Here is a 68,297-nt window from a genome sequence, read left to right as displayed (position 1 = left end):
TGAGGCCGTTAAAGCTGCAAAGGCCGAGGAATTTAGTAAACTTTTGCAAGGAAATATGTCAGTGACTGAGTATGCCCTGAAATTCAACAGATTAGCCAAGTTTGCTCCATACTTGGTACCCACTGATGGGACAAGGAAGGAAAGATTCCTTCAGGGGCTACAACCTATGATAGCCCGGGATGTCAGAATTACCACTGTACCTGGAGTGACAACATATGCTCAGGTAGTGGAGAGAGCCCTTACTGTAGAGGGTGCTGAGAATAAGATCTAGCGTGATAATGCATCTAGGAGAGATATGAGGAGGATGAGACCTCCCTTTTCAGGAGTAAGTAGGGGCGGAGGCCCTAGTGACCAGAAAAGGAAGACCCCGGATACCAGTTTGGCTCCTAGACCTGATAGGAGGCCACAGGGTACACAGATTGGCCGCCAGGGCGACAATGAGAACTAGAAGACATATCCAGAATGTGCCAGATGCAGGAGATGTCATCTGGGTGAGTGTCGGGCGAAGGCCTGTTTTGTATGTGGACTTGTGGGGCATCTTAAGAAGGATTGCCCAAGACTGAAGAAAGAAGAACTTAAGAAGCCAGATAGCTCGACTCCAGCTTGAGTATTTGCATTGACACAAGCTGAGGTTGAGGCTAGACCTTCAGTGGTCACAGGTCAGCTTTCTAGTGCTGGCCTATCTTATTATGTGTTGATTGATTCTGGTGCTACACAATCATATGTATCTAGTAGGATTGTTGATAGTTTGTGTAGGCCTTGTGAGTTTTATGCTGTGGGATTTGGAACATTATTACTCACTGGGGAGTTGGTGGTTTCCAGGAGGTGGGTTAGGTCTTTACCAGTGGTGGTAGATGGTAGGGAATTATCGGCTGACTTGATAGAGTTAGCCATGACTGATTTTGACATGATTTTGGGGATGGATTGGTTAACTAGATATGGAGCAACCATTGATTGTAAGAAGAAGATGGTAACTTTTGAACTTGAGGGTGAGGAACCTTTTGTATTTGTTGGCACTATGCATGGACCCCGAATGCCTATGATATCAATATTAAGGGATAGAGACCTATTACAGAAAGGTTGCATAGGATTCCTAGCCAGTGTGGTGGATACCACGCAGGTCATGCCAGTGGGACCATCAGAGACTAGGTTGGTCTGTGAATTTCTGGATGTGTTTCCAGAGGATCTACCGGGATTGCTGCCGCACAGAGAGATTGACTTTGTTATTGAGCTGGCACCAGGGATAGAGCCAGTGTCTAGGGCACCTTACAGAATGGCCCCAGTTGAGTTAAGGGAACTCAAGGTACATTTACAGGAGTTGTTGGATCTGGGTTATATTAGACCCAGTTTCTCACCATGGGGTGCGCCAGTGTTATTTGTGAAGAAGAAGGACGGTTCGTTAAGGATGTGTATAGACTATAGAGAACTGAATAAGTTGACCATCAAGAACAAGTATCCCCTACCAAGAATAGATGATTTCTTTGATCAACTGCAAGGTAAAATGGTATTCTCAAAGATAGATCTTCGATCTGGTTATCACCAGTTGAGAATTAAGGATGAAGACATACCTAAGACAACTTTCCGTACTAGGTATAGGCACTATGAGTTTCTCATTATGTCATTTGGTTTGACTAACGCCCCGACAACTTTTATGGACCTAATGAACAGGGTGTTCAAGGATTATATGGACCAGTTTGTGATCGTCTTTATTGATGATATCTTGATTTATTCACTGTCATAGGAGGAGCATGAGCAACACCTCAGGTTAGTCTTGCAGAGACTGAGAGAACACAAGTTATTTACGAAGTTTAAGAAGTGTGAGTTCTAATTACTGCAGGTGACATTCTTGGGTCATATTGTTAGTAGAGAGGGGATCAAGGTAGATCCATCTAAGGTTGAAGCTGTGAAGAATTGGCCAAGACCAAGGAATGCCTCAGAGATTAGAAGCTTCCTTGGGTTGGCAGGCTATTACAGAAAATTTGTGGAAGGATTTTCCAGAATATCATCCTCATTGACAGAATTAACACGTAAGAACCATAAGTTTACATGGTCAGATAAATGTGAGAATAGCTTTCAGGAGTTGAAGTGGCGTTTGATTACTGCTCCAGTCCTGAGTCTTCCGACTGGTCAGGGGAAATTTATGGTTTACTGTGATGCCTCAAGGCAGGGGTTAGACTGTGTCCTTATGCAGCAGAGAAGGTGATTGCCTATGCATCACGAAAGTTAAAGGATTATGAGCAGAGGTATCCAGCTCATGATTTGGAATTGGCCGCAATGGTCTTTGCATTGAAGGTATGGAGGCATTACCTTTATGGGGAGAAGTGTGAGATATATACAGACCACAAGAGCCTCAAGTACTTCTTTCCATAGAAGGATTTGAATATGAGACAGAGGCAGTGGTTGGAACTGGTGAAAAACTATGACTGCGATATTCTCTATCATCCAGGAAAAGCCAATGTGGTGGCTGATGCCCTAAGTCGAAGAGGTCCAGGGCAGTTGTATAGTGTGAGACAGATATCCAAGGAGTTAGCAGAGGATATGACCAGAGCAAGGATTGATTTAGTAGTGGGCCAGTTAGCTAACATTACCCTGCAGTCTACTCTCCTAGACAGGATAAAGGAGAGCCAGTTACAAGAGCCACAGTTGGTGAAGATTAGAGAGGATGTTCTAGCTGGAGTAGCTAGGGACTATTCTATATCTAACATGGGCCTGCTAAGATACAAGGGACGGATCTGTGTTCCGATGGATGCTGTTATTAGACGAGAGATTTTGGATGAATCCCATACCACCCCGTATTCCTTGCATCCCGGTACCACCAAGATGTATCAGGACTTAAGAACTTTGTATTGGTGGCCGGGGATGAAGGGTGATATAACTGAATATGTAACCAAGTGTCTGACGTGTCAACAGATCAAAGCTGAACATCAGAGACCTGCAAGACTATTACAACCCTTAGACATTCCAGAGTGGAAGTGGGAAGACATTGCAATGGATTTTGTGGTGGGATTGCCTAAGACAGCGGGTCAGCATGATTCAGTATGGGTGATAGTGGACAGATACACTAAATCAGCTCACTTTCTACCAGTGAGGACAACTTATACCATTGACCAGTATGCAGATCTCTATGTTGAGAGATAGTACGTCTTCATGGAGCTCCGAGGTCGATCGTGTCAGATCGAAATCCTACTTTTACTTCCAAGTTCTAGGGAAGTTTGCAGAAGGCAATGGTCACGCAACTAAAGTTCAGTACAACGTATCATCCTCAGACCGATGGTTAGTTTGAGAGGACTATCCAGATACTGGTAGACATGCTGAGAGTATGTGCACTGGATTTTGAGGGGTCTTGGAGTAAGTATTTACCCCTGATAGAGTTTTCCTACAACAACAGTTATCAGGCGACCATAGGAGTGGCTCCTTATGAGATGCTGTATGGTAGGAAGTGCAGATCACCTATTCATTGGGATGAGTTGGGTGAGCGCAGATACTTGGGTCCTGAGGCAGTTCAGAGGACCAATGAAGCAATAGAGAAGATCAGAGCTCGGATGATCGCATCGCAGAGTAGACAGAGGAGTTATGCGAATCCAAAGCATAGGAATGTGGAGTTCCAGGTGGGAGACTATGTCTTCCTTAGAGTCCCACCGTTCAAGGGGGTGAGAAGATTTGGCAAGAAGGGCAAGCTGAGCCCTAGGTTCGTAGGACCATTTGAGATCCTGGAAAGGATCGGTCAGGTAGCCTATAGGTTGGCATTACCTCCGGCGTTGTCGGCTGTGCACAACGCGTTTCATATCTCGATGCTACGGAAGTATGTTTCTGACGAGACTCATGTGCTGAGTTATGATGATTTGGAGCTGCAATCAGATTTTTCCTTCGAGGAGCAGCCAGTCCAGATATTAGACAGAAAGGACAAGGTCCTGAGGAATAAAGTGATACATTTGGTGAAGGTACTATGGAGGAATAGCAAGGTCAAGGAGGCGACCTAGGAGTTGGAGTCAACTATGCGGGATCAGTATCCCGAGCTGTTCAGGTAAAATTTCGAGGACGAAATTCCTATAAGGATGGGATAGTTGTAACATCCAAAATTTCCTAATGTGGCTTAGTGCCTGGATTAGGGGGCCGGGAGGCAATAATTGAGTTATTATGTGAATTATATTATAATATAATCATGCTCGTATGTTAGAGATATTAAATATGTGTATGTGGGCCCGTTTCTTATAAGAAGGGTATATTAGTAATTTGACCCGTTTGGGGTATAAGTGCAAATATGTGTTTGTGTGATTGAGACCACATTATTATGTGAAAATATTTGAGTTACTCGACGAGAGGCGGTCCCGATGAGCAAGTTAGCGGAAAAGTCACAACAGGGTCTTAATACCCGGTTCGGGGTGAGCTTAGGGGTATTCTAGTAATTTAGTACATTACCGGGAATTAGTGGGTAATGAGAATTTATTGGTAACCGTGTGAGAATATTGGAAGTAGCGGGAATTATAGGATGCAAATTGTGGATAGCGGGATTTAAGGCAAAGGCCAAAATTTCCCTTGTGAGCACTTGTTGAATAGGCTAAGGGCAAGGGGAAAATTAGTCAATTCCATTTGGGGTTTAGGACTTGGTTGGCTGAATTATGTTGAGAAGGTTTGAGAAATTACAGGGAATTAAAAAGAAAAGAATTCAGCAGCCCTCTCTTTCTCTCTCACGTTCTCTTTATGCTCCATGGGTGTTTGAGTAGTTTTTTTTTTTTTTAAATTGAAGAGGAAAGCTTGGGAAATCAAGGTGTTAGGCTTGGGGAAAAACAGATGCTAGGCTCAAGTGTTTCATCACAACTGAGGTAAGAATTCTGAACTTAAATTGTATGGTTAGTTCTGCTGAATATTTAGAGTAAGGATGTCTATGCATGCTTGATTATTGAGAGGTTGGGTTTGGTAAGTTTGATGAGCTTTACTGTGATAATTAATTGAGTTTTATTGGTGAGAATGAGTATATATGTTGTGGGAATTGAATTGGAGGTGTGGGACGGATTTGGTTAAGTTTTGGCTGGGTTCGGTTGAAGAAAAACCCATAAATTTCTGGGTTCGTAGGGGTGCGCCATAGCCTGCGAAGGGAATTTCGAGCCAGTAGGGCTCGGAGGCAGGGGCGGGCCGCGACACCTTAGGGGCGAGCCGCGGCGCGTGTTGGATTCCAGGGAGGCCGAGCCTCTGGATTTAGAGGCGGGCCGCGGCTCAGGTGTGAGGGGCCGCGACCCTTAAGGGGAATTTTGGCTTAAATGGGATTTTTAGATTGGGAACCTAACCATTTGGGCTCGGGATCGATTCTACTTCCCTGCTAAATGGAATTCGATGTCCCGAAGGCTAAGATTTGGTCTGGAAGCTTTTATCTACCTGTTGTTGATGAAACTTCCTTATTACGGTTGTGACTAGGTTTTCACTAAAGGCTTGAATCGGGGATCGTACTCAAAGGGCTATCGTTAGTAACTCGAATACGGACCAAAGGTAAGAAAACTGCACATGTTATGTGAATGCATGATTAAAGCTTAGGCAAGGTGATAAACATGATTATAATTATGTTTGTGAATATCAGATTAGGTACATTGTAACGTGCATAATTGTAATGCCCCGAATTTCCTAATAAGGGTTAGGACCTTGGTAAGGAGGCCGGGAGGGCCATAATTGAATTATGATACTATTTAATGATCATATGCATGTTCATGTGAATTATATTATTATATGATGGTAAATGCATGCATATGGGAGTATTTTTAATTATAAGGGTAATTTGGTAATTTGGCCGCTATGGGCGTAATTGTGTATTTTGGGTGCATGGTTGTGATTAATTAATATAGTTACATTATAAGGTGGATTGGTTCGAGCTATTCGGCATGAGACGATCATGAAATGTAAGTGTTCGGTCTAGTCATAATGGGTTTAAGTTTGGGGCTTGGGGTGAGTCTCGGGGTCATTTTGATGATTAGAGCATTATCGGGAATAAAAGGGTAATGGGATATGAATTATTGGTGTTTGATAATTTTTAGATTAGCGGGAATTGGAGAGCATTAATTATAATTAACGGTATAGGTTAAAAAGGACAATTTTTCCCTTGGGGTGGCTTTAGGAACCTTAAGTGACCTAGGGGGATTTAGGTCATTTAGCTTGGATTTATATGAGGGTTAGTTGGCTGTGGAAAACAGAACCAAAAATAGAGCATCATCCTTATCTCCTTCTTCCTCTCCCGTGTATCATTTTCTCTTTTTTTTTTCCCTTTGGAGTTTTGAGCTCAAATTGAGGAGTTAAGCTAGGAGATCAAAGGTGGGAGCTTAGGGACGTGGTTCAACCATTGAGGGGGATTCAAAATCAAGTTTGAGGTAAGTTCCAGCCATGAATTTTATGGTATACTCTGTTTTGGGTTTAAGTTTTAGTTTGTGATTTCTTGATGGAAAGTTTGGATTAAAGGAAGTGTTGATTGATGTTTACCTTGGGTTTCGATGAGGGTTTGATATAGGTAATGTTTGGGGGTTGGATTGAGTGTTTGGATGAGGTTTGGAACTAGTTTGAAGGTTTGGTTTCGAGGAGAAACGCAGGGGAAGCAAGCTGGTGGCTTGCTGGTGTGCGTAAAGGGCCGCGGCCTGGCTATGGTGAGCCGCGACCTATGTTGGTTTCTGGGAAGGTGAGCCGCGGCCCATCAGGGCATTTTTGGCCAGAAGTGAGTTTTTGACTTGGGGATGCTAGCTTTATGCCTCGGGGTTGATCCTACTACCCGGTTAAGTGTGGATTGATGTCCCGGAGGTTAGATATTGGTTTGGGAACCTATGTTGATCATTTTTATTGATGATATCATATATTTGGTTGTGACTGCGTGACCGTTAAAGGACTAAAGGTTGATCGCTCTCAAGGGTCGTTCTTTTATTCATTCTAGCTTGAATCTGAGGTAAGAAAATTGCACCCTGTGTGTATGTGACATGCATGGTTATTCTTGATGCATGTTGGTTGATTATTAAATGTGACATGCATGGCTATTATTGGTGCATGTTGGATTGTTAAGTATAATGCATGTGATGCACGAGAAACATGTGATTAGGACATGCTTTATATACTGAGTATGATATTGTTCAGAGCTTGAGCCTCTGTGTTCGTGCATAGTCCTAATTGTACTAGTACCTGTTAAGTAAGCATGCTGAATACCTTGTTTATGGATATTGGACATGTGATATATGTTTGGTGGCCTGGCTTACTTGTGTATGGCACTGACTTATTAGTCAGAATCGGCAATGGTGTCAGATCCGTCTGTGAGGCTGTGACTTATTAGTTAAGCTCACAACGGGTTGAGCACTGGTCGTGTTTCACTGACCTGAGGGTCAGAAACGGCATAAGCGTCGAGGACGCAGGGCCGAATGAAGATTTGATCTAATCGATATCAGCATTGAATGGCTCTATGGCATTAATGCTGGACCGACCCCAAAGTCAATGAACATATAAGCGCTTGACTAGTCTAAGACTAGCACTCAGAGCCAGGGCATAGGGCCCCGGTGACTGTCTGTCACATGGCTAGGGAACGCCGTTCCATAGTTACGACTCTAGAGTCAGGAGGAAGGTTATGTTGGTGACCAATCACCATGCACCTATCCTGTTGAAGCTAGTGAGATGCTCACTCGTTTGTTAAGCCCTGGTGATCCTATCATCACATGGCTAAAGGGTGATGTCCCCACATTTGTGACTTTTGTGATAGTCACCTATTTGCTTGGACTGTTGGTCCTGAAAAATTAATACAATTACTGTTGATATTATATCATGTTGTATTGTGTTTTCTTGCTGGGCTTCGGCTCACGGGTGCTTTGTGGTGCAGGTAAAGGCAAAAGAAAGCTGGACCATCCTTGAGTTGGAGAGCTTAGGTGATGACGTGTACATATACAGCTGCTCGTCCGCCACGGCCGAGGTTTAAAGTGGTACTAGGGTTAAACCCTGTTTTGCCGCATAGAACGACCTGTTGTAAATATTTTCTTGTAGTAGACTCTAAAATTATACTTTTGGGATCCCAGTATATATGTTAAACGTTCTAATGAAACGTTACATCTTATCCAAAGTTTTTAATCCCTAAACTGCTAATCATACTTAGTTACACGATTTTGGCCAAATGACTCGATTAGCGAGTTTAGCACTGTTTACAAGGCACACTGTAATGGTCCCTGGAGTTGGGGCGTTACAATAATTATGATTATGCTTATGACTACTACGAGAATGTATTATGATGCATTGTGATTGTTGACAAGTATGCTATATGAAACATGTGACTGTCTGTTATGACTATGAAGCTTAGTTTATAAACTAGGGTATTATCAGGGTGTTAAGTGGGGATCAACTTATTAGTTGAGAATATGATGGGCTTCAGGAGACTCGCCTTATTAGTTGAGAATCCCAAGGTTTCAACTTATAAGTTGGAGGCACGTGGTGGCTTGACTTATAAGTTAAGGGTTTAAGGAACTTAGTTTATAAGCTAAGATTGACATAATGCACGTGGAGTGCAGGCCACCATGGTTGGGCCACCCTAGAAGTGCGACATGCACTTGACTGGCTCGGATGCCAACAACTTGAAAGAAAAGTGCAACATGCACTTGTGTGACTCTATGGTCTCCAATCGGGTTTGATGAATGTACTGGTTTTAGTTATTACTGTTTGATGGTTGTTTTATTCAGTGAACTGTTGATTATGTTTTCTTGCTGAGTCTTCTGGCTCACAGGTGCTTTGTGGTGCAGGTAAAGGTAAGGAGAAGCTCAACCAGCCATGAGTCGGAGGGCATTAGCAGTGGTATGTACATATGCAGTCCACTCGACCACCCGGACTGAGATGCTCAGGGAAACTAGGGTTAAACCCAGCTTTTGCCGCCTAGGTCGGCTTATTGTGTAATCTGAGTATTGTAATTAGTTTTAAACTGATGTTTTTGGGATCCCATGTAAAGAGCTTGTTTTTAACTTAATGGTAATGTTTATGGGGTGATCAAAAGTTTTAATACCCAAACCTTAGTGGCTTAATCACATGTTTAGTCCAAATGACTTGCTAGCAAGTCCAGCACTGGTTTCAAAACACACCTGGTAATGGACCCTAATTAGCAGGGCGTTACACCTAAGCCTTTGGCTGAAGGATATTCAAATATTTTCAATTAAATTCATTATTTTTATTCAAAGCCAAAAAGAAGATTTTTATTCCTAGAACTCTACAAATAGAACCTAGCAGTAAGCCTTTTCATTCATTCTTCAAGCATTGATCAGAGCCTTCCGAGTGCTAGTGAGACTATAGAGTGATAAAAACTTGGGTTGGGGTTATAAGCTTAATCATTATAAGCTTAATAAACACTCAGGAAGTAAGGTTCATAGTATATTTCGGTTCAAGGTGTAGTTCGGTCATAGAAGCATTCAAGGCATCTAAGATCTTGAACGTAAGATTCTTACTGGAGTGTTCCAAAATCTCGACTTTGTTCTCATCATCCTGGTATATTGGTAAGGAAAATAGGATAGTTTTATATGCTTATATGCTATGATAATTTATGTTATAGTATGTTATGTTATGTTTTCTTATGTTTCATGGTTATGATTTACCCTACCTCAGATATGAGACAGGGGACGTAGATGGGTTATCATAAACCTACCATGTGATCTAACCTACCTCAGATATTAGAAAGTGGACGTAGATGGTTTATCACATGTTTTAATGGCCATTAATAGTATAGTCTTATATGATGTACGTCTTTATAGATATATGTTATATGTTTATAGCTTATAGTTATGTGTATGATTATGTTTCATGCTTGTAGTAGATTTTCCTTGATGGGCATTAGGCTCATTCCTTTATGTTTATATGTGCAGGAAAATAGTTATGGCGGCGGAAAGATTCTTGGCAGCTTGGGGATGTGTATTGAGGCAGGATGGAATCGGTGGATTGCGCGTTCGATTCGAGGATGAAGTTTTTAAGTCTTTTAGTTATGATTTCTATGTTTATTTTTTTTCCGCACTTAATTTTGTAACCATTTCATTTAAGTTATGTTTTGCTTTATTTTCAAAACAATGGGATCCCATATCCTAAATGAATTTTTATGTATTTAACCTTTACTTTACAGCTTTTAAATAAAGTTATGGTTATTTCATATGTACGTTTTCTTAAGATTAGTATTGTAGTTATTAATGGTCAAAAGTCTAGAATAGTTGGGTCGTTACAGTTGATATCAGAGCAACGATTCATTCGCATGAAGTTCTCCTCGATACACACACTCAAAGCTCCGAATCTAACCACCAATGTAAGTGTTTATGTTTTAGTTGTTTTGATTATGTGTTTAGTTTTAGCCCTTATGTTTTCAGTTAAGCATATTTGTAAATTAGTTTATTTTTTTCGTTATTTATTTTATTTATTATCTTTGCATTTATGATTGTACATAGTGAAATTTTTTTTCCAAATAAATATCATTGTTATTTTTTTATGACATGTTTGATTTTGATTTTTTCTACAATCATAATAAATAATAAATTTAATAAATAATGACCAAGTTCGGTGAGGGTGGATACAAATCAATGGACCGAGTTCTATATTGAGAGTTTAGGGGGCCATAGTAGTGGGAACGATTTTACTGATCCTAGCCCTCCCTCAATATGGTTAACTTTGGAACAACGATGAGTTTCGAGCTTGAGAATTAAGTCATATAGGATAATTAGAAACACACTTAGAAAATAATAAAGATGGCTTTTTTTTTTTTTAAAGTTTAGAAACACACCCTAATTATAAAGAAGGCTTACATAATTTCTTTTCATAAGAAATCATAATTAATAGGTCCGAGTTATGTTTGCTTAGATTAAGTTTTGCCTTAGAGCCTAATAGGGTAAGTTCTAACATGTTCTCGACTGTTAGAACTTTTGCTGAAGATGTCGTTCAGAAGATTTGCTCGCAACAACACCAATACCTCAAGCGTTGCTCCTAAAACTTATGAAGCCCCTCCAGTTCGCAGAAGGGGAAGGCGTGCAACCAATGCAGCTGCTAAAGAAAGAGCGCCGTCACCGGCGATTAACAACACTGCAGAAATTGCAAGACTACGACAACAAGTGGGGGAATTACTACAGCAACAGCGACAGCAGACTCAGTCTCCACCTCAACCGCAACCACAATCCCAGCAAATGGCTCAAGTACCCCATCAAGTAGGTCCTTATAGGGGATGGCCAATGGTGAACTACGTGCCATACCCAGCTCAGCACATGGAGCCAATCTATGAGCGGTTTCGTAAGCAACATGCTCCAAACTTTGAAGGGACAACAGACCCCTTTGAGGCAGAAGAATGGCTCAGAAATGTAGAGCCAATCCTAGCGCATATGAATCTCGGCAACGCGGACCGCATATCCTGCGTTTCGTCTCTGCTTAAGAAGGATGCTAGAATATGGTGGGACTTAGTTTAGCAGACTAACGATGTCGCCACCATGACATGGACAAGATTTGTGGAGCTGTTCCACAAGAAGTATTACAACTCGGCAGTCATCACTACAAGGGTTGAGGATTTCGCTAGTTTGAAGCAGGGCAACTTAACGGTAGTAGAATATGCTCGGTAGTTCAATAGATTAGCCAAGTTTGCACCAGAGTTGGTTCCAACTGACTTTATGAGGGTGACCAAGTTCGTTAGAGGACTTAGACCAAAGATTGAATTAGGGGTTAAGCTAGCAACCTTGGGAAATACTACATATGCCAATGTTCTAGAAACGACAATAGAAGTAGAAAGGCTTCAGGCGAATGTTAGTAAGGAGAAGGCTAGTAGGCTTGAGCCTAAACAACAGGGTCAACCTCAAAATGGTCGGAACAACCACAACAACAGGTGTCAGCATAGCAATAGTAATAGTAATGGTCAGAAGAGAAGGCATCTAGATGATAAGCAACCCAATGGTGATAAAAGATCACAGACAAACAATGGAGGCAATAAGTCGAGTTATGTAGAATACCCATAATGCTCTAAGGGCCAATAACATTTTCAGTCCCAAAAGTCAACCCTTAAGAGAACCATTATTCAATCTCTTACGAGAATGTATAGATTCCATATCTGTATACTATGTCCCCAGTCATTTACATTAATGAGTTCCCAAAACAAAAGTTTCTAGCCTGATCATTCTGACAGACCCTAACGAGTGAATCAAAGAACTCATATAACATAAACAGGAGTTCATAGTAACTTCAAGATTAAGATCTATTTGTATATGATCATCAGTTGATATATTTAATTAATACTTCAAAATTGTATTTAACTAAGTATTAATAAACATACCTGGTCCAATTCTATATATTCTCTAATATATAAAGTACCTCTACTAAAGTGTCCTACTACACTAGTAATTCAGATCTAGATCACATGTATTCATAATACTAGTGGACCGTACTTGCAGTAATTAATCTAAAAATTCCACAACTTTATTTTACTGCAAACTATTCAAGTTCATTTATCCCAAACACAATCCTCTCGTACCAATACGTGGTTGAGATCACATATATGAACTTCAGAATTTTTCTGATATTTACTTAATATTATCACAAAATAATATAGTCCATAAAATATATGCATAACAAATTTAATTTATTTATTTCTTAAAACAATGTCTACTACATATGCTTTCAGGGCACGATTCCCAACAACAGCTATGTATTCAGCCTCCATTGTGGAATCTGAGATTGCAGACTGCTTTACGCTTCTCCATATCACAGCTCCACCCCCAAGAGTAAACACCATTCCAGAAGTGGACTTCCTATCATCGACATCAGTCTGAAAATCTGAATTGGTGTAGCCTATAGGGTTTAGAACACCACCCTTGTATACTAACATATAATCCCTAGTCTGCCTTAAATACTTTAGGATATGCTTAACTGCTACCCAATGTTCTAGTTCTGGGTTTGACTGATACCTGCTCACTACTCCCACTGCATAGCAGATATCTGGTCTAGTACACAACATAACATACATTAGACTTCCAACTGTAGATGCATAAGGAACTTTTCTCATTGCATCTTCCTCTTCAAGAGTTTGGGGAGACTGCTTCTTTGAAAGATGAATTCCATGGTGGGACGGTAGATGCCCTTTCTTGGAATTTTTCTTTGAGAAACGTTCAAGCACTTTATCAATGTAAGCTGCTTGAGATAGAGCTAAGAGTCTGTTCTTTCTATCCCTAATTATCTGGATACCTAGAACATAACTTGCTTCACCCAAATCCCTCATCTGGAATTGAGTGCTCAACCAATTCTTCACATTTGACAATTTCTTAACATTGTTTCCAACGAGTAAGATATCATCTGCATAAAGAACCAGGAATACCACTATTTGATTTGCCTTCAGTTGGTAAACACAAGGCTCATCAATATTTTGTTCAAAGCCAAAGGTTTTGATTATTTCATCAAACTTAAGGTTCCATGAATGAGAAGCTTGCTTAAGTCTATAAATGGACCTATTCAACTTGCAAACTTTTCCTTCTTGTCCAGCTACTTTAAATCCTTTTGGTTGATCCATATAAATGACTTCGTCAAGCTTCTCATTAAGAAAAGTTGTCTTGACGTCCATTTGCTAGATCTTATAGTCGAGAGCGGCTGCTATGGATAGGAGGATGCGAATGGATTTGAGCATGGCTATCGGACTAAAAGTTTCCTCATAGTCCACGCCTTCTCTTTGGGTATAACCCTTTGCCACTAATCGAGTTTTATAAGTTTCAAAATTTCCATCAACACCTCGTTTCTTCTTATAGATCCACTTGCACCCAATGGACCTAAAGTCACTAGGTGCTTCCACAAGATCCCAGGCGGAATTTAAGTACATGGACTCCATTTCCTATTTCATGGCTTCGAGCCATAGTTCCTTTTTAGGGCTAGCCATTGCCTGTTTGAAAGACAACCAACCATCATCATTAGTGTCATCAACAACCATATTGGTTTCACCATCCAAACCATAGCGAACTGGGTTCCTAGAAACCCTTCCACTACGACGAGGCTCCATGATTGTTTGCTCATGAACAATGGTACTTTCTTCATATAAATCGACTTGCATCGATTGGAGATGAAGAGTGGAAATTTCATCATCAACTCGCATTGATGACGATGGAACATTGGCTGGAGTCAATCCTTCAACCATCTCCTCTAAAACTACTTTGCTACACGGTTTGAAGTTTTGGACATAGTCATTTTCTAGAAAAGTAGCATTCGTAGAAGTAAACACTTTCTTTTCTGAATGGCTATAGAAAATTCCACCCCGAGTACCTTTAGGATAGCCAACAAACATGTAAACTTCAGTTCCCAGTTCTAGCTTTCCTTCCTTTTTCCTTAGGATGTGGGCGGGACACCCCCAGATTCTATAATGGCGTGAACTAGGTTCACAACCATTCTAGTGTTCTAAAGGTGTTTTGGGGATTGATTTATACGGCACGACATTGAGAATGTCGTTCGCGGTTTCAATTGCATGTCCCCATAACGAAGTTGGTAGAGTTGAGTAACTAAGCATGCATCTAACCATTTCCAATAAAGTTCTGTTCCGGCGTTCTGCTACACCATTTTGTTGCGGAGTACCCAGGACAGTAAGTTGTGATGAAATCCCAAGTTCAGTTAAATGATCTTGGAACAATATCATATTTCAAAAAAGATATTTTTAAATAATAGAAAATATTTGATATTTTTGTATTAACCCATTAAAAAATACATTCAAAATTTGAATTTTTTTAAAAAAATTCATTGCAAGCCGCGGCCAGTAAAAACATGGTTGCGGCCAGAGGCAAAAAATTTAAGAAAAAAATCTTTGCAGGGCACGACCTGTGAAAAAATGGCCACGACCTGGGCCCAAAATTTAAAGAAAAAGTAATTGCAAGCCGTGACTTGTGAAAAAATGGTCTCGGCCAAAGCCCGAAAGAAAATTTTTAATAAAATTTTGTGTAATTTTTCAATCCAAAAACATTTTTTAAATAATTTTTACCATGTTTTATATCAAATAAATCATTTATAAAAATTAATTGCATATAAAATACAACAAAATAATCCAAATTTTCTAATAATCACATAAGAATAAATATGCTTCATAAAAACATGAAATCCATCCAATTACTCAAACACATCAAATGATTCAATTTTTACCATGTTCATGCATGAAAATAAAGATTACCAAAGGCTCTGAGGCAAGTTGTTGGATAAATGCTATTTAAATTAAATTAATATTTTTCAAATTAATCTAAACTAAGTTGATTGTTGATAAATGAAATTTAAATTAACTTATGTTAATTGTTGATAAATTTCATTTAGATTGACTTATTTTTTTTTTTTTGCAAAATTTAATTAATTCAAATTTTGGATAAATTCTAGAAAATTAATTGTGGTATTTTGCAAATGAAATAACTTGTGATATTTTTGCATAAATTCATAGACTTGCTCATATTGTAACATGATTAGGCCCATCCAATTATAACATGTCTGTTTGCACTATATGTGATAATTTTGCAATTGGGCTTAGATGCATATATTGACTCATATGTTTGCTAGATATATGAATTTTGCCAAATAAAATATTCATAAATGACAGGTTTTATTTGAGCCCATTAGAAAATGTAAAGTTTAAATTTCTCTCTTGTGGGTGGTTCCACTTGTGAATGCTCATTTGCTTTGCATGACTATAGTGGACCTAAACAATTAATAAAACAAATGTTTAAATTCCTGTCTTTTGGACCTTGTATGGAAGTATGTGGGCCTTAGGTGTGGGAACGACATACTGGACCCAACCCTCTTCCATGCAAGCCCAATTATTAAGACCCATTTGCCTAAGTTTGACTTAATTGTATAGGTTCATTATAATAGTTAAACCTAAATATTGATTAGCAACAAATTAATTCTAATTTAATTGATTTTGTTTCAATGAGACACTTTAGAATTAATAGAAAATTATAGGACATTGGTTTTAAAAATTTAACTTTTCAATTTTTTGGAGAACCATAATAATCATTAATTTTTTCGAAAAATAAATAATAAAAATATTATTTTTAATTTTATAACGAGCTTATTTTAAGGATTATATTCGATCTCCACCATTGGTTTAAAAAAACCAATAGCTTAATGGGGCCTTGAGACGCTTTGATTCGTCTCCCTACGGAAGGTGTTCATTAGTTATTTTAACAAGGTTAGATTTCGAAAGATAGATAATTATAGGTCAAATTCTACTAGACTCACCCCTACGGTGACTACTATGACTAAATCTATTAATTATCAAAACCGTGGGTCTAGCTCATAAAATAAGAGGTTTTTTTTTCTTATTTTGATCGAATATTAGGTTGTTAATAATGGTATCCATTATTAAATAAGTTTACAAATTTATTTAACTAGTGGTATTTTTTACTCTCGCCAACTGGGACAAGGGTATCATAGATTAGTTAAAAACCTAAAGAAATAGAGATATGATCGTTTTTGGTATTTTTTTCTCATATCTTACATATTTTTGGTATATGTTGTGTTATTTCTTGAAATTTGTGTGAGTAGAAGTTTTATTGAGCAAAAGTGATTGATTTCTATATTATTGATAATTTGTAGTATCATTATGGTTGTGTCTACTCCCATCCTTTCTCAACTTTCGATGGAGAAACCCACTGGAAAAACTTCCTTAAATCGAAGCAAAACATCAACATTGTGTTGATTGGTGACAACTCCAACTTCGTCATGACTAAGGAATCCCCGGACGCTCCAGCTGAAGGAGCTACCAAGTCTGTCAAGGATAAGTATGAGCGTTGGCAAGCGGCTAACAACAAGGCACGGTACTACATGTTGACTAGTATGATCGACCCTCTCAAGACAAAGATGGAGAATGTCGATATGGCCTAAGAAATCATGGATCAGCTCCAAGACATGTTTGGTGCCAAGTCAGCGCAGACTTATTTTGAGGCCACCGATAAATATGCCAATGCTCAGATGGCACCATCCCAACATGTTTGTGATCACCTGATCAAAATGACAAACTACTTTCAGGAATCTGAATTGCATAGAGCAACAATAGATGAGGAAACTCAAGTCGGCTTAATCCTCAACAATCTATCTCCAGCTTTCCTGCCATTCACCACTAGCTATGTGTTGAATAAACTCAACTATGGTCTGACACAACTCATGAACGAGCTTCAGAATTTTGAGTCTATCATGGGTGGACCAAGTAAGGGAGGAGAAAAGAAGACAACTACTACTGCTGTTGATCTAGCTAAGGCTGAAGCTAGCCTAGCTTCATCTTTGAAAGCTGGAAACAAGAGGAAAGATGGACAAAACAACAACCCCAAGCTTGCAAAGGCTACAAAGATGAGTGCACAACCAAATGCACAGATGCTTAAGGGGAAGAACAAGAAAAACAAGAAAGGTAAAGGTAAGTGTTTTCACTGCAAAGAGAAGGGAAATTGGAAACAAGATTGTCCCAAGTTTCTAGCAGCTAAAAACAAATGTAATGATTATAGTTCATATATCTTAGAAACATGTGTTTTAGAGAATGATAAATCTGTTTGGATTATTGATTTTGAATCTACTAACCATGTTTGTAACTCTTTACAGCTTCTTGAATCATGGGAGGAAGCAGACGAAGGCGGCTTAAAGCTTAGAGTTGGGAACAGAGCGTTCGTTGCGGTCCAAGCTAGAGGAAGAGCTTGTCTGAAGTTCAGAAATAAATTTTTTATTTTAAATGATGTATTTTTAATTCTGGATTTTAGTAGAAATTTAATTTCAGTTTTCATGTTGCAATTAGAACAATTTGTTATGACTTTCACAAGTTCTAATATATCTATTTCTTTCAATGGATCACAATTGTGTATTGCATGTTTGGAAAACAAGCTTTATATTCTGCAATCTAATGAACCCCTTGCTCTTAACAATGATTTATTCAAAGTAGCTAAACCTAGGACCAATAAACGTCAAAAGATTGAAAACGAAAACATGACGTATTTATGGCATTTGAGACTAGGTCACACTAGCTATGATAGAATTCAAAGGCTTACAAAGAACGGGCCATTGAGGGAACTAACCTTAGGTGAATTACCTGTCTGTGAATCTTATCTAGAAGGCAAACTGACCAAGCGTCCATTCTCTACAAAGGGTGATAGGGCCAAATAACCACTTGGACTTGTGCATTCAGATGTTTGTGGACCTTTGAATGTACAAGCCAGGGATGGTTTTGAGTATTTTGTCACTTTCATTGATGATTACTCAAGATACTCATGTCTTTACCTAATGCATAGGAAATCATAAACATTTTCAAAGTTTCAGGAATTCTTAGCGATGGCTGATAACTAATTAGGTAAAACGTTAAAGATCTTGCGATCTATAGGGGTGGAGAATATTTGGATATGCAGTTCCAAGATCATTTATTTAATTAAAAAATTAATAAAATAATAGCCAATAATCAACCCTAGGTCGAAATTATCATGGGCTTTAGGCCCGTAAAATTTCTCATTTAATTTTAAGCCCATTGGACTTAAAATTAACGCATGTATTATTTTCTATTGATTTAATTATTCAAATACTTTATCAAATTAATTATTTATAATTTGAGCCTTGATTTAAACTTATTTATTAATTTAGATACCAATTTATCTTAATTAATAAATTTTCCCTAATTTCTCTTTCTTCTCAAAATTACATAATTATGTGAAACTATAAAAAATTGACCTGATCATCTTTGATAATTCTAATTGATAATTAAATAAATTAATTGAGACTATCTAGATGATTGTATCCAAGGTACAGTGGGGACCATGGGCCTATGAAATCAAGATCTAATAAGTTATCATAAATCTAACAAATAAATTTACTAACATATTAATTCTTCATGACTCCACTAAAGACTTGGAATTGCACTCTTGAATTCATATAACGATCTATAAGAATTATAGATACGTTATTAATTATCCATTGTTACAACCATAATTGTCACTCAATCCTCTATAGACGGTCTACAATGAGATGAGACTAAAATACCGTTTTACCCCTCATTGTATTTTATCCTTAAAACACTTGGTTCCTTATATATGATATTTCAGTAAACTAATATTAATTACTGAAATGAGATATCTATCATTTAGCACCTTGAACTAAACTAAAAGGAAACCATCATTTCACTTCTTCATCAGAAGCTATAGATGTTCATATCTATGATTAACACTCCCACTCAATTATACTACCGAGTTCCCAAGATGTAAGTATGGGCTTGTTCGTAGAGTAAGCTGGTAACGACAAGTCAAAGAACTCAAATAATACGATTAGTTAGAATACTAACCACTCAGAATTGAGATTGAATTGACCTATGGTCAACTATATGATATGACTAGAATAGATAATAACAACATGTTTACTTATCCTATCAACTGTCATTATCGGTCCAGTCCGATGTAACAAATACATCCGATCTTACCTACTTTGCTAATGTTCTGGAAAGAACATAACACTACATTGTATAGGTAGATCATATTGTAGATTGACAAGTGAGTGTAAATCTTGTGCATTGACTAATCTTAGGACTAACTTATTTTGAACATATAATCATATTTATATTCCATTGTGATTACGTCACTATGAATATGATTAGCTATATGCTCAAGATTTAATAGAAGTTTATATTAAACAAATAATCATGAAAATAAAACATGTGAGCAAAGTGATTGACCAAGTCAAAAAATAATTTCTATTATTTTATTGATAATAAAATGAGATTACAAAGAAATTTAGTTTTAATTAGGGCATAAAACCCCAACACACTTACCCCTTTATTGTACCTGAAATGTTAGGTCATACAAAACATAAACTAGGTCATAAACTAAACTACCTAATTTTCCTTACCTTGAGTGTGGTGCACATAAACTACACTTGAGTCCTTTATATGCTAATCCCGCTTAAAACCCTATTTCATAAACATAATATCATTATTAAAACATAAACTAATAGATCTAAAACTTAAACACAATCAAAACTTAACTATACCTCAACCTTGATCTTGAAGAAAAACCCTAGATCCTTAAATGCTTGTTTGTAGGGTTTGACGATAAGAAAGATAGCCTTGGTCGTGTGGCCTCTCTGGGTACTAGGGTTTCAAAGATATGAAGAGTTGATGGTGATAATAATTTCGGCCTTGGGGTTTGTGTTTTGATGGTGGTGCACGACAACAATATGGAGAGAGAGAGAGAGAGAGTGCATGAGGGTCTCAAGAGGAGCAAGAGTGAATGAAAAAAATGAGAAGGAATAAGCTCTATTTATAGGCTTTCAAAAATCATAATTTCATTCTAACTATAATCCAAATTTAAATTTAAATAAAATAGAATCCTAACTTCTATAGAAAATACCTCTACATTATCTTATTAATATTTTTATTAAATAATTGAGGAATAATCTAACATCAAACTAGCTAGGAAAAATATCTCAACCTCTAACTACCTAAATCTCGTAACTCTGGACTTACCTATAGTAAAATCAACATAACTGGAGCTATAAAAATCCGATTTAAATAATATTTATACCGTTAGAAAGTTAATTCAATTATCTACAACTTTTTAGAAATACTATTTTTCCAAAATCATAACATAACTGGGTCAAAAATGGGTCCGTAGTTACAGTACTCTATAGTTACAAAAATTATATGTAATTATCTAAATAACAACCTAATCCACAACTATCTTAACTAACCATAAAATAAAAAAAAAATCTAATTCTCTAGGATGATTTTGAATTTCCTAAGCCCAAAATCTTATTGGGCTTTAGGGCTTTATATAGACTCGATCCATAACAATTCTTAATAATACCATAATTAATTTATTCTTACGCAATCACCAATTTTCCCACAAACAAGGCTGCTAATATCATAAAACTATATTATACTATAATAATCATAACCACTAAATATTTAAAAAAAACATTAAACCTTATTCTATCACCACAACTCAAGTTAAATCTATTCTATAAAGTTAAGGCAACCTATAGTCACATGAATAAAGAGGTCTAAGAGAAAGGTAACCTCGGTTACTATAGAATTGGTGAAAATGACATTTTTTTTAAGTGATTTTGCACTCTGTTTTACTTTTGATATTTTTTTGCAAAATGACATCTATCTAAAATTCGACCAGTTGTCTAAATATTTCGACTAGCTGTCTAAAATTTTCAGCTAGCTGTTTGAATTTTTCGACCACCTATCTAAATTTTTGATTAGCTGTCTAAATTATGAGATGTCATTTTGCAAATAATTATTAAAACTAGGTTACATTGCAAAATTACTTTAAAAAAATAGGTCATTTTTCCAAAGGACCCTAATTTAGTATTAGTTTAATGATTAATTGGTGAAAATGACCTCTTTTTTTTTAAGTCATTTTGCACTTTGGCCTAGTTTTGATAATTTTTTTTTAAAAAAATGATATCTGTCTAAAATTTTGACTAGCTATGTTAAGTGTCGAAGGTCATTTTGCAAAAAATTATCAAAACTAGGCCAAAGTGCAAAATGACTTAAAAAAAAAGTCATTTTGCCAAGAGACCATTAGTTTAATCTTTTTATAGTAAAGTTAAAATATGCATATGAATTACTATTATTTTTAAGTTTTTGCTATTCATTCTTATTGTGTTATTTTCTTTCTAAGTTCTCTATATAATATATATAGATAGTGATAAATTATATATATATATAAATATATATATACTAGGTACTAGCAATGTACAATGCACATTTGCTTAGTTTTATTTAAAAAAAATTATTAAATATATTTATTAAGTTTTTATGATTGCCATATAAATTTTAAATAAATAAATAATATCATATCTCTTTATATATTATAAATGTGAGTTTAACGGAAATTGTTGGTTATTGTTAGATTTAACAGTTTTTTATATTATTTTCTAACACTGTTAGTTTTAAAGTCATCTAAATAAGGTAAATAGATTAAAAAATTAAAAAAAAATAAAGTTATCCAAATAAGGTAAATAAATATAAAAAAAAATAATAAGTCATAATAATTTCTCATAACATATTTTAAAATTTCATATTAAAGTATTTAAATTACCATCAATTATGTTTTAAAAACTATAACAAAAAAATATTTATGTGTTTAAATTTATTTTGTCACTTAATATATTTTTTTTATCCAAACATATATGTAATAGTGACTTAAAACATAAAATATACATATTTCTTATTTTGTCTTTTAGTTTTTAATGAGAAATTACTTATTTTAATAATTCTAGCAATTAATTGAATAATATATATTTATATATAAATTTTTGTTCACTTTAAATTTTTTTAATTAAATAATTAAAATTTGATCAAATAAACTTTTTAAATTCATACTCTTAATTTAGAATTTCTTAATATATTATTATATTGAATATTTTTTCTAAAATAAAATTAGAAAAAAAAGTATTTAAATTTAAAAGTAAAATTACCATATATAATATATAAATAACAAATACCAAAATTTAAATTATTATGAACACTAAATTTAAAACTAATAAACAACATAAAATAATTTACTTTAAAACTAGAATGCATCATATTTTGATATGTAAAAAGTGTGTATCTAACAGATTCTTGGTTTAACGATATTTTTAAATAAAAATTATGATATTATTTATTTCTTTTAAGACTATAAACAATGTTTTGACTTAATTTTTTTTATATTGTTTGTGTCATTCTTTTATAATATATGACTGTACGCCCTGGTTTTCCCACGGGCTGATTAGAAAGCCGAGCTACTGACTAATCGTAGTTATCTCATGAACTCCCCTGAAACCGGAGCCTCTGTTATTAGCTCAAGGAAGCCCAAAGGGCTCGCCTCCATTGTCCAAGACTGGAGCAGGCCCCCTGAAGGCCGAAGGTCGAGTCCAGCATGAAGCTCGCGATACGAGCTGGACATGGAGCTATGACCCCTTGAGAAGTAAACACACGCAAGGTAAACGTGCATATATCAGGCATCACGTGCCTGATATCCCCCTGACTTCTCAGACACGCAACAGGAACGTGCGTGTTCAGACACCCACGGTGGGGTTGGGCCGTGCGGCCCATTACTTCCTTACCTATTGATTTGACCACACTTATGTGTCAGGTTTAGGAATTAATCATGAATGTCACAGAATTGATACAACAAGTAAGAAGGTCACGGGATGACCTCCCTACCAACTTCCAGGTGCCTTCTCCTATAAATATGGAGACCCTGGGAGTTGATAGGGGTTGGAAAACTTATTTCGTGTAAGAAATACTTTGTAACCAAATACTCAGTATAGATCAATAATATTGACTAGTGGAGTAGGAGGATTTTAACCTTCGAACCACTTAAAAACCGTGTCTTGAGTCACCCATTTTCTCCTCTAAGATCATATATCTATTTCGGTTCACATTTAGCACTAATCCTTTCTCTCATTCTCTTAATTATCTGTTGGCGAAGAACCGCGTTAACAATGACATTGTTTATTTATTTAAAATTTAAATGATAATTAAAAAATATAATATTTTTAAAATAAAACTAAGGAAATGTGCATTGCACGTTGCTTATACATATTATATATATAAAATAATAACATAAACATATTCAAAGAAAAATTAAACCTAAATATTGTTTAAGATTTTTTCAAACAAAAAAAATATGATAACATTTTAGATCATAAACTACACTATTTAATGTATAAAATATTCATGATATTATTCAAATCACACATTTATAATTGGAGAAGAAACTTGTTTATTCTTAATAGAAGATAAATATTATTCTAATTTCTTATATAGTTACACAGTTATACTATTTGTACACAAACAAAACCTACATATAATGTATTTACAATGTTTGTTATTATTTAATATGAATATATATTTAGTTAAGTTATATTAACTAATAAAAAAACATGTTTTCTTTATAAATATAAATAATAAAATTTTCAGTAAAAATTTAGATTATGTATTATGTATTATTATAATAATGATATTTTATAATATTTTGAATTTATATTAATATAATTATTAAATATCTAGTTTTGTATTAAATATTATTATAATATTGATATTTTATAATAGTTGAATTTATATTAATATAATTAATAAATATTAATTTTTAATAACTTTTAAAGGTATACTCCGTTAAATATTTGTAATATTCTGTTAGATTTAACAAATAACCGTTAAAACCAAGAATTTCCGTTATCTACACACTTTTTTATATAGAAAGAAGAGATATTTCTTCTATATAAAAAATGTGTAGATAACAAAAATTCTTAAGTTTAACAGTTTGTCTTGCTAATTCTAACGTAATATTCTAAATATTTAACAAAATATACCTTTAAAACTAACTAAAAATAGATATTTATTAATTATATTAATATAAATTCAAATATTATAAAGTATCATTAGTATAATAATATTTAATATAAGACTACATATATAATGATTATCTAAATATAAATATAAATTCAAATTCAAATGTTATAAAATACCATTATTATAATAATATATAATACAAGGCTAGATATTTAATAATTATATTAATATAAATTTAAATGTTATAAAATATTATTATGATAATATTATATAATCCTAATTTTTTACTAATTATATTAATATGAATTCAAATATTATAAAATATTATTATTATAATAATATTTAATACAAAATTAAACATTTAATACTTTTATTAATATAAATTTAAATATTAATAGTAATATATAATCCATAATCTTAATTTTTATTAAAAAATTATCATTTATGTTTAAAAAGTTTATCATTTTATATATATATATATTTAAAAAATCATAAACAATGTTTTGATTTAATTTTTCATTTAATATGTTTATGTTATTCTTTTATGTATAATATTGTTTATTTATTTGAAATTTATATGACAATGATACAAATTTAATAAAAATATTAATAAATTTTATAAATAAAACTAACCAATCGTGCATTACACATTTCTTGTATCTAATATATCTCTTCTATATAAAAAGTGTGTAGATAACAAAAATTATTGGTTTTAACGGTTTTTTTTCCGTTAACTTTAACGAAATATTATTATATTTAACAAGATATTCTTATATTTGACGGTCTAATGTAAACATGACTTAAACTTAAATAAAATAAAATAAAATAAATAATTAATTAAATAAATTAAAATAGGATATTTTTGAGATAGTTTACAATGATAATTTTTTAAAAAAAATAAAACATATATTTTATAACTTAAATAAAATTAAAATTAAACTTATATTATATTAAACATATACTATATATCTTTTGTTGTCGCTGTCAAATTAAAAAACTAGAACAAATATAAATTTAAACAAAAATAAATAAATAAATTAATTAAAATATGATATTTTAAAGATATTTTATGATAATTTAAATAATTAAATCATATTTATTTAAAAATAATAAAGGCATACATAATTTTTTTGTCTTATAAATTTGTGAGATAATTTGTTTTTATCAAGTGATTTAAGCTCTTTTTCTTCATTAAATTCACCAAAAGACATTGTGAGATACATTAGAAACTAAAAATAGTTGATGCATGTATATAACTGTCTACATTTTGACTTTTTCTATTATTATTTTATTTATATTATTAATTTCTTTTTAAATATTATTGTATTTTATATACGTGTCATGTAGCCATGTAAATATATATATCTATGTCAACGTTGTGTTTAGATGTCATATATGTAGATATTATTGATATAAATATTTATATATACTATAGAACTACAATTCATTGTATTATATATATATATATATTTTAAATAAAACAATGAATCTGTTTTTATTAAAATTATAAACAATGTTTACAATTTTAAAACTAAACAAACATGCATTGCACATTGCTTCTACCTAATATATATATTTATATATAAGCACTCTTAATGGTTACTGCCCATGGATAGTTACTTTAATATTAACATTAGATTAAGATCAATGATCTATATTTATAGTTGTTAATTAATATTTCTAAAAATAAATTTTGATTTTTTTGAAATTTTTGGAAAAGCTATCTGATTACCTGACGGTCACAAAGAATTTAAAAAAAATATTGTTTAAGCATTATATATTAAAATTCGAAATTAATGTAATTTTTTTTTACCTGTTGGTGACTTGCTATACTAAATTACTATGTTGTCACATCATCATAATTGGTAGTACTCATTTATGGGTAGTAACCATCTTCCATATATATAAATGATCATATAAAGTGATAGATAATAGACATGTACTATATATAACTATTACATTCAATCTTTAATTATAATATTTACTTATTCTGACACTACAATCATATTATATCATTATTTAATTAATTTATTACATATTCGAATGTTCGATTTTCTTTTTAAAAAAAATAAAAAACAAAATTATATATATTTATATATATACTAGTAACGTGTAGCACGTGCAAGGCAGGTGCTGGTCATATATTATAAATTTATACTTTTAAGAGAAATTTTAGATAATGATGAAAATGATGAGGTAGCAAGAGAAAGAGATACAAGGAGCTAAAAAATTATGGAGTGGGTAGAAGCCTGCTAAAGAGCAAAGGAAAAAAATAACATTCCAAAAAATGAAGAGTAACAAGTAATGTTGTTTATTTGTATTGATTATCAATATTATATTATCTTTAAGTCCTTTGTTGTAGCTGAGTTTTCAGGCTTTGCAAAATATACATTATTTACTGACTATTTAACTACTTCTTCCTCTAAATCTAAGTGTATTAACAATTTCAATAATTTTTAGCGAATCTTTGTCCACGTCAACTTCTGTCTTGCTATATTTGAGTAAAAAATAGTTTTTGAGTCTGGAAAAAGAGAACTTGTCACAAGGTTTTATTTTATTGTGGAACAACTTAAATGATTTGGAAAATAACTAACTCATATAAAAGTCATATAACATGTTTTCAAGAAATTAACTCCAAATTCTTTTCATTTTGCAAGCATTCAATTGGACTTATCCTAATAAGGCAAAGGAGAGAAGTGTAAAAGCTGAAGAGTTTGGATGAAGGTGGGCAGCTAGCGATGATGTTAAGTGTATAGTGAAGCTTTGTGAAGAAAATATCTGTTACAGAACCTTGAGTACTATACTTGTAAGAATGACCACCAAAATTGGTCATACTCACTAATTAAGCAACAAAACAATTGATATTTTAATGTATATTCTATGGCAAGTGGACATTTGAAGGAGTTTTACCATATCACTGCTTTGTATTATAGATTATTGTCTTTTTTCTTTTGTCCAATTGCTTTGTATTAAAGACTACGTGTGAGACTATGTAGTTTATAAATCAACTTGTATGTATATGCATATAAACAAAATCAAGAATATCTTTTTATATGTTAGCTTTAGAGAAATGAACTATATCTTTTCTCTTTTGTCTCATAACACTTATAAGTATAATAATATTGGTTTGCTATACAATCTAAAATTTTAAAACAATCATTTTCAAAAGTGTATGCACGCACATCTATACATATACAGAGAACATAAATAATTCATATAGAGAGAAGATGTACTGAAACAACAACTGAAGGCTTCTTTATTATACAGAGTTGGTCTCCAAAATTTTATATAGAGCTGCTCTCCAAAAGTTCTAAGTTACTTTTGGAGCATATTTACAATAAAAAAACAAGGCAGCTTAAAGAGGTTCTTCTTTTAAACAATATATACATAGTTGGAGCTTCTGGAGCTACACATCAGAATATTTTTTTCCCCTCAGATATATCCATAAGATGTCTGATAGTGTACTTGTATTTTGTTTGCTGGTGTTGTATATATTTATATGTCTTGATCTGGGCAGTATATTGTGTAGAACTGGAAACATCAGCAATTGTTTCCAAGTTATCAATTCCTTCCTGACAATGAAACAAGAGCATTAGATAAAATTTTGTATGTTTTGAAAATAATTATATAAATATGAGAATAATTATTGCATCATAATGTTAGATACCTCAGTGGTGTGTTTCATTAATTCAAGTGCACTACAGTGAATGAACTTTTCTGCGTTCTCTCCGAAAATTGCTACAGGCAACACTCCAGAAGTATCTTCACATTCAACCAGAACAAAACACCTATAACATAAAGCAACCAATCATATAAGCTTTTTATATACTTTATGAATGAAGCAATCTTAGATGAAATCTTAGGGAAAATGCATAAGAAGCATTGAGAAAATATTAGTAAATAAAATTATATTTTCTTAACATATTGAAGTTTGTGTCGGGAGGAAGAGAAAAAGAAACTACATGAAGGCATCATTATTTCTTGTGAATTTTTTTCTTAAAAGAAAAGAAGTGTCATAAATGGTGGATACCTGGGTATTGCTTTGCCATCTTTGTTGTTGCAGTGGTCTTTCTCTACAGGTTCGTTGAACTCTTTCTGTGTAGATTTGTGACATTTATCACAAGCCATATACCAAAAATTTTGATTTAAGTTCCTCACGCAAAATTTTCCTTGAATCCAAAACCTATCTTTCTACAAGGCAAACACAATTATTTATATAATCTTGGATATGGTAATGAAGTGAGAAGTTATACAAACATATTAGATGTATTATTTACATGTTCTACAAGATTTTTAACAGTATTGATTGGTGTAAGTGCATCACTTGTAGGTATAGTCAAGTTTGATGAAGCTGGAAGGTCTCTAGAAACAAAGTGCTCTAAGTACATGTTATTTTCATCACGCCTGCATTAATGCAGTTTTATTCTTATTCTAACAAGGATATAACAAGGCTTTGAAATCATTTAACTAATTGACTCTTATTGAAGATGGTTACCAGGTACGTAGTGCAATTGCTTGTGGTAGTTCTGGATCAATTAGGAGGCGACTTGCAGGTTTTGTACTGAGTGATGTGTCTATAAAGATTCACAGAAAGAGTGTTAGTTTTAGTAATTTAAATATGAAGTAGGAAATTAACTTGTATTTTAACTTACTCATATATGAAACAACTTTAAGGTTTTTGGCTGCTAGAACAGGTCTTGCTCCAATTCTGCTTGCAATAATAGCACATTCATTCTCAAACAGTTCATCCCACACAGTCAGCAGTATTTGTGATTTACAATAAGTATGTATATGTTGTAAAGTAAGGCATTGACCAATATAAAAATTAAATGTGAAAAACAAGAAACCTAGGGAGCATTACTTACTCTTCATTCAGTAGAGTCGATTCTCGAACACAACTCACACCACATGATGTCGGGATATATTTTTGTGGTTGTATATCGATGACTAAAGCCAGAATATCTGTATAAATATATTAATAAAACAAATCTTATAATATGAATATTAATAGTATTTATATAAATCTAGTATGACTAAAGGATCAATGAATTTTTTTTTACCAACTTCCATTGTGAGAGTTTTATATTGCTCCAAAGCATTGAATGGCACAAAAGAGAAGTTATAAAGTTCATGTGGTGTATTTATTATTTCTTCATCTCCAACTTCCTTAACAGTAGTGTGCTCGTTGATGATCCACTGATACTTATTATCAACTATCCGATGTTGTTGTGGAATAAAATTGACTAAAGCATTTGAGATGTTGTAAGTCTTAAACATAATGATTAACTTTTCATATTTTTGTATATTTTCCTCGAAGATTGTAGCTTGTATCCTTGTTCCCTGTAAAGTTCAATTATAATAAATTTATACACTAAATTCATTATGATTCATAATAATAAATAAAATAGTCAAATCTACATAACATACACATTGTTAGTGGAAGTGTAACATGTAATGAATAAAAAGAAACAATAAGCAGAAAGAAGTTTTTTTATCAGAAGTGTAGTATCTTTGAGGGGAGGACTTATGGTTGCTTGATTAAATTATGTGAGGAGCATGTTTTATGTAATAATGTACCATTTTTTATGTTTATATATTACAAGAAATTTGCTTGAATTAAAATGCAGTTGGAAACTTGAAGCACTTTATTTGATTACTTAAAATAGCCTGAAGTCATGCTACTTAAATATTCTAACAGATCTTAGTAAAATTATGTAGAAAGTTGTTCAATGTGAGTAAGGAAAGTCATAAAGACAAATGACACTATGGAAATAATACTTTGAAACACAATTACTTTAAATAGACTACACAGAATGTAGGTGTGATATTGAAAATAACCCTGTAGTTATTATCCCAAAAAATCTTAGTGACTTAGAGCAAAAATAACTAAATGGTTGTTGAAGCTTTTATAATATATATGTACTATATGATATACTTGTTTCTTGTATATACTTTATGGTATCTTTATTAAAGAATCACCATAAATAGAAGATATGTTAAAATAGACATATATATATATCATTACTTGTATATTTATAGAATTAAGGATTAATTTATAAATAAAAGAAAAATACCTCCTTGTCAACAAGCAGAAGGTGTTGAAATATGGAGGAATTATGGAGAGGATTTCTGGGAGGATGGTTCTCAGCTACTAATACCTTGCAGATCCAATTTTTACTTTGAGGAAATATTTCTTTTATGCTTTTGACTTGCCTCTCCATCTTCCAGATCTACTCAAAGCATAGACATTGAAAATATTTCCTAAGAATAATATAGAGAAGGAAAATATAGTAAGCATATATTAAGAATCAATCAATATAATAATATTATACTGTGGAATAATAATTATTATTATAATAATAATATTAGCTCATGATTTGAATTTTATTGTGAATTGCTTAATTGCAGTAAATCATGATAGACAATATTTTTTGTTAGGTTGAAATCACATATATCATGAATGCTCGGGCGAATGAGTATTTTGATTGAATACGATGTTTTTGCTCTGCATAGAGCAACGTAAAGTTGACCATGACAGAATACAGGCTCCGGAAGGTATAATCCAACATGCTCTAAACTTTGACCTTGAGCTTTATTTATTGTCATAGCAAAACTTAAGCGAATTGGAAATTGAGTTCTTTTAAAAGGGAACAAGTTTTGTTGATTTTCAATTGGTGTAAATGGAATTTTTGGTAAGAAGACTCTTTTTCCATAATATTGTCCACTAACTATCTCCGTGTCAACTAAATTTGAGCTGAAACGGCGACACAATAGCTGTGTTCCATTACACAACCCTTCTGAAGGATTAATATTTCTTAGCAATGTGATTGGATAATTTGGTTTTAGAAGAAGTTGATGAGGGGGAAACCCAATTGGTGTGTAGCTATGTAAAAAATCTTCTTCAAATTTTTGTTCACTAGAGTCTATGTTTTCATCGTAGCTATAGTACGTAGTTACGTCGCCTGGGAATTGTTGTATCAATAAATTATTTATATGATCAACATATTCATTCTTTGGTGTCAATATTGCTCGATGGATCATCATATGTGTATTGCTTGCACATTCATCTAAATTTGGGAAGATATTATTTATTAAATTTTTTAATGATAAAGTATCATCTTCATATGGAATAATCATTGATGCAGGAATTTTAATCTTTTCATCATTATTTGTTGGTTCTTCACCATTGCCGACACGAAGTAAAAACTTACACAATTTTGGATCTAATCATGCTCGCATATTTTCTGTTAATTGAATTTTGTGAAGTAAAGGCCATAAATATGATTTCACTAAAGTTGCATCAATAGTTTCCTCTCTTCTGGCTTTTTGAACAACAGGTAATACTTGTCGGAAATCTCCACCAATCACAACAACTTTACCACCAAATGGTTGAGCAGAATCATTTATATCTTTTAACATTAAGTCCAAAGCTTCTATTGATTGATGATGAGACATTGGAGCTTCATCCCATATTATCAATTTTACGCGTTGTAGTAATTTGGCTAATCCAGATTATTTGCTAACTGTGCATATAGTATCCTTTTCGCAAGTGAGAGGAATTTTAAATCTTGAGTGTGCAGTGCGACCACCAGGTAATAAAATTGCAGCCACTCCAGAGTATGTTGTCGCCAGAGCAATCATGCCTCACGATCTCACTGTAGCAAGAATAGCTCTATATAAATAATTTTTCCCTGTTCCCCCAGGTCCATTTATGAAAAGGTAGCAGATTCTTCAACAAATAGGTTTTGAACAATTATATCATATGCCTCTCTTTGTTTGACATTCAAAGTTTCTGGTAATAATAAATCCTCTTTAGATATTAATATATTTAATTCTTCGCGTATTTATTTTAGTTTCATATCTTCTTCATTGGATGTGACTGTATAATCGACCAAATGATAATCATTGATATCACTTCCCATTGTTTGAAGCACTGAATGAATATGGTGGAGTACTTGTGACCTTATATGAGATAAAGGTGAATGTGATGTAGAGTAATCTTCCGACATTGGTTTTTCAAATAGTTCCCATAACTTTTTAGGATTAGTAGGTCTGCAATAAATTAAAATAGTAGCAAACAATCGTCGTAGAGTACAAGGCATTTGGTAAAGACTGGCTTCTTCTAAGCATTGTTCTATGGCATTATCCGACTCCAATAATCCATGTAACATAGCTGACTCGCGAAATGTTGTTGAAAGTTTTAAGATCATCAAAAGAATTTGCTCCTCTTATATGATTTAACAATAATCTTAAATAATATCGTTCACCTTCAGTTGGATATGCAGACACTACTCTTCCAATGACAACTCCTTTCTTTCGTGGTGTCCAAATTTTTTGTTGTTGATTCCAAATTTTTTTTTTCAAGGAACTCTTTATACAAAAGTGTTCGTGCGGCTTCATTGTAGCTGTTCATTCTGAAGAATTCAGTTAGCATAGATCGTGGGAACACAACAGATTGTACTATATGCGAAAGTTTTGTTGATGTGTTAAATGTAACGAGTTGTTTATCTTCGAGATGTAATTGAAGTGAATAAACAGCTGGGTAACTTTCATTTAATGTGAAACCATATATTCTCCACATAACTTATGGAGCCGAAATCCATCTTGCTGATTGGAAATTATCAATTTCATTAATCATATTCTCATCATTTGAAGATGTAATATTGAAAGCCACACGATCGTGTCCCTTGTAAATATACTTATACAAGTATTTCACAGCTTTTATAGTAGAACATATTTCTACATTCATATGGCAGTCAAATTTTGCAAGTAAAAATGGATTGTATGGAACAACCCAACGATTATCTAAAGTAGTGCCTCTTACTTGAATGTGTTTACCATCATCACATCGTTTATATCTAGGATATGCATTTTGTGCTTGTGTTGTGATGGAGCAGAAAGATTTAGGATAGTGATTTCTACAGATTCCTTCTTTCTTCATGCAAGCATTCTTTGGGTTTAAAGAACCACAAGGACCATGTATCATATGTTTAACTACCATTGTATATAAATAAGAGTTATGGGTTTCATGTGGTATTTCTGCTGACACAATTTTATCGAAATTTTCAGGTCCATAAATTTTTGAGTTGGGTTTTAAAATGATCAATAAATGTGCATGCGGAAGTCCTCTTTTCTGGAATTCAATAACATAGACGTATGCTGCTACTTCTCCAAAAAAATTTCTAATAAATAAATCCTTTTTTAACTCCTCTAACTTCGCCCTAAATATACGAACAACTAAGTCTGGTCTATTTTGAACCTCATCATTAGAGCCTAATTCTTGCTTGATTTCATACCAATTAGGATTACATGTCATTGTGAGAAATATATCTGGTTTTCCAAATCATTGAACTAATGTCATTGCATCCATATATCTTTTTCTCATGTCTCTAGGTCCTCCAATAAACGATGAAGGTAGAATAATCCTATGACCAACTTTACATCCTCGATTTTAACCATCCTCAATACTATCAATGATTCCTTGATATAATTCAGCTCGAATCTCTTTTTGCTTATGACGGAAATAATCTAGTCTAGATGTCTCCAGCTTAACATACATATTAACAACATATTGTTGTAGCAACCTTCCTGCTTGCAATAAAATTGATTCCTCCGATGGCCTAATTTGTAACTTGTAGCAATAATATTCTCGACAAGAAACGTTAGTTGTACATACTGAAAGACAAAGAGAAAGTATTATATTGGAGATATCATTTAAAATATAACTAATTCATATCTTTTATGTATCTTGTGCTTTTTTCTGGAGAAGTTCTATAGGAAGTTCTATGTGGTCTAAATCAAATAATTTAGTGTTGGTGGCATATGGTGTATAAGTATTTTTGCAAGCTCATTTAATTCCACAATGCCAACCACTTTCTCCATGGGGAAATAATAAAGGATATTGCAAAGGGTCATAACAGCTGAAATAATATTCAACATTGTGTGAATATCCTGAATGGCTTTGAACAATAATATCTCGATTTTTATGCTCACCAGAGGAATGGTCATCGGTCCACATTGCCGCAACTTGAGAAATTGAAAGAGCATTGTAAACTCGTTGATCTATGTGAGTGTTTAATCGAATGAGGATTTTACAGTTATCTAAATCAGACAATTCTCTTAGATTTCTAAAGAAGCGACAGTAAGGGTTGAATGATAATATCTCAATTAATTTTGTCAATATATACGATTTCATTTTTGATGAATTACACATTCGATGTTGGAGTTCATGTTCTGTGTCGTAAAAATAAAGTTGCAAATAGGAAGGGTGATTATCTGATGGCAACAATTCATTTATGAAATGATACACTTGCCCTTGAATTCAAAATGTATATATTCCTTTATTTCTCTTGCATAACTCTTTATCATATTTAACACCGAAGGATGTAAATGCAAAAGTGTTATTATATGTTCGAATATATTTTCAAAATTCTGCTGACTCATCAGAATCAGATTTGAAAAGAGCATGAAGTTGACGTGGAACAAGGTTTGACACTAATGATATATCACCATTAGAGCAGCAAAATCCTTTAGTTTCAGTATGAAATATTTTTGCATGACAGTGTATGCAAGGTGATTCCATTGGTAAAAAAATGTTGCCTAAAAGGAATATTTGTTAATGTAGATGTGGCAGATTTCTTCTTGAGCAAAACATGTGGTTGTCTTCCACATTCAATAGAGTTGGTCATCGAGGCGGTGGAAGAAGATCCTAAAATGAATTTGTAGATTTTAGTGTAGAGTTCTTTGAAATGTTTTCAAAACCAAAATATTGACTAACCGATTTCAAAAGTGTTGGTAGAGTTGATGCAAATGCCTCCATCCATAGGCATCACAACCTTGTTCCTTTTAATGTATATCTCCCTTCTTCTCTTTTTTATATCATCTTTTTTTTTTTGTGGAGATAAATTTGAATACCAATTTTTTCTTTTCAAACGAGAAGCCATTTGTTTCGTAGTGGCCCCAGTGAAAGTAAGAACTACAAATTGAACAAAATACTGGCCCTGCTCATTTAATGGTGTATTTAAGTAAGTGGTGTAGCAAGGCATCGACAATGCATAAATGATATTAAATTTTATTTGTTTGGAATTTGATGGAAGACATGAATAGACTGCTGACACATTTACTGGACAGTGATTTAGTGATGCCAAAACTAATAGTTAAAATATTGTTAACTTCACTGTTATTGGGGATACTAAGTCAACAATAAAATAGCATCATTTTTCTAAGGACATGTAAAATTCTTTTTCTTGTAGTATATATGCCAAAATTAACAATATAATTTATTAAGTTAAAAAAGAGAAGAATTGAATACATTACCTACTGAAGACCTTTCTGGGCAAGAAAATAAAGTTGTATGTCCCGGTTGTTCAGGATTAATGCTGGTGTAATAAAAGAATAAAAATTAACATTATTTTAATATTAAACAATCTAAACATAATACTTATGGAGCAATCTAAAATAGAAGAAAGATGTGAAGAAAACATAAACATAGGCAGATGCAAGAATAAACATACACATTTTTACAAACACCTCATATGCATATAAGTTATATGGTGGAGAAGCAAGTTGAAAAGAAAACATAAACATATCCATAGTTAGAGAGAAGCATAAAATGCACATGCAAGAATAAGCACAGGCACATTTTTACAAACACCTTATATGCATAGAAGTTATATGGTCGAGAAGTAAGATAAATGGTTGAAGGTTATATATCATTATAGGTTATATATCATTATAAAACAAGTGAAAGCCATACTAATCACAAGCCAAATGTCACATCAATACTTCTCCACATTCACTGGAGCACTGGATTTCAGAAGGTAGAAAACAACGTCAAAGAAGAATACCCATCACAGTGAATTTCCATAGCTCTTTTAATTCGAAAAAAGGATCGCACAAATTGAAATAAGGAAAATTTCTTCAAGACCCGTGATCATGCTTGATACACCCCAAATCCCGAAACGCAAAAGCAAGAAGTAAAAAAAGAAAAATGGTATCTTAAAGCCAAACTCCCCAAATAAACATTTTAATCAGACCTAATCTTCATTACCAAACCGACTAATAACACTATAACCAACTCTCAATTCAGTAAATTACTCCCAATACCCACAAGTGAAACCCTAAACCTCACCGAAATTCAAACTCAAACAGAGCACCAAAATCAAAATCACTTTCCACAGTTCAAGCAAAGAGGGAGGAAAACAAACAAAAAAAAAACAAAGTAAAACCACACAACAAGCCAAATAAAACAGCCAAAAACTCTATACAAATATATACATAAATTCCAAATTCCAAATTTGTTTTGATGCCAACTTATATATATATATATATATAAAGATCATGATTATAGGAATTTTTCAAAGGAAAATAATTTTATAAATTAATTAGTATATAAATGTAAAAGTTGGATTGTAAACATATTTAGTACTGATGGAGTAGTCTAACATAAAAGCAAGATACAAATAAAACTCAACATAGAGAGAGAAACACAAAGAGATGGGATGAGGGAGGAATACATACACATTTCTGCAAGCATTTTACATGCACAGGAACTAACGCTAAATTATTTGCTAAATTTGGGATCATGAAATAAAATAGAAAACCTTTTGATTTGTGTTTGTATGGAGCTTCAGTGTTCTCCTAGCTCAGCAAGTTAATTTTTTGTGCAGATATTTATTGAATATCAATTACCACCGCCCTAAAAGTTACCGACTTAAATTTATAAAATGATAACTAAATTGTTTTTTCATCTTCTAGAATAGTATACCACATGAAAGAGAAACAGTAGTCAACGTATGAATCACAAATTTTTTTAGATAATGATAAAAATGATGAGGTGGCAAGAGAAAGAGATATAAGGAGCAACAAATTAAGCTGAAGAAAAAAATACTCCAAAAAATAATTTTTTTTTTTACGTTAAAAATGGTTTTATAAATGGTTATTATGCCAAAATGGTTTTATAAATTTAGAAGTTAAATAGTAAACATAATACTTATGGAGTAATCTAAAATAGAAGAAAGATGTGAAGAAAACATAAACATAGGCAGAGTCAAAGTCAAAGTCAGAGAGAAACATATGTACATATATATTGAGAACTAAAAAAGATGGTGCAGACGTTATTATGCCAAAATGGTTTTATAAATTTAGAAGTTAAATAGTAAACATAATACTTATGGAGTAATCTAAAATAGAAGAAAGATGTGAAGAAAACATAAACATAGGCAGATGCAAGAATAAACATACACATTTTTACAAACACCTCATATGCATATAAGTTATATGGTGGAGAAGCAAGTTGTAAAGAAAACATAAACATATCCATAGTTAGAGAGAAGCATAAAATGTGGATGCAAGAATAAGCACATGCACATTTTTAAATTGAAATAAGGAAAATTTCTTCAAGACCCGTGATCATGCTTGATACACCCCAAATCCCGAAACGCAAAAGCAAGAAGTAAAAAAAGGAAAATGGTATCTTAAAGCCAAACTCCCCAAATAAACATTTTAACCAGACCTAATATTCATTACCAAACCGGCTAATAACACCATAACCAACTCTCAATTCAGTAAATTACTCCCAATACCCACAAGTAAAACCCTAAACCTCACCGAAATTCAAACTCAAACAGAGCACCAAAATCAAAATCACTTTCCACAGTTCAAGCAAAGAGGGAGGAAAACAAAAACAAAAAAACAACAAAGTAAAACCACACAACAAGCCAAATAAAATAGTCGAAAAAAAACTCTACTTACGCGCATTGATCATAGAGGTCAGCTAACTCTCTGGTGCGGAGGCGCCATCCCTTTCTGGAGCACTCCGGTTTCAATTCCTTACACTCATAATTGTAGTAGACCTTGGGAGTCGGCCACAAAGACAAGGCAGTCAACATCGAAGCTCGTACAACTCTCACTCAAGTCTCTAGAAAAATAAAAAACAAAACAAAACCCCCTTACATAAAACCCTAGAAATCCAGCACCACCATCAGAGAGCTCCTTAAAGAGCAGAAACCAGAATACGATCTTTGCAACCTGATCTGTACTACTGCACAAAGCTAGAGAGAGAGAGAAATAAAAGGGAAAAATGGTGTAAACAAAATGTCTGGATGGGTAACGTGAGGAGAGAGAAAGAATATGAGCTGAGGAAAAGTTTGTAAAAAGGTAAAAAATTCACAACACTCCAAAACAAAAAAAGAGTAAAGTTACTTAAATAGACATACGTAATTAAAAAAAGTATGCAATTTCGTTATATGAAAGAAAGTAAATATAAGATTGTACACAGGTAAAAGTGGGAAGAAAAAATGAACAAAGAGCTGCTTTTTTTTTTTTGAGATCCTGACAGGAGAATGGGTGATGATGTACTGAAACAAGGATGGACAAAACACTTTCAAAAAAAAAAATTAGACAAGTCCAAAAAAAAAACGCTCAAACTACCTAAATAACCTTATTTAAATGAAGAATTACATATTTTTTTGATTAAACAACAAAAGTAATATATAAAATAATTAAGGGGTGAAAATGGAAAAAAAGATGAACCAAGAGCTGCTTATGCGCTCTTGTACTAATAGTATAAATATATATAGAGAGAGACCGAGTGAATACAGGCCCATCCCCACTATCAGAAATTAAAAATATTTTTGACAAATCCACCTCTTGAACATGGCAAAGCATTCTTTGGGTTTGACTAGTGGAGCTATATGACCTCCTCCCTACTCCAAAAGAATGCATTATAAATTAACTAAATAATAATAATAATAATAATAATAATAATAATCTTGCCTTGATAGTAGTGAACGTAAATAATGTTGGTATTAAATAATGAAAAAGTCATGAAGATTAGTACGAGTCAGCCGAGGAGTCGAGTGACGTGCCAGCGCTACTAATTGAGCGCCAACACTACTAATTGAGTGCCAGCACGTAGCTGTCATTATATATATATATAGATATATTAAATAATACACACAATGAATAGAGATTACCCCTCGTAGCCTATTAAGTGTCATTAAATCTTTTCGTAAAATCAACAATCTTCCTATCCTTATGAAAGCTCACACCTTAGCCTTCCAAACCGATTCTCTAACACATAAAGATGTGTGTGGGCATGTAGGATTTACATGTGGATTTTATGTCATTTAGATATACTCAGCACATGAGATCTAGAGAGATTTTAGAAGTGAGAGACTATATAAATTTCTAGAATTTCAGGTTTAGAAAATTCTATCGATTCTTTTCTTAGAGAGGGTCTGATGACAACTAAAAAATATCACTTCTTTTAGGTTTATACAGATAATTAACTAATTTAATTAATATTTATTTTATTTAAATAAAATTGATCAGTTATAATCTATTTTAATGATTTAATTTAAATCATATTTAAAAAGAATAATTAAATTAATTAAATAAACAAATTAATTTGAAATTCAAAATTAAAATCCTAGGATAGGATATTCCCACATGCCCCACTCTTTGTGGCACATTGAGTGGGGTGAGCCACATGTGAGGTTATCCATGATTTTCTCATTTGTTTGTTTAATTAATATTTAAGATAATATATTTATCCCAAAATAAATATCAATTAATTCAAAATTAACCTTATCTTAAATATATCAGTTTTAAATAAATAAATAAATATATTATTATAAATATCTTATAATAAGATAATAATTAAACTCTCCCAAATATTAATCAAAATACGATTAATATTTATTTTAACATAAAGTTTTTCAAAATATAAACTATATAGTTAAATAAATAATCAATTGTACATAATTATCACATAATTATTTTTTTGCCCCGGAAAATTAATTCCTTTGAAATTTAGTTCTTCTCTCTATAAATCTTCCTTGTGACATCCTTACCCATGACAGTATAGGATAATGGCGACCTGGAAACTATGGACCTATAATACAAAGCTCCAATAAACCAGATTATTAATAAAACTCCTTAATTCAATCATCTTATTTATTAATTCAATGATTACTCAACTATAAATATGGAATTACACTCTAAGTATTTATATAATTATATTTACAGAGTTTTCTCTTGTAGTCCATTGATATAATCAATAAATGTAGTTTTGTCCTCCATTTATTGGTTCGTTAATTAGAGCTAGTCAAAATTACCGTTTTACCCTTCTAATTACGTCTTGTTCCTTAAGTACCATTAATTCACTAGCGAATAATTAACATAGTTCAAAAAATCTACGAAATATTGGACCAATGGGAGGAAGGTACCGACCTTCAGGTGCTCATCACTCCAAGCACCGTAGCCGTCTTGGAAGGGAGTGCAACTCCGTTCTCCTGCCAATGCAAGTCAGACAATGAGACCATCAGCTCCCATCTCGATATTGTGACTCAGCAGGATCTTGTTCACCTTCCCCTGAGTCGTTATCCGTGGCACTATGTGCTCAGCCTCGAAAAACGCGTTAGGTTCAACAACAACCTCTCTCTCCACCACAGGACCAAAGTGAGGGATGAGAGAGTCAGAGGCAATCTGCTTGTCTTTATTTTTGTCTTGGGCAGATGAGCTCCCAAGTTTCTTCTTGGGAGGTGCCATGATTCAGATCGCCTGAAGACAAAGCGACCTAATTAGTAGGCGACCTAAGATGGTCTATATGGTTGTAGAGGTACGGAAGAAAAGGTTTAATTGGCTTACTTTCGAAATTTGAAAGTTTATGCGAGCTAAACTTTGCCCTAGCCTCAACGCGTGGTCCCACGTGGTATCTTAGGCCACGCGCCTTGATTTCTTAAAATCTCCAGATACTTCGAGATCCATGTGGCAGAACCGTCAGACCCACTACTTTTACTTTTGAAAGTGGTTTAATGCAAAACCACCTAAGGAATCATAACCTCTAAGCTACCTAGGATAAAACCTAAAACCCCTTTGGTTTCTACACCCCAAACATGTATTCGAACCGATTTTCCATTAGGGTTTTCCCAGAATAACCCATAAAATTGCCCAAATTTATGAGTCTTATTTCTAAACAAGTTTGGTTTCATTCATGTAGCCTAAATCGAATCCTATTTCTTATTTGCACTCAGATATAGCCTAAACTATACTGAACAATGAGCATTTTTCAAAGTAAAAAACTCACTAGAAAATAAAGAATAAATTTTTTTTTTCAAACCAGGTGATGAAATACTTACAAAATATATGTTCGTTCAGAGAAGATGTCGATATGTCCACAGGAAGCTCCTTGAAAGCTTTTGAAGGTCTGAGAGGCGATGAAGGTTTTTGGGGATTCTAGAGAAGAAAGGAAAGCTTGGGCATTTGAAAAGGGAAATTTTTTTAATACAAAGGTAGTGAAGTGTTAGGACTGATCACCCTATTTATACGTAAACTACAGAAATTAATCTGGGCCATTCGATTGGATTAGTTCGAGATCCAAGGGCCAAGATTAAATGACCCATATGGCGGAAAAAAGTTGACAGTATAGTTGTTTCAATCCTCGAAACCTGAACTGACGCCAATTGTAGGAAGCCACGTGTCCAGTACTTGAGTAGTGGGCAGACACAATTTTATATGGCAGAAGTCTAAAAGCCCTACTGTGCATGTCAGAAGGTGACGAAAACAAGCACGAGCATGAGCTTGGGGGGGGGGGGGGGGAATGTTGTACCCTAAAATTAGCACGAGTTCAATTACTCAGCTCAGATACAGCTGGCAGATAAATATTCTAAAAAGAGCCAAGTAGAATATCTGGCTATTAATGATGTGAGTAGCTCAAGATCTAATCCAGTTCGTACACAGTATACAAGTTATCATCTAACCTACACTTAAGGTAACAATCGAGTTCGATACTCATGATGGTTAGATATTACTTTGGGCGCTCTAAAGTTACTACGAGCTCGGAGTCAGGTAGTTGTTAAACACGAGCTCGGGTGAGATATTAAACTCGTGAGAACCTAGACATAACGCATACTAAAGGATCACAGGAGATTCAGAGATTCTTTATACGTTCATTAATGTCGAAGCTGTATCATATGTCTGTCATTTATTAACCGAGATAGCAGGAGTATATTTATGATGTTATTAAATCACATCCCAATGAAAATGGGAACAATTTGTATTAATTATAGGCTTATTAGGATTTCCCCCCGAACTATTACCAATCCAAATCGTGCCCCCTGAATTTTTCAACTTCTTAAAAATTCTCCCTGAATTATTCACATTACTGAAATGTGGGACTTTCGTCCAATTTTGTTAACGGAATGGTGATGTGGCAGTTTGGTGGCTGATGTGGTATTGCCATGTCAATGCCTAGTTTATACTATAAAGAATAAATATGATTTTTGGCCCCTGAACTAATACCATTACCAAATTGTGCTCCCTGAATTTTAAAAATTTAAAATTAAATAATCTTTTGAATATTAAAAAAAAGGAAAAAAAACTATTAAATTTTTTTAAAAAATTGATGGTGATAAAAAATTGGCTTGGGAGTTAGGCATGCATCAGAATGAGTTCAAAGTTGGTTGGGTAGCGACATTGTCGACAAACTGGGCTCATGTGGGTCCCTGGCGACATTCAGCTTTGGTGTCGCCTATGTCGCCTTAAGTTTTTATTTTGTATGATTTAATTTAATTTAAATAAATTTTTAGTTTAATGCCTTTTATATTTTCTTTTTATTATTCAAAATATTGTTTAAATTTTAAATTTTAGAATTCGAGGGACATAATTTGGTAACGGTAAAAGTTTGGGGGGGGGGGGTAAAATCCTATCTATTTTTTAAATTATACACGTGGCAATCCACATCAGCACTCCAGTGTCGACATATCACCATTTTGTTAGAAAAATTGGATGGAAGTCCCACATTTCAGTAACGTGAATAGTTCAGGGGGAATTTTTAACAAATCAAAAAATTCAGGGGGTACGATTTGGTAGTGGTAATAGTTCGGGGGAAAAAAATCCTAATAAGCCTGAATTATATACCTCGTTTAATTACGCGATTTATTTACACAGTTACCCAAACCTATCCATGGAATTCCCCTATAAATACTAGGAATATTGGACAGGAAAAGGGAGACTTTTGCATTACCAAAACTCTGCAGAAATAGAGAGAGAAACAATAATAATATTGACTCATGGACTAGGTGAATTTTAACCACTGAACCACGTAAAAGTTATGTGCTTTTGAGTGAATGCTTACTATTTCATTGTGGTTTATAATCTAGCACTAATCTACCCATTTAATTTCTTAATACATTGTTGGTGAAAAACAACGTTAATAATGCATATTTAATTTTGATATTATAAGTTAAAAAATATTATTTATATTTTTTATTTTAATAATTTTTTTAATTTTTTAATTATGTAAAAGTACTAGGGGTGACATTTGTCGCCGCTAATATTATATTATTAGGGGTGACTTTTTATTATTCACTACTAGAAATATAGGCTTTTACTTCAGTTTTTATACTAAGCAGACAAAAAAAATGAAGTAAAAGCCTTTTTAAACTCTTTTACTTCGCTTTTGAATTTGACGCTTCAAAAAAAAATTACATACTACTTCGCTTTTTTAAAAAAGCGAAGTTAAAAATTCAATTGAAAGAGGGCCATGTTTGGTTGGACAGGCTCGTGACTTCTGTTTAGAGAGAATAAAGATGTGAAAAAAGGGCCAAGCCAAACACGTCCCTTGTGCACCTTTTACTTCAGTTTTTAGGTAAAAACCGAAGTAGAAAGTTTTCCACTTTGCTTTTTACCTAAAAACTGAAGTAGAAGGTGCACCACCCAGCCACATATTAACCCTTCTACTTGTTTTTACCTAACAACCAAAGTAGAAGGGTTAATATAACCCTCTTCCCCCTCCCGAACGTTCACATTCCCATATACCCTCTCTCTCTCTCCTCTGTAGAAAAAACCCCAAAACCTCCATTAACAACTGTGAGCCAACACCATTTTCATTTTTCAAACCCTTTTTTATGTTTTTTCATTATTTCTTACCACTTTCCTTGATTATAAACCGAAATATAGCCCCAAAATATATATATTTTTTTAGAGAAAAAAAATACATTTGGTCGTGGATATTATTTCTCATGGTTTCTTGGTGTTTCTTGTCAGATTTTGACCGGATTTTTGTCATTGCAAGGTGTTTTTGAGCTTCAAAACAGGTATGGATTACTAAAACATTGTTTTGATGATAATTTTTTATTTTTCTATGTTTTTTTTTATTTTTTTTATATTATTCCGAATTTTATAATTAAAATTATTAATATTTTGTTATTACAATCAATGATTTCAAACAAGGTTAAAAATAAACAGAAATGGATTATAGATGAGCATCATAAAACATTTAGTCGATGGTTGAAAAATACTATTCTAGCAGGGTTGGGAGAAGAAAACCATGGAGTGTCGACAGAGTTAAAACGCATATCATTTGGAGCAAGTGTTCATGCAATAAAGCACCATGCTTACATTGTTGGAGGAAAAAGATTTCACACAAAGTCAAGAGATGATGCTCGAATGGTTAAAAATAGTGGAGTAAGCATTATTGCAGAAGCAATGCATTTCGCTAGTGCAAAAGACAATAATCCAGTAGCTGGTACTATGACATATTATGGGGTTGTTGAAGAAATATGGGAGCTTGATTATTCCTTATTTCAAATTCCCCTTCTCAAGTGTTCTTGGGTGGACAAAAATGTTGGGGTTAGAATTGATGAACTTGGATTGACTTTGGTTGATTTAAGTAAGAAAGGTCACAAGAATGATCATTTCATCATGGCTACCAAAGAAAAACAAGTGTTTTACATAACTGATCCTGCTGATGATAAATGGTCAGTTGTTTTACGAACCCCGGAGAGGTAATTTATAGAAGATGAAAATGAAGAAGAAAATGGTGATTTGTTCCATGATAATTTTATTGTTGGACAACCAATACATGAGCAAGTTGAGCAAATCCATGATTTCAATGAAGATGATGATGATGGGGAATACATTAGAAATGATATTAGAGACGGAATATGGGTAGATTGTGAATCAACTAAGAAAAGAAAAAGGAAAAGAAAATGTGTCAAGTGAGTAATGTATTCATTTTATGTTAAATATGTATTTATTTATGTCATAATTGTAACGTTAATTCTTGTTTATGTGCAGATGACAAATTCTGAAGAGGAGAACACACCAAATAGGCGAGGCCCAACAAAGAAGAACAATATAAATAATCAAAAAGCTAAGGGAATAAAAAGAAATATTACGTTTAATGATAAGGGTCAACCTATAGGGAAAGTATATGGCGTGATGCAATCATACCTTGGAATTAAAACTAGGAGAACAGTCTCTCTCAATTATAAGGATTGGAGACAAGTTCCACGAGAATTGAAGAATAGAATATGGGAGGATGTATATGTAAGAAAATATTTTAATTATTTTAATATATTGATCATTTTCATGAATTACTTTGCATTTCATTAATCATTTTCTTTCTATTTCAGGGTGGCTTTAACATTCCAGAAAATTGGAAACCAGAATTAATTAAATGTGCGGGAAGAATGATGAGAGATTTTAAGACCAGCATCACTAGTGACTACATCTACCCTTTGGCAAAAGAGGGTATGATAGATGAACTCAAATTCCTTCCGAAGAAATATCCAGAACTTGACCTAGAAGATTGGAGGACCTTTGTTAGCCACCTTTTATCTCATGAGTTTATGGTACTATTACGTATATCTATTATGTATATGATTTATTAGTTTTGTAAGTATTAATAATTGCTTAAAAACTTACCATTACTTATTTTATGTAGGCTTTGCAGGAAGCACAACGTGAGAGAGCTCTCAAATATACTTCGAGGCATCGTACATCTCGTAGAGGGCTTGCCAATGTTAGAGAGGACTTGGTAAGTAATTCACATCACTATTTTACAACTGTCAACCTGTTTTGAAGAATATTGCACTCACCAACTTTAATTAATTGTTGTATGTTGTAGAAAAATGAACTAGGTGTGGCAGATGTACAACGGTACCAAGTTTGGATAAGAGCACGAGAAAAGAAGAAGGTTCTTGTCACAGATTTGGACAAACAAATTGAACCAAGAATTGTAAGTGGTTTCAAGCAAGTATTTTACAGTAATGTAGGAATGATAAAGTTCTTATAAGTTACTAATATAAGCGATCACTGGTGTGTCTGACAAAATGAGCTGAAAGAAAAAGTTAGTAGTGGAGAAATCAGGCGGAATGACATATTAACAGGGACACCTGAGCACCCAGGCCGTGTTAGAGCACTTGGGTATGATATTATTTTTTATTTGTTGCATTTAACTTCATTCTACAATATTTTAGTTTTTAAATAATTGGGTTGATTATTGTAGGTCATTTGCGAATATTTCGTCCGTCTTTGGAAGAAAATCAAAAATAGCAAAAGAAATGGCTGATGTTGTTAGTAAGAAAGATGCAGAAATTGCGAGGCTCAGAGCAGAACTTAAAGCTTTAGAGGAGGAAAGAGCTAAACAAGTAGGTTGGATAGATGATATGGATGAACACGACAACGATGACGAGCAAAATGATGAAGAATATCACACACCGTACATGCAAGATGACGTGCCTCCACAATTTACAACTAATGTGTTACTTTGTTCAGATAATATTCATAATGTGGTGGCAGAGGGTGTTATCATTGATGGGGTGGGTCCACTGACTATTCATGGTGTTCAACTGATAGACGAATACGCGAGGGTGCGAGTCACCAAAATGTTACAAGAGGATGCTGAAATCCCATGTTCTGTTGGGAAGATACGCTATGTTTGAGATACCTATAACGTATTCATTCATTGGCCAAAAGAATTAATTATGATTGATCAAGTATAAAATAATTCTTTATTTTGTTACCTATTAAAATATTTGTTGGTCCATTATTTTAATATTATTTTTACTTGATGTTGCATAGGGTCCTCTAAAAAAGAAACCTCCTATGTCAACAAGCTCATCCAAGGATAAGACGAACCGTAATTCTCTGACTAGCCCACTTCTATCATCAGCTGGATCTCATGTCAATCCAGAAAACACTCTGATAGAAGGCCAACCATTTCCCGATCACATCATGAATCGCATCCATGTTAGCCTTCAGTTTATGGTGAGAGAATTTTGCAGAGTTAAGGGAATAAACACAGTAGTCTCAATTCCACCGGACCCATCATTCATGAATCGTGAGTCAATCTTTATAATTTCAAAGGATGTAGAACTAGTAGCTACTTTGCATATGATTGGAGGCTCAGCAATGATATTCAGACTAAGGTATCCCTTCAACTAATTCCTTGGAATGATATGAAATTTAGAATGGTTATGAGTAATGCTCTGTGATCTGTTGCAAATTTTCATAGTAAATTGAATGTTTACAGGTTTGGATAGTCCTATTTATAGAGGAAACTCTGCCGAAATTTTTCAAAAATATTTAACACTTACGAAAATTTTGCAGATGCATTTGGGAGTCCCTATTTCCAAATCTGCATGTCTTTTACAAGTTTTTTTGACACTGAGCATCTTAGCATTAATAATGTTAACGATGTAGAATGATCAACCATTGACTTGGAAAATTGGTTGATGACCATGAATAGAGTTGGTCAACTATACTTTATACCTTGGAACATACGGTAAGAAATACTATAAACTTTTCTTATTTGATTATTCATATATTAAAAATTTAATTATTTTATTTAACACGCTTATTATTTTAGAGAACATTGGATGTTGGTCATTGCTATGCCAAAAGGAAAAATCGTGTTCTTGGATCCACTGAAAGCACACAAACGTCCTGAAGAAATTGATTCAATGATAATGAGGTAAGTTTTAAAATTTTAAAAATATTTCTTAATACGCAACAAATATTACATGTTACTATATTTTAATAACTTTTGTTATTTTTCTTTTTAAATAGTGCATATTATAAGGCTTCTTCCAATCAATGAATTAATCGACAATGCTACAAAGATATTCAATGTTTCATGTCTAAGACAACCACAAAGTCATGAATGTGGTTTTTATGTGTTGAAGTACATTAGAGATCTTGTACGTGCATCAAATGCAATAGAAACCTTAAAAGAAAAAGTAAGTTCATTTTTTATAACTTATTTTGGTATCGATATAATTTATAAAATAATAAATGTTGTTATTACTTAATTTATATTTATTAATTTTACAGTTTGATGGGAAGAAGCAATATTATGAGATTGCATACCTATTGCCAATCCAACACGAATGGTTAGGTCGATTGATGACATACATTTATCAGTAAGCCTATTTTGTTTATGAATTCGTTTAGTTCTAAGTTTAGTTTTATGTAAATGTATTAATGTTAAGGCTAGTTATCTTACTTAAGTACTCGTGTTTTATATGCTTATGTATGACATTTCTAATTAATGAAAGTTATCATATTTTCATTTAAAAAAATTCATAACCAATTCCAATTGTAAAAATATATATAACTATAAATTCATATAATTAGATCGATTAAAAAAAATTAGGAAAAAAAAATATATGTATATAAAATTAGACTATTTAAAAAAAATTAGGCCAAAATATATATAAATAGAATTTGGCCATTTAAAAATAATCAGAAATAATTATTAAAAAAAAAGGGGCCGGGGGGGGGGGGGGGGGCTTTCTACTTTGATTTTTAGGTAAAAACCGAAGTGGAAAGTGTATTTTTTACTTTGGTTTTTAGTAAGGAGGCGTAGCCCACTTTCTACTTCGGTTATTATGTAAAAACCGAAATAGAAAGTCTATTTTCACTTCGGTTTTTAACTACTTTTTATTTCGCTCCGAACTACTGCAGTTGCGAATTTTAGCGAAAACCGAAGTAAAACTAGCTTAAAAACCGAAGTAAAAGCCATTTTTTCTTGTTGTGATTAGAGGCAAAATATGATTCGAGAATCACGATTATTAGGGGCGACAATGTTTTCGCTAATACTAATTATTAGGGGCGACTTTTTGTTGCCGCTAATAACCTACATTAGTGTCGAAATATTAGCGGCGACATGTCGCCGCTAATGACTATGAGCAGCGACTTTGGGTATTATTAGTGGCGACATCCGTCGCCCCTAAAGACCATTTTTGTTGTAGTGATCACACCCTAATATTATTAAATAAAAAGAACTAAGATATAATAAAAAATAAATAAAAACAAAACCAAATGAAAATGGTTGTATATATAGGTGTAATGTAGAGCTGTAAATACGGGCCGAAGTTTCTAGCATAACACGAAACTGACACGAGCATAACACGACACGAAAAAATATAGGCTTAGGCCAGGCACAACACGAATTGAAAATTGCACGGCACGACATGGGCCTGAGCACGGCACAACACGACACGATAATAAAACTTGATATTTTGACATTAATAATGATAATAAATTTTTATTTGTCAATTATCTATAAATTAAAATTATAATAAAAGTTTATTAGTTTTCTCAATGTTTATAATTTTATAATTATATTAATTTATTTTAAGATTTGTGAGTTAATTTTTTTAGCATTTATTAATAGGTATTAAAATTTTAATAATTATCTTTGATATAATTTTTTGTAAAATATTATTGAAAAATATATAAAAATATCTCAAACTATAATTTAAACAAAAATATATATATATATTTGGATTGATGTTGATTTCATTGACTCTTAAAGAGAATGTGGATAGTTCAATTCCTCATCTCACATTTTTTAATGATTTATAGCGGTATGTGTTTACAAGTGGTTCCATTTTTTTTTTAGCTCAAAACTCGTACACTTCAATTCGATCGGTGTCCAAGTTTTGAAAAATTCATAAACTCGTACCAAACTTAATAATATAATTAAAAAAATTCCCATTCCCCACTCATTTAAACTACCGTAACAAACAACCCCTACGTGGTTTAGAGAGGTTCTTGAGAAATCCACCTCTTGAACATGGCAAAACATTCTTTGGGATTGAACTCTGGAGCTGTATGACCTCCTCCCTGTTCCAAAAGAAAACATTATAACCATCATCTCTGTATCCATTTTCTAATACCGTATGCCCCACATACATACTAAACGTACGTATATACTTATATATCTAACCTTAATAGTAGTGAATGTGAATAGACCCTTTGAATATTCTGTCACGTATCTGCATGCCCACAAAAGCCAATGTTAAAGTAAGCATTTTTTAGGACTTACTTTTTTTATGTGAAGAGAAACACAGGTCTTAATAATTAGTTTACCCTGCAACTTGATCATCAACCAACCAAGGTCTCCATCTACTGACGATGGAAAGATTCATTGATTTGATCCATGCTAGGGTTCCAACGTAGGGGACCACCATGTCATGATCACCACTGCATTAACATACATACCCCACATTTTCAATCTCCAAAATTTAATTTCAGAGGGACAATTAGGGAGACATAAAAATGAGAGTGAGGTCTAATCACCTGTATATGAGAGCTCTATAACCTCTTGAGTTGAGTAGCTTATGATAACTAACAACACTATCGACATCTTCTGTGTAAGGTAACGACCTATTGCATCTTATCCATATCTTTATCGTTTCCTGGTTCATTTCAACAAATCAAAACGAAAGAAATGATTGATCCTTACATCATATATTTTAAAGGCCCTAATTATTTATTATTTTTCTGTTTAATATATATGCATAGCTATGTAATATATAATCTCTTACTTTTTTAATATGGAGAGCCTCTTGAACAGTCTTGTCATTTGCCCAATAATAGACCAGTAGATTCTCATAATTCTGAAACCATATTTGCTTATTAGGAGCAACTAACAAGATATTTGAATGAAAAAATGGAGTGGAAGAGAGCTGAAGAGTTTACCCAACATCCAAATTTAGAACTTTCAGGTGGTGGTGGTAATTTCTTGATATTCAGGCTTAGTTGAATCAAATTTGGTTTGAATGGCGTTTCTAAGAGTGATCTTTGGCTACGCAATTTATCATTATGAAAAAAAGCTGATGGGCATTTGGACTCCAAGATATGTGCGAGACATATATTTTCAATGCACTACAAAATGGCCAAATGGTTATCCTATGTACGAAAGATTTGAGCAAAATCTAAATGTACATATATATTAGGATTTAAAATGAAGAAAAATTCTTCTCACCATTGAGAAAGCATCAAGATCCTTTGAGCAAAGTGTATCGCTTTCGTGTTGTCCTATGTACTGTCCTTTGCAAGTCTTCTTCGCTGACTGAGAATCAATATCAATCAATCAACTTAGATTTCAGGATGCAAGTTATATCTTTTTTATTTTTTTTTAAAAAAGTTACTTTTTTAGTTACTAATATACTTTTAGTTACAATCTATTTTTATACAATGATGAATAACACATTTACTTATAATAAATTAAGATTTTATAACTAATGTTTTTAGCCACATATATTTTAGTGATAACATAGACTTTGATAATGTCTTTTAGTCACAAATTTTGTTATAAATATTGTCGCAAGATTTTTTATAGTGTTAATCTTTTGAATACTTTTATTGGTCATGAAACCATTATAATACAAAAATCTTTAGTCTAACCTCGTACAGTTCATCCGATATAAGACCCATTCGGTGAGCAAATTTAACCTTGGAGTTGTCATCAAGTGTTGAATCCGTCGATGGGTTCCCAAGCAAATAACCCTGGAGATTGTGAAGTTGTTCAAGATAACTATGATTTCAATCCCAAGAAAAAAAAATTGTTTGTAGAAAAAGTACCTTGAAGTTAATTTTTGGTATGGTGTTGGTTTCAACACCTGCAAAATATACCAAGTTTGATAATTTGCTTCAAATTGATTTATTATTATTATTATTATTATACTTTTTAAATCAATTCTGATTTACTAAGCTCTGGCTTTTGTAATTTTATATGTCATTACTTTTGGCTATTTCTTCAGCAATGATAGGGATGACCATGCCAGAAAATGAGTCGCCGCCTAAATAGTATGGATTTGTGCTGAACTCAGGGTGAGAAAGTAACCACTGCATACCAAACAGAACCATAATGCAACAAAGCTAAGGTTTGCAGGTAACATTAAAATGATCTGGTCAATATGTATTTTTCATTTGGTTTTTTAGTAACTTGAAATGTATGAATATGACCAAATTCTTATTTACCTTTCTAATAAAAGTATGACATCTTTTAGCATAGACTAAATCACTAGTTTGGGACCCTTCAAGGCTCTTTGAGTATGAGAATCCAGTGCCAACAGGTCCATCTAGAAAGATTATATTGGCAACCTATAGATTAAGAACAATTGTGACACAAAATTAAGAATATAAGAAATTAGAAAAACTATATATATATATATACTAGGTAGCACGTGTGCTTAGTTTCAAAATTGTAACTATTGTTTATAATTTTAATAAAAAATAGTTCACTATTTAAAAAATATATATAATAGTTCTATAGTATATATAAATATTTATATCAATAATCCATACATATGACATCTAAACACAACATTGACATAGATATATATATTTACATGGCTACATGACATATATATAAAATACAATAATATTTAAAAAGAAATTAATAATAGAAATAAAATAAGAATAGAAGAAGTCATAATGTAGATAGTAGTATACATGCATCAATTACTTTTAGTTTCTAATGTATCTCGCAATGTCTTTTGTTGGGTTTGATGAAGAAAAAGAACTCCAATCACTTGATAAAAAATAAACTATCACACAAATTTATAAGATAAAAGATGATTTGTATGCATTTATTATTTTTACATAAATATGATTTAATTATTTAAATTATCATAAAATATTTTTAAAATATCATATTTTAATTAATTAATTTATTTATTTTTGTTTAAGTTTATGTTTGTTCTAATTTTTGAATTTGGCAGTGGTAACAAAATATTATATAATATATGTTTAATATAATATAATATTAAGTTTAAGTTTAATTAAATTTTATTTAAGTTATAAAATATATGGTTTTATAATTTTTAAATAATTATTAATGTAAAATATCTAAAAAATATCTTATTTTAATTTATTTATTTAAGTTAAGTCATATTTACATTCTAATATTAAATATATTAATATTATGTTAAATATAAGAATATTCCGTTAAAATTAACGAAAAACAATAATTTTTTTTTAAAACAAATAATTTAGATTATCTACACACTTTTTATACAGAAGTAATATGATAAATATGCCAACCTTTGTCCACGAGTATGATTCAATTCTAATGTTGGTAAGCGTCCATTGTACTCAGCTATGTAAAACTTAAAAGGGCCTACACATATGAAAAAAAAAAAATCATCCGAAGTTATTATTCAAACCAAAAATTTTAGACTTATTTTTGGGTTATGTGATGTAAGCTGATTTCTTGCTACAACCGAGGGATCATCTTAATATTACTAGTTATTTGAAAAAGGAATAAATAATATTTTTCATGGATCGAGGGACTAAAAACAATGCCTCATGAGACAGTGGTGCATTGTGATAATATATTAGTTAAATGACTCAAATTCCATGAGACAAGATCTACTGAAAGAACCTATCTCAAAGGCAAGTCCACAAAGACTAGAGCAACCCGGGCCTCCAGTCAACCAGAGCATAAGAGGAGCATCTCTAGGAGTCCCTTCAGATTCAATGAAGTAATAAAAAAAATGAACTTCTTCTTTTTCATCTACTGTAATATACCTGCAAACAAATCATGAATAAAAGAAAATCATAAAGGTATAAAACTTGTATAGTACATCAACTTTGCAAGAACTAAAGTAGTGAAGTACTACCAACTAGCCAACTTAATGCTCCAATCATAATTGTCAAGTAATTGTAGAAATTTTTGTCCTTGGATTTGGCAACTGAAACTTACCCTGTTTGAAGTTTGAAGGGGAGGGAGCCAGAAAATCCTGGGAGGGATTTGACAATATTAGAGGAAGGACGCACTGGATTTGAGAAAAGCATCAACAAAAAAAGAATCACATGGAGCTTCAACATTTTGGCCCAACCGTAACTATTCAAAGTTAGATCTTTCTTTTCTTTTTCTTTATTTTCTTCTGGAGATGAGAACACATTGTTTTATTCAATAATAATCAATTTGTCAATTAATAATTGCAACGATGTCATTTCATTGCTTTATTCAATGTCATATCATAGGAAATTTCCGAAAAAGAGTCCCATCAGTATTCTTTTTGAGGACCCTATCAATTTTTTTTTATAAAATAATAATTGGAGATGAAATAATAATTTAAAGTAAAAAATATAATAAAATCAAAATAAAACTGTGATTTGAGATGGACTCGTATCCCTGTTATATTCAATTTGTAATTCAATAATAATAATTTAAGATGAGAACACATTTTTACACGTTGGGTTGGAGTAGATACTGTGAAATGACTGTATAATTAGTAAAACTAATTAATTACGAAAATCTATATTTTCAAAACAATAAAATATTAAGAAAATCTACTGTATGTCGTTTTGAATTAAAGTTTGTAGTGTAATTTAGGTTTGAGACAGAGTTGTCTTAATGAAAGGACAACCAACCAATTCCATTGTCGTTCAATTACAGGACTTGCTAATTTAGTAATATTAGAATTATTTTGTTTAGTGATAAAAATATTCCTATTTTAATTATTTTATTTATACTTTTTAAAATATTTAAAATTTGAGTAATTTAGAAAGAAATTTATGATACAAATTCAAAATAAACAATATAATTATTTTAGATAATTTAAATTATTTTTTTATAAATAAAAATTATCATTTAATTTATATTAGACTAATATAATAAGAGTAATTGGCGAAAATAACCTCTTTTTTAAGTTATTATGTACTCTTGCCTAGTTTTTATATTATTTTGCAAAATAACATCGATCTAAAATTTAGATTAGTTGTTTAAAAATTTCGACCAACTGTCTCTATTTTTTGACCAATTATCTGAAAAATTTCTACCAACTGTCTAGAGTGTTGGAGGTTATTTCGCAAAAAAATTATCAAAACTATGCCAGAGTGAAAAATGACTTCAAAAAATAAGTAATTTTGTCAAGGGACCATTTTTTGAAATCATTTTGCAATCTGACATAGTTTTGATAATTTGTTGTGAAATTATTGATTAGATAAACAAGTAAATGTATTCCTAGTCATTCTAAGTTGATCTAGGGAAGTAACAGTTCTACCATAAGAAAAGAACAAAATAATTGATTAGATACCTACTATATGTCGTGATTTGTTTATTTGCAACTCAAAGTTTCATATATATTACCTTAAACCATTTCCATCTCTCATCAGTTGAATTCTCAGGAACTAGCCCATGCTTTACTAATAACTCTTTGTGTAGACGTATGACAGCATGCAAAACATTGTGAAAATATCTACTAAATGGTTTCTAGATCTCATGAATATAAATTTAATAGCTCTATTTTTGCAATGATGAGCTATTATGTGTAAAAACATTGCAACTTGTTCATCCACCGCAAAATATTTAGATGGTTGTAACCCTCATACATTCTCAAACATTGTGCATAAACAAGTAAATGCATTCCTAGTTATTCTAAGTTGATCTAGGGAAGTAACATCACTTTCATATACCAAATAATGGACAATTTTCCTATTTATAAAGACATTCAATACATATATATATATATATATTTTCTTGTAAATTATTTGATTCAACCATTTCCCTTAAGATATTTGTTATTAACTTAAAAAAACCATTGTGCTACATTCATAATATTCAACAAATGCATAAAGGCAGGAGCCAATTCCTTCTTTCTCACATGTTGACGTTTTGCTATATTTAGATGAGCCATTTTGAAATAAATTTCCTACAAACATAATGTCAAAGTAAAATTTCATAAGCTTAATAGTTTCATCACTGTCAAATTATTATCGTAAAATTATATCATAATAGTTAAATGACAATATATATATATTTATATTTCAGACTTATTACTGCAATATGGCTGAAATTAGTGAAGTTATAAGCATATAATTCAACTAAAACTAAAAGGCCAACTCATCTTCTTTACAAAAAAGAAAAACAAAAAATCTATTTCAACTAAAATAAGCCAGAGTGAGGCAAACACATACATATATATATATATATATAGTAGTACTCATCTTCTTTATCTACTAAATCATTATATATATATATTTATATGACATTCTAGGAAAAGTAATATAAGAATAGCTCTACAAGTTAGAGAAGCTAAATTTTTTTTATTAAAATTTATGTTCATCGTCCTTGGATTGGGGAGTTCCTTAATGTAATGGCAGATATGACTATTCAAATATAATATCTCTTCGTGTAATGAAGTTGTTCCTTTAATATATATATATATATATATCACTATAAATACTAAATTAGATTCATTTAAATAAAACCAGTAAATGGCAAAAAAATAGATGACAATAGATAAAAAAAAAAAGGCAGTCAAGCAACATAAACTACTACGAGCACCATATATTTCTATATGTAATAGATTTACTCCAAAAAAATGTTCTTCAATAAAGAGATATGAGCACAAGTAAAAAAAACCTTATAATACCAACTGGAGATGAACCGAAAACAAGGCAGTGAGACTTTTAAAAATCTGAAACAATAGAAAATCACACCTTTTTTTTTTAAATAAGTAGCAAGATTTACACATATGCCAAAAGAAGATGAGGAAAATTTAGATTTGTGCACAGGTAGTAGAGAAGAAGAAGATACATTTTGGGAGAAAACCTGACGGTTGTGAGAGAAAGGGCAAAGAGGGCAAAATATCATTATATTGGAAAGGAATTGCCTTTCAACCCATTTAATTTAGGAAAGGTGAACCCACGTAGTTGAGGAAATGTGAGTATGTGGTCTACTGTAATTACAATTTCTATAGGAATGATTTTTCAGATTTGAAATGACAAAAGAAACATAAGAATAGGCCCAATTTTAGAAAAGTCTTTCCATTCCAAACCTCATTCCATTAAACCAAACATTACCTAATATTGATATTCATGGCTTCTTCTCCTATTTTTCAAAAATTAAAGGCTAAGCCCATGAATTGGAAGGCAGCACAGAGTTGTGGCAATTATTATTTAAAAAAAATTACTAAAAATATATTTTCTAGCTTTCTTGAATGTCTTATAATATATTTAAAAATGAAATATATATATATATATATATAAAGAATAGATAGAAAATAGGAGTGATTAAAAAGAAAATGTATTTCTCTCATAAAGGTAGAAAATAAAATAAGAGTAAAATTATAATTAAATAATTTGGTATGAATTTTTTTAGAGTACATACTTATTTAGTATGTGTGTTTTATCGATATACATATTTGGTATCGTATATTTTTAATAATGATATTTGGTTTCTTATGATTTGAAATCGTAAATAGTACGTATTTTATTGAAATACTGAATCTTGAGTTTAAGTTTAGTCAACAATTTTTTTCAATGACCAAATTATCATCTCTTATAAATAAATAATTAATCAAAATTGATTTTAAAAAACAACTTTAGCAAGCGTCATATTTTTATTAGTCCAACTTATAAATTTTTAGAATTAAAAATGTATTTTAATTAATAAAATAAATTAAATATATATTTATGTTTTTACCTTTTTCACTCTTATTTTTTTAATTATTCAAATTCAAGTAAAATAAGAGTCAATACTCAATACTATTTTTGTCTTAGCTTTTGTGCATTAGGCTTTACATGTCACGGCATATTATTAAATTGTCTTCATTTCCTAGCATTCAAATTCTTAGTTTTTTTCTTCTTCTTCATGCCATCATGAGCTATAAGAATAGTAGACAATTGCAAAAAAAAAAAAAAAAAACAACAAATAAAGAGAATATTGTTGTTAGTAACTAATAACATTTAAGGACCTCAATTAATCAAGGAGGAAGACCTGTTGAGAGCAAATGACAGATGATGGAATGAACCAATCTTGATCGAGATGTTTGGACATGAAATGGAAAAGAGAATCACCAACATTCAGATTATGCCTTGAGGGGAAGAAGACAAGATCATATGGAAACCAAAAAAGGATGGAACTTTCAGTGTTAAGTCGGCCTACGTGGAGACTGAGAAGAATAGATTTCAAGACATAGATAACTTATGGAAGATGGTTTGGGAAAGAGGAATGCATCTGAGGCTGAGTATGATTCTTTGGAGAACTTTGTCTGAGGTTCTTCTAACAAAAGATAAGATGGCTTTCCTGGATGATAGGAATTGTTACTTTTGTGAGGAGAGTGAGGAGAATTCAATCCATCTATTCTGGAGATGTCCTTTTGCAAGAGTACTCTAGTTTTCCAACAATGTAAGGACATATGACATGCAAGAGGACACTTTAAAAGGAGTTATTAAGGGCATGTTTGAAACTCAATCAGGAAGGGATAGAGGTGGTATAATTTTGTTGGCAGCGTGCACTTTTGACATAATATGGAAGATGCGGAACATGGTTCATATTTATGGCAGGGAACCATGCATTAATGAGGCTGTCATTTTATTCCAGGAAAAGATCTATGAATACTCGAAGCTCACTTCAGGCGAAATACCCAAGGTTATGGAATAAAATGTAATAACTAAGGTGCAGGAAATACATATTACGAGATCTTTATTTATTTTCATGTAATTTACATATTATCAAATAAATATGTAAATTCCTAGAACATGCTCCTATGAAATTGATACATATACAGAGTAAAGTAAAAACTTGCATCACGTAGCAGAACTGGAACAACTTCTTCCTTCAATCTCTCTAACTTTTGATTCCTTTCTGTAGTAGAGTATTATCAAGAGATTGAAGTAGATCAACAACACAGTTTTCCTCACCAAGTCTTTGATCAACCTAGAACTAGTGTGAGCAAGTTCTCAACACATGAGATAGATATCTAGAAAGAGAAAAAGAGATTATGGCTAAGAAATGATTAAACTGTCTAGGTTTTCACTTAACCAATGAATCAACTCAGACTTACTTCCTTATGAAAACCATATGTATCATATTCCTTATATAAGCAACTTAATGGGCTTTATTTTAATTTAAATTAATTAAAAGAGTAAACAAAAAGATAAAAGTCTTGGGCTCCCACAAATGAACTTAGGCCCAATCTCTTTGTTTTGAATTTAAATCCCAATTTGGCCTAAATTCAAAATATTTTTTTTAATTAATTAATTAAATCCTTATTCAAATTAACTAATTATAATTTGAAATTTATTTAATATTATTTATTTATATTGACACCAATTTATCAATATTAATAAATTTACCAAAAGATTCTATTTTATTCTCTAAATCTCATATCTCTATAAATTTTCTAAAATTGACCTAGTCAACTTTAAAAATCCTAATTGATAATTAAATCAATTAATTGAGACATTCTAGATGATTTACTCAAAAGTGATGCGGGGACCATGGATCCATGAAATCAAGCTCCAACAAGTTACCGTGAACTTTTTTACGAATAATTTCACTACCTTATTAATTCCCCGTGACTCCACTATAGACTCAGAATTTAACTCTTGAATTCATGGAACGTATTTTCCAAACCATAAATACGTTATCCATTGTTATAACCATTACAATCAGACAATCCTCTTTCGATGACTTACTAACGAGCTGGGTGCAAATTATCGTTTTACCCCTCATCAGTATTTTATCCTTAACTCCCACTAAGTTCCTTATAAATGATATTTCTGTGAACTTAATCACAGAAATGAGATCTCATTCATTTAACCTTTTGAACAAAGCAATTAAGGAAATCATCTTTTCACTTCTCATATGGAAGTTATAGATTTCATATCTAGGAATAATACTCCTACTCAATTACACTACTAAATCACCAAGATGTAAGTATGGAATAGATCGTAGGGTAAGCAAGTAATGAACAAGTCAAAAGATTTAAATAACAGAATATTATCACTCAGAATTAAGATCGACTTAACCTATGGTCAACATTGTGACATTGATTAGATTCGATAGCAACGATACTTATTTATCAATCAAAAATAATTATTGGTCTTAGTCTGATGTAACCAAATACATTTGATCTTATCTACTTGGTCCATGCCTTGGACAAGACATCACACCCCAAATGTGTAAGTAGATCATATCGTAGATTGCCTAATCAGTGAAAATCCAATGCACTGATCTAATCTTAGGACTCGTTCTTTTGAACATATAATTACAACTATAATCCACTGTGACCTAGTCACTATAATTGTAACTATCCATATGTTCGGGATTTTATAAATGTTTGTATTATTTCAGTAATCATGTAATAAAACAAGCAAGCAACACGATTGTCAAACTAAATGATTTCTACTACTTTTATTGACAATATGAAATCATGTTACATATCCGACATGGTTTTATAAGGGATAAAACCAAACACAAGGTTATTATTATTAGCTTCTTAATTATGACCTTAGGTTAGTTTTATTAGTTTATAGTTGTTGACGGTGAAATCTCGTCAACGATATAAGGTTAGAAAACTGATACTGTATTGCAAGAGATACCTTAGAAGAAGATGGAGAAAACTTGAAAGAGTAAATATGCAGAACCACAATGGAGTAAGATCGTATATTTCTTAAAAGCCTCAGCATACAAGGAATTTTCCAACCCCTTTTCTGGAGGGGTGATGATCTATTTATACTGGAGCTCTAATGGCTCCTCATACATTGTGGTTCCAGGGGACAAGATTGTACATAGGTACATTGTCAGGGTAGTGGCACAGGTTGTGGTGGAGCAGAAGGTTATGGTGTCGGCCTGGTACATAGTCAGAGGTATGCATGTAGTGCTTCCACTCTCTGTACAAATCCGTACCTCCACTACTTGTAGGACACAGATGTCAGAGTCATGCCTTCACCCTTTTTCAGGGTTGTACATCCCGTGCTTGTACATTTATGTCATGCCTAGTGGTCCCCCGTACCTAAATATCTTCTCTAGGTTTCTTTATATTTTAGCAAGTGTCGATCCACAGTTCTTTTATCCTGGCCCTACCTCCAGGTACGAGGCCTGGAAATAGGCATGTATGAGGCTTGGGATGGGTCTCGCCTTGGTGCCTAAGTGAGTATCGAGGTGTGACTTGGGCATTCATGAGGCTTGGGAATGGGTCTCACAAGGCGAGACCCTTGGTGCCTAAGTGAGTACCCATGCATGACCCGGGCATTCACGAGGCTCGGGAATGGGTTTCACAAGGCGTGATGGGGTTACATGAGGACCACGAGACGGTGGTGGCACAAGGCTCCTTAGCGTGGTCGTACCTTGCGAGACGCACACGGGTGTGGTGAGGTATGTCTCGCTGTGCGAGGCGTTGGCGCATAGCTAGGTCGCGAGGCGCGCGGGCGAGGGCAGCCTCGCATAGCGAGGTCCTTGTGGCCTTGGCAGGCGCGTGCGGGGGAAGGGCAACCTCGCATAGTAAGGCCCTTGTGGCCTTGGCAGGTGCGCACGGGGGAAGGGTAGGGCCTTGGCAGGCACGTACGGGTGAAGGGCAGCCTCACATAGCGAGGCCCTTGTGGCCTTCTGGGCATTTTCGCTAAGGCCTCCTATGAGATACGGGTCTCGCGTGGGGCAAGATATTGGGTTGCTTGGTTTGCCCGAGGCTAATGAGGGTAACCCTCAATTTTTCTCTTGAGTGTTGACTATGGGTCTGGTCAATTTTTGGCATTCACACTTGTCCCCCAGTCTATTAGGAAGTCTTTAGGCTTCCTGGTAGACTCATAATAATGCTACACTCACTATGCTCTGGTGGTACCGCTGGATGATTCGTGTCCGTTGGTGCACTTTGATTACTTGTAAGGATATGTTGATCCCTTGGGTTCTTACTATCCTTTTATGTATTTTTGCGCGCGCTTATTATATCTTGCGAGAAGCGTCCTTCTCGTCATTAGGCATAGTACTATTTTTGCAAGCGTCTTCTTTGAGACTCTTTTTGCAAGTGTCTTCTGTGAGGCCCTTTTGAAAAACGTCTTCTTTGAGACCCTTTTTGCAAGTGTCTTCTTTGAGACCTTTTTCACAAGCATCCTCTTTGAGACCCTTTTACGATCTTTGAGGTGATCTCCACTCGGGTCAGGAATTTTATGGCTAGATGGTCCTCGTCCAATTTTAACCTTGGTCAGTGACCCCTCTAGCACGACATCCCCTTCTATATGGAATCTTCATACATATTGGTAGCAATGTGACTTAAGGAAGGTTCGCTTTCTTCAACATGCGAGTTCTTATGGCCCTCTTCCACACGTATGTACTTCTGTGCTCTTTCGAAGAAATTATCTAAATTCGAAACTTCTCTTTTGAGCATGTTACTCCATAACTTGCTTCCTGGATGAACTCCGGCTGTAATAGCCATCTTGAGCTCTGCTTTGGTTAAACTTCCCACCTTTGTTGCTTCCATATTGAACCTATGGATGTAGTTCTTCAGACTTTCATTTTTGCCTTGCTTTACGTTAGCGATGGTGGTAATTGGCATAACGTAATCACAGACCGCATGGTGCTGCTAAAGAAATTCGCCAGAGAATTGCTGCCATGATTTGATTGTTCCTTGCCTTAACCTCTTGAACCACTTGTATGCAACACCTTTAAGTGTAACAACAAAGAAATGGCATTTTTCTTTGCTGTTGACCCCTCTTAACCTCATCAAGTTATTGAAGTAGTCTAAGTGATACTTTGGGTCTATAGTACCCTCGTATGGAGTCATGCGAGGCTGTTTGAGGTTGGCAGGGATTTGCTCAACCTGGATCTCCCTTGTGAAGGGCGAATCGTGGTCAAATTCTTCATCTTCTCTGTGCCCCCCAGGTGCGGTGATAATCTTGCCTTAAGGGTGCTACATTTGATGTCTAGTTCCCTCCTCTTTTTGCTTAAGGAGTCTTGCGGGTTCTCAGACTGATCCCTTGCCTTGGTTGTGCTCCTCAGGGGAGTCGCTAGGGGTGCGTTTCTTACTTCTGACCTCTTCCTATGGAATTTTTCTCTTAGGCCAGGGGGCACCTCTTTTGAGGTGACTTCTGCTTTGTTCTTACGACTATCATCTCCCCTCCGCCTTTGCTCCTAAGGGCATTTCGTTAGTCTAGGTCCCTCATGGTGCTTTGTTTGGGGAGTTTTACTGGTGGAAAGTCGGGTTCTCCCATCATCTACGGGGACAGTGTATTCCCATTTTTCACGCTCCTTCTCTTTACGCTTAGGTAGGGGTATGCTCGAATTTACTTGTAGTAGGTCGTTTAAGACCTCCTGCATGTTCTCTATCGTGGTTTCCAGCCTTTGAGTCTTTTTATATAACTCGTGAATCTCATCATTGTAGAAGTGAGTCCTTGAGCTGGAACTTACCGAGTGTACCTTGGGACCTTTGCTTGGCCAGTGCGTCGATGGACCTGGGTCTTGGTGGCCTGAGCGTGGTGCCACCGGGGGCTGGTGAAGTGGACGCACTGGCAGCTCTGAATGACCTCCGTCGGGCCGGATAGCCGGGGATGATTCTTCCTTCTCCTCCCTTGGGGGATGAGGTTCCTCCGGCCTACCTCCATTCTTAGGAGGAGGGGGGTCTTTCTTGGAGGCCCTCCGCTCTACTCCGTCTCGGTGAACCTCATCATCGTGTAGTTGCCGTAGGCATTTTGAACGCCTTAGCATCTTTCTTTGTTGGAAGTGATGAAATAACGTTGGCTTGATGCTTGTTCTTTCCACAGACGACACCAAACTGTTGATGGTGAAATCTCGTCAATGATATAAGGTTAGAAAACTGAGACTGTATTGCAAGAGATATCTTAGAAAAAGATGGAGAAAACTTGAAAGAGTAAATATGCAGAACCACAATGGAGTAAGATCGTATATTTCTTAATAGCCTCAGCATACAAGGAATTTTCCAACCCCTTTTCTGGAGGGGTGATGATCTATTTATACTAGAACTCTAATGGCTCCGCATACATTGTGGTTCCAGGGGACAAGATTGTACATAGGTACATTGTCAGGGTAGTTGCACAGGTCATTGTGGAGCAGAAGGTTATGGTGTCGGCCTGGTACATAGTCAGAGGTATGCATGTAGTGCTTCCACTCTCTGTACAAATCCGTACCCCCACTACTTGTAGGACACAGATGTCAGAGTCATGCCTTTGCCCTTTTTTAGGGGTTGTACATCCCGTGCTTGTACATTTATGTCATGCCTAGTGGTCCCCCTTACCAAAATATCTTATCTAGGTTTCTTTATATTTTAGTAAGTGTCGATCCATACTTATTTTATCCTGGCCCTACCTCCAGGTATGAGGCCTGGAAATAGGCATGTATGAGGCTTGGGGATGGGTCTCGCAAGGCGAGACCCTTGGTGCCTAAATGAGTATCCAGGCGTGACTTGGGCATTCACGAGGCTCGGGGATGGGTCTCACAAGGCAAGACCCTTGGTGCCTAAGTGAGTACCCATGCATGACCCGGGCATTCACGAGGCTCAGGAATGGGTTTCACAAGGCATGATGGGGTTGCATGAGGGCCACGAGAGGATGGTGGCGCGAGGCTCCTTAGCGTGGCCGTACCTTGCGAGACATACATGGGCGTGGTGAGGTGTGTCTCGCTGTGCGAGGCGTTGGTGGACAGCTAGGTCGCGAGGCGCGCGGGCGAGGGCAGCCTCGCATAGCGAGGCCCTTGTGGCCTTGGCAGGCACGCGCGGGTGAAGGACATCCTCGCATAGCAAGGCCCTTGTGGCCTTCTGGGAATTTTCGCTAAGGCCTCCTATGAGATATGGGTCTCGCGTGGGGCAAGATATTGGGTTGCTTGGTTTGCCCGAGGCTAATGATGGTAACCCTCAATTTTTCTCTTGAGTGTTGACTATGGCTCTGGTCAATTTTTGGCATTCACAATAGTTATAACTTGAGTGATGGAATTTAAAAAGATTTCTTTAAGTTAATTTATTTTAAGTTATGATTTCTGTGACCTAGAAAATAATTATAATTATTATGGTTAGTATTTATAAGATTTTATCATATGATCAAAATTAGTGTATAGTTTTAAGCCTTTACAAAAATTATGCACACATGACATTGGGTATACATGTGGCATTTAAATTAAGTCCCATTTATTGGAATGTACTACCATTGGCCAAAATTCCCTATAGTTTTATTAAGTAGAATTTTTCATGAATTAATTAAGTAGGTAACAAAGTTAAATTGACAGACCAAGTTGAAGACAACATAGTCATAGGCGTGTAGCATAGAGATAGGCTAGATTTTGACTCATTTTGAATTTACAAACATAGGTGTCACACTAAGCTTGAATCAAGTTACCAAGTTGAACCATTTGAAAATATTTGAACTTAAGAATGCATAGGTGTAGGTGTGAACATGAGTTTGCAGATGATAGTGGAGACTTTTGACTTCTTTGGTTACTTGTTAGTGTATTTGTCATATTGAGAGGGTTTGTAGCACCTTAGAATAGGTAAAAGTGGGCTGGACGAAACTAATATTAAGGAGGGAGTTTTGAAATTTAAAAACGAGTTGAATGGTTGAGTAGAAAATCAAGGAAAAGAGTTGGGTTGGAAGCCTATAAATAGAACATTTACCATCATCATTTTCCACACTCAAAAAGCTTCCAAGCCTCTCAAATTTTTTAGAATCATATCTACCACAATTCTCATATTTTTTCCCATAAACACACCATTGTCGTACCACTATAGCCTTTATTGTCTTCAAAAATTCATTTCTTCTCTAATTTTCTTATTTAGCCTCAAGCACAATAGCCATTATAAACCTTATATAGCTAAAACACTAAACCCTATCAAACCACTATATAGCCGAAATTACCCAAGTATCAAGCTCTTCTATTGTAATTTTGAGGATAGGCATTTTTGTGGGGACTTAGGATTTTGAAGTTGATCTTTTGGTCCTAGGGTAAAGGTGTGAATTTTATGAGGTTTAGGGTTTCTAGAAGTTTAGTTTTTATTATAGTCTCTAATCTTAATCTTTTACGTTATATATAAGGTTGTGGGCGAGATCAATTAGCAAAAGAAATCTCTTTTTCTTCTCTTATTCCACACTCAAGGTAAGGAAAATTAGATAGTTTTAGTTATGACATTTAAGTGATTTGTATGACCCTAACATTTCAGGTACAAGGAGATAAGTGTGGCTGGACCTTGTAAGTGTTCAGAATTTTATGACGGACCTAAGTGATGTCCTGTAGGCTCAATTTCCAAAAAAATGTGTTGACGGAATTCAAAATGACGTAATTGAAATAAAAAAAACATAACATAAGTTCTTTTATTCTTGGCGCTCAACTTGATCGTTATTCATTCATAGGACACCCCACGCCATACATACTCAGACGTCGGAACTATCCACATCCCTGTGTGTGCCAAGGAAAAACCCTATTGTTTACCTAAAACAGGGAAAATTAATACAACAATATTAAAGAAAACGCAAGAATAGCATATTCGTATCGTAACTCGGGGCAAAAACATGTCATTTCATACTCATAAATCATAGTCATAATCGTAATCATAGCCATACATCACAATCACACATCATAACCATACTCTTTGTGATCATGGCACCATTATTGTCCATGTCACATCTTGAGGTAATCAACAAAAGCATAAACTGGTAAGACCTCCTCTATGAGGTAAACAGGATCTCAGGTCCTTGAATAACCTAGACACGTCTGCCCTTTGAGTTACGTCATATCCTTAGTAACTCATTTGTTGTGTCGCGTTCAGCACGCTAGCAACCATTTTCTTTTCATTCATCATACAAGCACATGTGTCAAAGTTCATATCAAAACATAAAATTTACACTTTTCATAACACTTGAATTATGATCAGTTCTCAAAGCTCAATGGTTAATCAGTAGCAATTTCCAGGCATTCCTAGCCAGCGTGGTGGACAAGTTAAGAGAGACGTAGCTCGAACCAAAGGACGTACACACTGTGTGTGAATTTCCCGAGGTGTTTCCAGAAGATCTACTAGAATTACTCCAAATAGGGAAATCGAGTTTGAAATAGAGGTGGCACCAGAGACAACACCGATCTCAAAAGCTCCCTATAGAATGGCGCCTACCAACTTGAGTTAAGGATACAACTGCAGGAGCTATTGGACAAGGGTTTTATCCGACCTAGCTATTCTCCTTGGGGTGCACCAATGCTTTTTGTCAAGAAGAAGGACGGAAGCATGAGGATCTGCATTGATGACCGAGAGTTAAACAAGGTGACATTCAAGAATATATACCCTTTACCCCGCATAGACGATATTTTCAATCAACTACAAGCATCTACGGTGTTCTCAAAGATAGATTTGCGGACAGGGTATCACCAGCTAAGGGTACGAGAAGAAGATATCCCAAAGATGACTTTCCACACCAGATATGGACTCTACAAGTTTTGGTAATGTCTTTTGGCTTAACAAATGCACCAACCGCGTTCATGGATCCGATGAATTGAGTATTTAAGGATTACTTGGATAAGTTCGTAGTGGTGTTCATGGACGATATATTGATCTACTCAAAGATGAAAGCTAAGCCTGAATAACACCTGCGACTGACATTACAGCGGCTCAATAACCACCAATTATATGCCAAGTTTAAGAAATGCAAATTATGGTTAGAGAAGGTGACATTTCTAGGTTACATCGTGTCTAAAAATGGCGTAGAAGTATATCCAGCAAAGATAGAAGTAGTAAAAGACTGGCCCAAGCCTAAGAATGCCACTGAGGTGAGGAGTTTTCTAGGCTTCGTGGGATATTATAGAAGATTTTTTGAAGGGTTCTCCAAAATAGCTACACCCTTAACAAATTTGACAAGAAAGTAGCAGAATTTCACATGGATAGAGAAGTGTGAAGAAAGCTTTCAAACATTAAAGGGCAAGCTCAAATCAGCCCCAGTTTTATGCGTCCCTAATAATAAAGGTAAATTTGTAGTATACAGCGACGCGTCAAAACAATGACTTAGATGTGTTTTGATGCAAGACGGGAAAATGGTTACATATGCCTCAAGACAACTTAAGGAGTACGAGTAGTATTACCCGACCAGTGACTTGGAATTAGCTCTAAAGATTTGGAGGCATTATTTGTACGGAGAGAATTGTGAAATCTATACAGACCACAAGAGTTTAAAGTACTACTTTACACAAAAAGAGCTCAATATGAGACAACGGAGGTGGCTGGAGTTGGTGAAAGACTTTGAT

At 33.7% G+C, this 68,297-nt stretch overlaps 1 protein-coding gene and 1 pseudogene across 1 annotated transcript; both read right to left on the bottom strand.

Annotated features, from left to right (window-relative positions):
• Positions 1 to 27,672: 27,672 nt before the first annotated feature.
• Positions 27,673 to 31,714, bottom strand: LOC133778166 (replication protein A 70 kDa DNA-binding subunit D-like). The gene is made up of 9 exons (XM_062218031.1): positions 31,550 to 31,714; positions 29,320 to 29,599; positions 29,125 to 29,221; positions 28,912 to 28,967; positions 28,755 to 28,833; positions 28,537 to 28,663; positions 28,290 to 28,354; positions 27,927 to 28,047; positions 27,673 to 27,831 (listed from the first exon to the last, which is right to left on the bottom strand). Exons 1-9 carry the CDS (start codon positions 31,712 to 31,714, stop codon positions 27,673 to 27,675), a joined length of 1,149 nt encoding a protein of 382 aa, XP_062074015.1.
• Positions 31,715 to 49,858: 18,144 nt separating this feature from the next.
• On the bottom strand, positions 49,859 to 54,231 carry LOC133807403 (serine carboxypeptidase-like 2; annotated as a pseudogene).
• Between the last annotated feature and the right edge of the window lie 14,066 nt (positions 54,232 to 68,297).

The sequence above is a fragment of the Humulus lupulus genome, chromosome 1 (genome assembly GCF_963169125.1).
Source record: "Humulus lupulus chromosome 1, drHumLupu1.1, whole genome shotgun sequence".
In the NCBI taxonomy this organism is placed as follows: domain Eukaryota; kingdom Viridiplantae; phylum Streptophyta; class Magnoliopsida; order Rosales; family Cannabaceae; genus Humulus; species Humulus lupulus.
This window is presented reverse-complemented; position numbering and strand designations above follow the sequence as displayed.

What these genes read in the sequence shown, in the direction of transcription:
- LOC133778166 (XM_062218031.1), bottom strand. Translation starts at nt 31,714, where the DNA reads ATGTCTCATCATCAATCAATAGAAGCTTTGGACTTAATGTTAAAAGAT. An exon ending in AAACTATTGATGCAACTTTA is followed by an intron (nt 29,600 to 31,549) that starts GTGAAATCATAT and finishes TGAACTTTACAG; the next exon opens with GGAACAAGGATACAAGCTAC. An exon ending in GCAATTGCACTACGTACCTG is followed by an intron (nt 28,664 to 28,754) that starts GTAACCATCTTC and finishes GCATTAATGCAG; the next exon opens with GCGTGATGAAAATAACATGT.